Consider the following 67,553-nt stretch of genomic DNA (forward strand, 5'->3'; position numbering starts at 1 on the left):
GGAAGTTGAAATGGTGTTGTTAGGCAGATATCCCTGACAGGGTGACAGAGCCACAAGGAAAAAAACCTGGGAGCCAGGGAGAAGTCTTCCCAGGTGAAGAGAAAGCTATGCATGTGTTAGGGTACACAGAGAGAGCTGGCTGCCCACCTCACCCAGTTCATCTTCTCCGAGGGCAGGGTTCAGGGAATCTCCATGGAGAAGTCTATGTTGAGGCAATTGGTGCAGTGGTTAAAAAATACAGGCTTTAGAGACCAAAGGAATTGCTCTAAAGACAGAACTCTGCACTTGGCAGCTGTATGGACTCAGGCAGAGGTTCTCAAAGTGTAGTTCTTGGTCCAGCATCATCAGCCTTGCCTGGAAACTTACAGAAATGCAACTTCTTGGGCCCCCTCCCAGATTTCTAAGTTGCATTCTGAAGGTGAGGTCCTACACACTGTGTTGGACCAAGCTCTCCAGGTGATTCTGCAGCATGCTAAATTGTGAGAACCACTAATCTAGGACATAGTCACCAACCATTCTGGTGCACAGTGTTCTCATCTCTAAAATGCAGATAATGGTGCCTACCTCGTAGGGTTATTGGGAGAAGTAAAAGAGACACTGCAAATATAGAACTTAGCACAGGGCTCGGTACACAGTAAGCCTTCAGTGAGTGTCAGTGTTAGCTCCCACCTAATCTGTAAAACAAAAAGAATCCAGTGTCTAATGTTGCCCTCTTCCTGGGTCACCTAGTCAGTGTCATTTGTGAAGTGCTCCAGTGCTGACAGGGAGATAACGGGTGCGCCTCCCCCTGAGGCGGAGGTGGTGTTCTCCGTGTAGCCTGGGAGGGAGAGGTGCCAAGAGGTGGTTCAGGCCCCAGCTGGGAACTACCAGCTGTGTGAAGGCATCAGGTATGAAGCTTCCCTCTGCATCTCCCACACCACAAACAGAAACATGCTGGATGCTCAGTCTTCACTGAAAGAGGGAATCAGCCTCAGTTTTTCTGTGTCTCACCATAACTACCTATTCCAGGGTTGCTGCAAAGCTATGAATTGAATAACAGATTGGACAGGTAAATGTGCTTGTGCAGACAGAGAGCCCAGGAGGGGCTAACATGCTGTGAATGCCCATCTTCCTCTACCTAACATTGTGCGGAACAGATTCTGGTCTCTATGGTTACTGGGAGCAGCATTGCCCAGGAGGACGTGGAGGGTAAGTGAGTCTGTGGTTGCCATGTCCAGAAGGAGGCTTTGCACAAGCCCTAGAGAAGAGAGGGTGGAGCATCTGCTGGCTCCCTGGGGCACACGGAGAAGCCTCTACCTGAAAAATGAATTTCGCAGATACAGAAATCCCCCTGCACTTATTCTTGGCACACAGAATTTTCAATAGTCATTCCCATTTTTCTTCAAAGATGTCACTTTAAAAATATTTTTTTAATTTTTCTATTTTCATCAGAGTCAACTTGTTAATCTGTCTTTAAGATGTGCTAATTTCCCCTTTAATAAGGAAGTTCTGTGATAATTAGCAATTGCAGCTGCAAGAGGTGAAATTCCTCCCTGGAAAATAAGGTGGGTGAACTACTACATCCAAAGTGAACATCAGAAGTGAAGAAGCTTAAAGCCAAATGTCCTGTATTCACATACATCTAATAATTGTAGCTTTACCACTAGGTCTCAAGCAGCTGCCTCCTTCCCTTCATGCAGCTTCCAAACAAGGATGTGGGTGATGGTCACAATTTGCTGTATCCTCAGATTGTCATTTTTACAAATATAAACCATTATTATGGGGTAAAACAGAGTACTAGTGTGGCATTTAGAAATGATCAGGTTTCTTTCTTTATATCTGAGGTTCCGGATGACTCTGGCCTTGACTCTTAGCCTCTCCGAGCCCCACCTCCATTCCTGCTGTTGGGCCAGCCTGCACTGCTGGAAGAATCTCAGGGCCTTAACCCCGCCTCCCACCCACACGTGCACAGAGGCTACGACACAGAGAAAATTGTGATATAAACTTAGAGCAATGCCCTAGTCAAAAGTAACCTGGTTGGGGTCTGTACCTTTGGGGCATCTTACCCCTGCCTCCACCATGGCTCAGAGGTACGTGCTCCTAGACCACTGGCCTGGGGTCAGCCTCTCTTCCCCTCATCCCTCGATCTTCTGCTCCCTGTACCAGACATGTTCACCTCAGTGTGAGGCAGAGTACCTCAGTGTGTACCCACATCTAGTACAACTGCATGACTGCCCAGGTGGTTAGAGTACTTCCTCAGCCCATCCCACGCTAAGGAACATCCAGGCTCTTTCTCTCAGCGGCAGTGGATGATGCAGAAGGCCCAATGCCTTAGTCTAACCTAAGACCACCCCTGCTTTGATCACCAAGCAGCTCTCTTCACAGCCACCATAGGATGCAAATGGGCTTAGGAGGGAGGAGGGGTATCAGAAGATGCTGGGAGAGGGGAGAAGATGCTGGACTTTGAGGATCATGGATATCCCTTTCAGAATCTCACCAAAGCTGCTATCCTTTCCTGGGGAGGAGTGGGGGGAATGGACATCCATGCCCCATTTTCAAAGGATTCGCAGTCCCTAAGGCCCGTCTTTGAGTCCCTGCAGAGAAGGGCAGTGGTCATCAGGTAGGGGAGGATAGCCATACAGAACATTCTGGAACCATGATCTGAGGAGCAGAGGGAAGCTGTGTGTCCAGTTAGCAATGGCCAGACAGAGGAAATGCAGTGTCTGGCTGCTGGCCATTCTCACCCTCTCTCCCACCTTCTGGATCTCTGGCCCCATCCTGACACCTGGTGGCTGCCCATGGGATGAGGCCCGAGATCTTCCCCTCTCCTCACTGCCCTGGGGGCAAAAAGAAGGTAGCTAGCCAATCCCAGCATTACAGGAAGGTGAATTCCCAACCCCACAGGACCCAGCTGGGTTCCCCAGAAGTACCAGCATGTTTCTCAGGGGTCCTTCAGGAGGGCTCACTCCACCGCAATCACCAGACGCCTTTTCAATGTGAGCGTGGCAAGCAATCAAACACATGCGCATGGAGAAAGCACTTTTTCTCTGTTGGGTTGGCAAAGGTGTGTGTGTGTGTTTATAACTAAAGACCAATGCAGGCCAGGGTGACAAAAGTCATGGGGATGTGAAGTACAGCACAGGGAGTGTAGTAAATAACATTGTAATAACTATGTGTGGTGTCAGATGGGTACTAGACTTATGGGGGTGTTACTTCATAAATTATATAAATATCTAACCACTATGCTATACACCTGAACTAATACTGTATGTCAACTGTAATTAAATTTTTAAAAAAGTTTTAAATAAAAATTAAAAAGACAGGTCAGAGCACAATAAGGCCAGCACTCTCATGCACATTGGTGAGAACACAAATTTGTACAGCCATTCCAGAAGTGATTCCAGCAAAGTATATCCAAAGTCTTACAAAGTGTTTCTTTTTTTTTAAGTATTTTACTTATTTATTTATTTTTAGAGAGAGGGGGGAAGGAAAGAGGTAGAGAGGGAGAGAAACATCAATCAGTTGCCTGTTGCACATGCCCATACCGGGACCCAGCCTGCAACCCAGGCACGTGCCCTGACTGAGCATCAGACCAGCGACCCTTTGGTTCACAGGCTGGTGCTCAATCCGCTGAGCCGCACCACCCAGGGCACAAAGTGTTTCTATCCTCTGACCCAGTGATTCCACTGTTAAGAATCCAGCTTCACAAAATCAAAAGACTGAAAGAACATGATACTTGGAATTGACATAAATGGCAGAAGAGAAAACAAGATTAGCCAAAAGCGATCATTGCTGAAGCTAGGGGATGGCTACATAGGAGTTCTCTGTTCTAGCGTTTTGTCTACTTTGGTATATGTTTGAAATTTCCATGATAAAACATTCTTAAAGAAAATCATCCGAGAGGCAAAGATTTGTGTAAAAGATACCAATTTTTAATAGCAAAAATGGTGTGAATGGCATAAAAGTGCTATGCTAGAATGGTAAACAAATCATGCTGTGTCCAAGCAGTGGAATATTATGAAGTCATTAAAAATTCACACATGTTTTAATGACATGGAAAAATGCTTACAGTGTAACGCAACATGAACCCTTGGATACAAAATCGTACATGCAACATTTAACTAATTATGTTAAAGAAAAACCCATAAAAGGGAAGACTATATGAAAACACACTAGAGTGTTTGTTATACACTGAGACTTTGGGTGATTTTTATTCTTGATATTGTGCTTTATTTCTCCAATTCTACAGTGAGCTTTTTACTTTTATAAATAGGCCCAATAAGTTGCATTTGTTAAAGTAATACTAACATGAGAATCTGATACATATTCAAAACCAAACGCTGCCATATATTAGCTGTGCAACATTGAGCAAATTAATTACCTTCTTGGTCTCAGACTCCTCAACTCTAAAACTGGCATAATGTCATCGTATTTTTCAAGCCACCGTTTACTGGACATTTATTATGCACTAGGCAGGCACTATGCCAAGTGCCCCCCCACGCACACATATTACCACACATACTACTCATACACGATCATTTCAATATTCACAATAAGCTCTGGAGTAGGTTCTGGTATTCCCATCTTCGAGGTACACAAACTGCAGCTCAGAAAAGTTAGGGAATACGCTCAGGCTTACCTGGGTAGTCAGCAGTATAATCAGGGTTCAGACATAGATCAGGCCGTCTTTGAAAGCCCAGTTCTTGGGCTGCAGCCTGGGCTGCTCACAGTCACAGTTCTGTGGCGAGGACTGAATGAAGGAATGCAGTGCCACACACAGAGCCTGGCTCCAAGCACAGAGCAGCTCCATTTAATGTTTCCTCTCTTTTCTATGACCCCTGGACATTGGTAAATCGTGGCAAAACAAAGCTGTATACCCTCAGGGAAAAAAGCATTCTGCCCAAAAAGAATAGATTATTATATAGGACATGTAGGAACAGACCAGAGAGATGCTGAAAGACTGCCTCACTCAGGGAGCTATGGTGGGGCTGGGACTGTACACCCCGCATGTTCTAACATAGTTCTGTCTGTGACTTCTTCAGGGCTTCATCAGGCCCCACACACCTTCATGTGCAGCTGAGGATTCAGGATAGAGTCACTCTACCAACAAGGTGTCACTCTCACTTTCCACTCACCCTGCCACCCTTCCTCCCTAAAGAACAGGGCACAGGGCTCACCAGGCCCATAGACTGGTGTTTCTTTTCTTGTTTTCCCTTTTCTTGGAGAAAAGGAGAATATTAAGGCCTGAGCAGGACAAGGCACTGTATGGAGAAGGAAGGCTTGAAGGAGTGAGCCATGCCATGCAGCTGGGCCTGCCCCCAGAATGCCCTTCTGGATTCATCTTAAATGCCTCTTGCCCCTGGGAGCCAGTCTAAGTTAGGTTCCATCCCTATTCCCTGTTTCCACCCCGTGGACCTATCATAGCACTGAAGTGCTTTTAATTGTCTGTCTTCTCTGCTAGACAGTAAGCTCCCTGAGGGCAGGCACTGCAGTGCGCACCACTGTATCTCTGGCCCCTGGCAATGTGCCTGGTCCGCAGTAAACTATGTAAATGTTTGATGAATGGAGGGAGGAAGGAAGGTAGGAAGGAAGAAAGGAAGGAAGGAAGGAACCTCTTCACCACAGATCTTGTCCCTAATGGACCCATAGCTGTCCTGTTCAATACTAAGCACTGAAATGTGGTCCCTGCCCTAGAGGCTTAACATGTTTCTCCAACCTCATATCCACCTTCAGGAAATCAAAGTGCAAGGGAAAGTCCTATTGATTCCAAACCTCATGCTCTTTACTTTACCAGAGCATTCAAAATGGAGCTCCTGAATCTAAGCAAGGTTCTCAAGTACATGGAATCCTGGGAGGAATTACAGGGCTCAAAAGGCCTGAGGTCTAGTGTTCTCATCCCAGCTCTGCTTCTTTTGTTGTGTGACCTCCAGGAGACTTCCCTTTTGGGGCCTCAGTTCTCTTCTCTGTAAAATGATGGGGTGAACCAAACCTTGTATGAAAATAAGAGGAACTGAGTGCACTTGACTATTTATGCCGTTGAGGGTAATTGGACAGTGTCTTCTTCCTAAATGCTTAGGGGCAGCATAGATGCAGCATGTAAGTCAGCTGAGGGGGCAGGGAAGGTAGTATGTGCCTATTTCCAGCTGTAAACAGTAAGGCCCAGAATGTGCCACCTCTCTGGTAAGCAGCCAGCCAAGGAGGGGTGGTAGGCTACAGGGGACCTTGCCTCAGTAGGGGCCCATCCAAACATGCCTCTGTGTCTTTGCCTCTTGGTTTGCAAAAGAGAAGACTCTGAAGCCCCAGGACCTTCAAGGCACCACTAAGCATGACCTCCTGCTTTGCATCCCAAAACAATACACCCTCATGCCAGCCCTCCCCCTTCAGAAGAACTACCCAGGAAAAAATAGTTGGTGAGGGGTGGAGGATGGCCAGGCCTGGAAAAGCATGGTTGGTGTCAGGCTTCCTGGCAGGGCCCCATTTCAAGCTTCCTCAGAAAGTGCAGGTCTGGGAGCCTCCTGGATCCCCTTGCAGTGGCTTCTTAGGGAGGACGGTGGAGTTGGTGGACACAGGTATCAAAGGTTCATCCTTCTCCCCAAAGCCCCACAAACACCACTCCCAGCCCTCCAGCCTCTGTTTGGGCTCTTCCCTCCTGGATTTCTCCACCCATGTCTGCCCTTCCCCATGCAGAGCTTTCTTTCTCCCTTCACAAGCTTTCCATCTCTCTCTCTCTCTCTCTCTCTCCACATATCTGTATATATTTCTCCCTCCTTCTCCTCCTCTGCTTCTCTCCTCCTTGCCATCCTTCACCAGTCTCAGAATGGGTCTCCCTCCCTTCCTCCCTCTCCGCCAGTATCTGCCTCCTCAGCCAGCTCTCACCCCTGCACCTCTTTCTTTGTATTCCTCTCGCCCTCTCCCGGCCTCCACAGCATCTTTCCTCCTCCGCCTGGCTTTGGCCTCCCTCAGCCTCCCCATCTTCAGCTCAGACTCCTCCCCCTTACCCTTCTCCCCTCCCCTCAGCCTCACCCCACGCCCTGCCAGAATCCTGGGGTTGTTTCCCCCCACCCCACCGTGGGGGTCTCTGTGCCTCTCATTCTCCCATCTACCTGCCTCCTCCCTCACGGCAGGTTTATCAGGCATCCATCCTTTTCTGCCTGGGCATTGCTCCCACCACCGCTATCAACGCCACTGTCTCTTCTTCTGTCTCCTCTCCCCACCCTTTCTTCTTCTCTCTTCTCCCTGCCCCTTTAAATCTGCCTGGCCCAGCCTACCCCGTGATGCTGGGATAGAGCAAACATTGATTTGCGCTGGGATGGAATCGGAATCTTGATATTTTTTTTTCTCTTCCAACCATAAGAAGAAAAAATATAATAAAAACACCCCCTCTTGGTAGTCCCCTCTCCCTTTCCACCCAGCTCCCAGCTCGTCTTCCCTATCTCTAGCCAAGGCAGAATTTTTTTTCCTACACTATTCTCATCTTCCCCCACCCCTGCCACTACCTTGCCCCCCCACCACCACCTGGTCCTCCAGCTGGGGAGAGGGGGGACTCTCTCCTGCACAGCTCCCCCATCTTCCCTCTCTGGGTTGGAGCAGTCTCTCCGGAAGGGGAGGGGGCCTGGCTTGTCGGGGCGAGGTGGGAGTGGAGGTACCCTGCCATGGACGCCGTGCCTGGGAGGCAGCCTGAGCCCCAGCCCACATGGTGAGTAACCTACCCACTCCCTCCTGCCTGTCTACCCATCCCTACCCTCGCGTTTGCCCTGCAGAGCCTCCCCGCATCCCCATCCTTTCCCCCACCAAACCCTCTGCCCACCTTGCTCAGATCTCCCCGCTACATTTTCAAACCCGTCCCCCACCCTTAGCCTGGGAAGCCAAAAAATCGGAACAGAGGGGTCCTGACAGCAGACAGCAGCCAGGGAAGCGGATGGCCTAAGACTCTGCCCAGCCCCCTCTCGTGATTCTCCCCCCTAAAACTGCCATCTACACTCCACACTTTGGGGTTCCAGATTGGACTCCCGCTTGGGGGTTGGGAACCTCAAGTCATGGGAGGAACCCTCAACAAGAATGGAGGAGTGGAGGAGCCCCCGTGCCTCCAAAGCTTAGGAGCTGCTGTAAGATGTTGCCGAAGGTGGGGGGTTGGGGGCGGTGCTGATGCCCCGGAGCCACTGGGCCAAGGAGCCGCGGGCAAAGAGGAGGGACCTCGCTCACTACTTCCCCCCTCTTTCTCCGCAGCCACTCAGGATGAGGGTCCGGCCCTGCCAGCCCGCGCTGGGGCCCCCCCGCCCTGCCCCGGTCTAACTGCCCCCGCCCCCAGGCTTCGCCCGGCTCCCAGGCCCCCAGCAGGCTCTCCAGCCCCAGGATGCGCTGAGCCGCCGGGGGGCTGAGGCCGCGCCAACTACGTGCATGTCCCCCGGGGGCAAGTTCGACTTTGACGACGGGGGCTGCTACGTGGGGGGCTGGGAGGCGGGGCGGGCACATGGCTACGGCGTGTGCACGGGGCCCGGCGCCCAGGGCGAGTACAGCGGCTGCTGGGCACACGGCTTCGAGTCACTGGGCGTCTTCACGGGGCCCGGCGGACACAGCTACCAGGGCCACTGGCAGCAGGGCAAGCGTGAAGGGCTGGGCGTGGAGCGCAAGAGCCGCTGGACGTATCGCGGCGAGTGGCTGGGCGGGCTGAAGGGGCGCAGCGGCGTGTGGGAGAGCGTGTCCGGCCTGCGCTACGCCGGGCTCTGGAAGGACGGCTTCCAGGACGGCTACGGCACCGAGACCTACTCCGACGGAGGTGCGGGGCCCGGCCCACTACTGTCTGTCTGCTCGTCCGCGTACGCCTCCCAGTCGGTCTGGCCCTCGTATGCCTTTCCCCGCCATACCCCACCCCCACCCCACGCCCCACTCTTTTCCCATATGCCATCCCCATCGACATGCACCCCCGAGCCGATCTTTCTGCCCTCCCTTCCTACCATCGCACACGCCTTACTCATTTGTCTGCGCCCTGCCTACTTTTACCTCTCTCCAATCTACCTGCCCCTCATTGCCACATCCCCCCCCACCCCCGCCTGACCCTCACACCCACCCCGTCTGCCAGTCCTTTGCACTCCTCCTCTCTGCCGGTCCCACACACCTGCCGTACCTGTCCCTAACACCTCTGCTCTGCCTGTCCCCTTACATTTCCTCAGTCGGCTAGCCCCATCCTAGTCCTGTTTGTCACATGGCTATCTTATACACCCCGTCAGCCTGTCCCTCACACCCTCCGGACTGTCCTACACACACCCCAGCCTGCCTGCCCCTCCCCTTTCTCTTGTCCACCTGCACTGCCCAAATCCACCGATCTGCCACTTGTCTTTCTTCGCTCTGCTTTTCCACACCTTCCGACCCTCCCTGGCCTGTCGCCAGCACTACTGCCCTTCCCCGACCTCCACGCTAAGGCTTCCAGGGGTGCTTGGAGCCTGGGGTGCGAGGAGCAGCAGGTCCTGACACTTTCTCCCCTTCTTACCCTGCCCGCAGGCACCTACCAGGGCCAGTGGCAAGCCGGGAAGCGCCACGGCTACGGGGTGCGCCAGAGCGTACCCTACCATCAGGCGGCGCTGCTCCGCTCTCCCCGCCGCACCTCTCTGGACTCCGGCCACAGCGACCCCCCAACGCCGCCCCCGCCCCTGCCCTTGCCAGGCGACGAGGGGGGCAGCCCGGCCTCTGGCTCAAGGGGAGGCTTCGTGCTGGCCGCGCCCGGAGACGCCGACGGTGCGTCCTCCCGCAAGCGCACCCCTGCAGCCGGCAGCTTCTTTCGCCGTTCGCTGCTGCTTAGCGGGCTCCGCGCTGGCGGGCGCCGCAGCTCCTTGGGCAGCAAGCGGGGCTCCCTGCGTAGCGAGGTGAGCAGCGAGGTGGGCAGTACAGGGCCCCCGGGCTCCGAAGCCAGCGGGACCCCGGTCCCAGCGCCGCCCGCCCTCATCGAGGGCTCAGCCACTGAGGTGTATGCGGGCGAATGGCGCGCCGACCGGCGCAGCGGCTACGGCGTGAGCCAACGCTCCAACGGGCTTCGCTACGAGGGCGAGTGGCTAGGCAACCGACGGCACGGCTACGGGCGTACCACCCGCCCCGACGGCTCCCGTGAAGAGGGCAAGTACAAGCGCAACAGGCTGGTGCACGGGGGGCGTGTGCGCAGCCTCCTGCCGCTGGCCCTTCGGCGGGGCAAAGTCAAGGAGAAGGTGGACAGGGCTGTCGAGGGCGCCCGTAGAGCAGTGAGCGCTGCACGCCAACGCCAGGAGATCGCCGCTGCCAGGTGGGCATCGGGTGCAGGGGCCAAAGCTGGGCTAAGGGGAGAAGGTACCCTCGAGACAGGGAAGGGGGTTGATGCCTAAAAGAGGACCAGAACACATGGCCTAGGGCCTAGTGGGGAAGAGCTAGCCTAAGGCCAGGCAGTTGTAGCCCTGGGTGTTTATCTGAGGCTACAGGTGGATATGGGTGTAACTGTGGGTGGCTGGGTATTTGAGGGAAGCCATGTTAGACTTTAAGTGTGTCTCAGTGTCCTTTATAGGGGCGTGAGTCATTGTAAGTGGGATTCAATGAGCACTGCCTTTTGCAGGCCCAGACACCTCCTAGAACTCAGACATGTTCCTAGTCTTCCTCTTCTTGCAGCTGATCTAGCCTCCAGGCCTCAGACAGAGAACAGCAGCCCTGGGGAGGGAGATGGAGTGTGTATTCCTAACACAGCCCAGCCTGCCCACAGCCGGGTATCACTAAAACCTGGAGTCTTGGCGAGGTCTAATTTGTACAGCTGACCTCTCCACCTAAAAAGAGAGCCCCCTCTTAGTTTTATCTCCTCTGCCTCCCAGTCTACCCAATGATAATGATTTGTAGGGAGGAGGTTTTGCCGGTAAATGAATTTTTTTTCTGTAAGATTACATTTCCATGCATCAGGAACCTTGTAGTGCTGTCCAGTACTATGGCACTACAGAGTGCTGTCCAGTAGGAACATAATGTAAGCCAAATATATAATTTTAAATCTTCTAGTAACCATAAGAAAAAATAAAAAGAAAGAGATGAAATTAATTTAAATAATATATTTTTTATTTAAGCCAATATATCCAAAATATTATTTCAACCTATAATCAATATAAAATTATAAATGAGATAATTTACATCCCCCATTTTTTACTAAGTCTTTGAAATCTAGTATATATTTGATTCTTACAGCATATCATTTCAATTCAGTCTAGCCATGTCTTAAGTGCTTAATAGCCACATATGGCTTGTGACTACTGGAGTAGATAGCCCAAATCTAAAGAAAGCCAAAAATCCATTTGTAATGGGATTCACAGGTCCCTGATTTATGCAATTCAATCATATGAATTTTTATGTATTAGATTTTATTTAAAGGGGAGGGCACAGTTCATAGATTTTAATTTTGAGACTGTTTCAGAGGATAAGAATTCAAGATATATCTAAATACGTTTCAATGGGTTTGTATGATGAGTGACAAGGGGTGTGTGTGTGTGTGTGTGTGTGTGTGTGTGTCCATGTCACATCTGGAGTAGGTGCCTGAGCCAGAGGATGTCTTTGTGTACACATATCTGAGTGTCTGGAGGGTGAGGGTTCAGGGCCTTAAGCCAGGGATGGGGGAGGCAGAGCACCAGGGAGCACTTTGCACTAGATGGAGAGCGGTCACGTGCAGGAAAAACTGTTTTCAGTAGCTAGAGGATCATGCAGTGGGAGGAGTCTGGTTAGTCTCCCCAGCAACAGGCCTGACAAACCTGATTGGCTACAAGCTGCCATGGAAACAGCAGAGCCTCAGCAGCAGGTGCCTCTGCCAGGTAGCCTGAGCCTGGCCTGATGACTAAGTACAGACTGGATCTACTGCCTAAGACTTCATCATCCATACCCTCCCAATTCAAAAACACAGCCTCTTGTCAGTGTTGCAGTTTCTTTACCACCAACAGAACTCAATGTAACAGGAGACTGTGATCTTCATCCCCTGCCCTAAAAACCAAGACCAGCTCAGTTTCAGGACGGAGTAGTTGTGTTCATATCGAATCTGAAAGCCTTAAGATGGGAGAACAACATTATCTGAGGTTCCTCCAAGCAGGCTCTAGAGGTCCTTGACCCACCAAGTTTGATGGGAGGAGACTGACTGTATCTTCTAAGGTACATACAGAGCAGGTGGACCTAAGTCTGCAGTGGACACCACCACCCTCCTCCCTACTCCCATACCCAGACCACCTCCTAGGCCATATTAAACAGGCCTGGGGCCAGAGGAAGTCATGGATCTTGATCCATTCGATTCCACTGCAAGTATATCAATCAGTATTACAGAAGTCATTTAATGATTACAGGGCACCTACCATTAACAGCAGGAGGTGAAAGGGAAGGGAAAAGTGAGAAAGTGTCTGACATCAGAAGGAGAACTTGGGAACAACAGCAGGGAAAGGATTGGAGAATGCTTCAAGGTACCCTGTACCTAAGGAGCAGGGTTGGGGGGGCGCTGTAGAAGGGAGACTAGGAGCTTACTCAGAAGGTATAATCACAGTGGTAAGAAAGCATGCAGGTTGGCAGGGAGAAGGAATAGATAATAGCAGAAAGGGGGAACCACCCTTATTCCAGTTCCAGAGTTCAGAAAGATGAGGTGGGGCAGGGGGGCAGTCACAGTGAGGAAGGGAGGAGAATGGTGTAATAACAGAAGAGATTAAGGAAAAGCATCATGCGAGATTCTTTTCAGGAAGTCTGCAGAGAGAGGCAGGATTCAATAAGGGCTAGCAGTGGCAAGGGAAAGGGAAGCAAAGGCCCCTCACATGGGGAGAGAGTGGCTAAGAGCAAGGACGGGGGATGAAGCTGTTACTAGGGCAGGGCTGAGGGACAGGACTACACTCAGGACCCCACAGAGAGCTGTGTGACCCCAAGGAGTGTGAGAGGAGTTGTTAACAACAGGAGGTGCCAACGGCAAAGAGGGCAGGCAGGCATAGCTCATAAGCACCAAGCAGGTGCATCTACAGAGGGCTGTGCTAAGAGAGAGGGGGCTAACTTGTCAGTGGGACAGGAGAAGGCAGGAACTGCATAACAGAGTTGAGAGCAGCTGGGGAGAGCCTGGCCCTGTGGCTTAAAGAAGGGAAGTGTTACTACAGGACGAGATGGTGGAAGTGTGTGAGATGACAGCAGGCACAGGCCAGGTCTAGGAGAGGAAATTAGAGGCCAGCTGCCCTGCTGGGCTGGGGATGTGTTGTGGGGTGGATATGGGCCAAGGGGCTGGAGCATCTGTGCAGGTCTGCTAAGTCCCTGTCCCTGGAACCTGACAGGGCAGCAGACGCCCTTCTAAAGGCAGTAGCAGCCAGCAGCGTTGCTGAGAAGGCTGTGGAGGCTGCTCGAATGGCCAAACTGATAGCCCAGGACCTGCAACCCATGTTAGAGGCCCCAGGTGAGGCATGGACAGCCTGGAATGGGGGTTGGGCCCACTGGGGAGCTGGAGGGGAAAAGGGAAGGGAATCTCCACAGGAGGCTAGGGATGGGAAAGCCAAGGTATGATGGTCTGAGGGGACAGAGGGTGGCAGGGTAGGGAGTAGAACTGGGAATTGATAATAGGGTAATGAGGACAAGGGGTTGGGGTCTTGCAGTGAGAGGCTATAAGCCTGGAAATACCAAAGTCCTGGGAGGTGCCCAGTCAGGGGGATAAAGCTGGAGCTTTTGCATTCCCAGGCCAGTTAGGCTCCTCTGATTCTTAGCTATCCCTGCCCCAGGCCGCAGACCCAGGCAGGACTCAGAAGGTTCTGACACAGAGCCCTTGGATGAAGACAGCCCTGGGGTGTATGAGAATGGACTTACCCCCTCAGAGGGCTCTCCCGAACTGCCCAGCAGTCCTGCCTCCTCCCGCCAACCCTGGCAACCCCCTGCCTGCCGGAACCCACTGCCTCCTGGAGGGGACCGGGGTCCCTTCTCCAGTCCCAAAGCTTGGCCTGGGGAGTGGGGGTGCCCAGGTGAGCAGGCAGAGGAACTAGCTGGCTATGAGGCCGAGGATGAGGCTGGGATCCAGGGCCCGGGACCCAGAGATGGTTCCCCACTCCTTGGAGGCTGCAGTGACAGTTCCGGAAGTCTTCGAGAGGAGGAAGGGGAAGATGAAGAGCCCTCGTCCCCCATGAGGATCCCAGGGGCCTTGGCACCTGAGCCCGTGGCCACGCCAGTCCTAAGGGGCCCATCCTCAAGAGGTCCTGAAGCTGGGTGCCTGATGGAAGAGCTTGAGGAGCCAGCTGCGACTGAGAGGCCCGCCCAGCCGGTGAGACAGACACCTTCCATGCCGCTTTGTTTCCTCTGAGTCTCAGCTCCTTTCTGGCCCCTCTTCTTCTCAGAGCCTTGCCTCTCATCCTTTCCAGGCCTCACTCTTATCCCCTGAGGGACTCTGATTTGGATTCCGCTTTCTCTCTGCCTGCCCAGTCTTAAACCATATCCTACCTTAATTTTTTTTTTTTATTTGAGAGCTGGAAGAAACCTCAAAGATCTTCATGTCCAACTCCCTCTTATGACAGAAAGGGGAGCTGAGGCCCAGAAAACTTAAAGTAACTTGCCCAAGGTTACAGACTAATAATGAACAACAATACAGCCAGAACATCTTTCCCTGTTCTTCCATAACATTTCTGGCTCCCAGTTTCCTACTCCACTCCCACCCCCACCTCCACACTTTCTCTCTTTGGTGCCCAGAAATAAAAAAGGAAAAGGTTTTACCCTCCCTACTCTGACTCTCCCTCCCTCTCCTGGGAAGAGAAATAGGGGGAAAAAAGTCAGAAAACCGGGAGGGATGGAGTTTCCCCAGAACCCTCTATTTTGATTGGACTCTAGGCCTCTGTTTCCTAGCAACCAAATCCTCACCCTTTCATCCCTTTCTGCTTTACTGCAGTACCTGCTGCTGCCAATCAATGTATGCTACTAAGGCTAGGCACCTTCTGCCTGGGCCACGTGACATGCTGGTGGGAGGGGAGTGGAGGGAGGAAGGGCTGTTTCTGATTTGAGGGAACCAGAGGGAACATGCGGCCCTGGCTGGGAGAAGAGGGGTATTTTGCAATCCAAAACAAAGGCTGATGCTCTGCTCTGGCCTCTGAGGAGAGGTGCCTGGGACCCTCCAGCTTTGCCACTTTTGCCAGGGCAGGAAGATGGGACCTGTTGCTGGACCTGGTTCTCAGGGACTGAGACTGAATTTCTCCTTCCTCTCTAGGGAGCTGCCAACCCCCTGGTGGTGGGAGCCGTGGCCCTCCTGGACCTCAGCCTGGCATTCCTGTTCTCTCAGCTCCTTACCTAAGGCTCCTGCCTGGCCTAATTCTGGCTTTGGTTGCTGCCTCTTCACTCCTTTGACCTGCCTTTTTCTCTTTCCTCCTTCTGCTTGTTTTTTCTCCTTTCTTTCTCTTCTCCCTTTCCTTTCTGTCTCCCTTTGTTTTTTTGTCTCTTGCTTTTTCTTTCCTGCTCTCCTTTCAGATTCTCTCATTTATTCTGGATCTGTCTATGTCTTCCTCACTCCATTCCCTAACCCAACCCCTCCTTTCTCTAGATTGTTTACATATGAAGGGCTTTTCTTGCTCAGAGTTGCTGTCTTCTCTGAGACACAAATCTAAGTCAGACCATTGCCCCACACCCTCCCCACCTTTTCTTTAGACCTGAACTTGGATGAGGGTAGGGGTTTGATATCCTGAGGAGTCTCCTGGAAGCTGTGTAGGAAGGAGGAAGAAAATGGAGGAGTGACCATACTGGGCAAGGCACTGTCGAGCTGCTGTGGCTCCCTAACCCAGGACCTGGTGTCCTTCTGAGGCCTAGTAAAAAAGCTGGAGGAGGTACAGCCACCATCTCCGACTTTGGAGGATCTTATCTCCCCTCCAAGCACTGACATAGGTTCTTGCCTAATTCCGTCCTTCCCTGAAAAAGATATGAAAGGAAATGAAAGCTAGAATGACTCCCCAGCATCTCCCACTTTTTCCCCTCAATAGCCAGCCCCTCATCCAACCCCCTAGGGTGGCATGCCATGTCAAGAGCGATGTATAAAGGAAAAAAATAGCCCAGGGCAGCCAAGTCCACTCAGTGATCTCTCCCACCCTTCCCTCTCCCCTCAAAGTTTATTTGGTTGGTCTGGACTCACTTGTGGCCTTGATTACATTCCATGGGGCCTGAAGAAGACATTACTACTGCAGAGGGTTCAAAGCACTTGAGCAAGGACCCCACTCCCCAACTCTGGCAGTTGTGGTAGCGGAAGCAGTTTTGGGGAACGGAACCAGACCAGTTAACAGGAACTCACAGGGCAGCAAAAGTTGTGACAAGCTTAATCTCTATGAGGGTTATATTTTTTCCCACATCATATCAGAATATTGTGCAATGGGTAAACAGAAGGAGGGGATCACAGGAAGCCAATCTATCACACACTTTCCAGGCAGGGCAGAGGTGGGAGTCAAAATGGGCTGTGACGTGGAGAGGAGAGCCCTGTTTGAGGTTGTGGCTTATCCCTGGCACTAACTTTTCCCCTGGGGAAAGGAAGCCCTAGGAAGAGGGGACTGTAAGGTCCCCAGGGGATCTTTCCTCCCTCCCCCTGCATGAGGCAGAGGCAAGCTGCCTGTCAAACCCCTCCCTCAAGGAATAGCCTTGCCTGGGAATGCCCACCACACACACCCTCTTCTTTTTTCTAGTCACTCTGTTTACTCCTTGGACTGCCTCCCTCCCTCTTCCCTTCTCAACCTTTACTTCTGATTTCTATTTCATGGAATTTGGGACTGAAGTTAAACTACAACAGTGCCGCCAACACCAAGTCTTGCAGGAAAAAAATACAAAGAAATTTAACAAAAAAATATATTAATAAAAAAGTTCTAAAAAGGGGGGGATTATCATTTCCTGTGGGGTACGATGCAAACCCAAGCTCTCTGAGGATGCAGGGGTGGTGAGAATGTACGGGGAACCGCAAGCCAGTTAGGCAGTCTCAAGGCTCCTCTGTAGTTAAGAGTCTTTCAAAAGTCCAAAGCCTGAGGCCAAACAACTTAAGACGGCTCCGCTGAGCGACCCAGGAGGGGCGGGGTCCCGTGATGGGGGCGGGGAGAGGGAAGGACGGGACCAACACCAACCCACGCCCCCGGCAAGTACCAGGAAACAACGCGGGGGAGAGGAACGGAGTTGAGCCAGAAGCCAGGTGAGGCTGGCGTCTTGTTTTGGGGAAGCTGGGGCGCCTAAAATGTGAGCCTGCGGAGGAACTAGCGAAGGGCTTGAGAAAAGAACTGGCTGAGCCAGAGATGAAAAACCAGGTGGGGTGGAGAGGGCCAAATAGGCGGTGTCCTGGCGCAGGCTCAGTAGGAAAGGGTGCGGGGGGGGGGGGGGGGGGGGGGGGTTGGGCGGAGACGCATGCGTAGTGGGTATCTCCTCCGGCTGGGAGGAGGGGGCGGAGTTTGGAGACTCACGCGGGGAAACGTGAATGTGGGTTTAGTTTTAGAGTAGCCGTGAGACCCCGGCCTTCAGAATCTTGGTACAGGGCAAGCCTGGGCAGAAAGGCCAGACGCACCCGGCCAGAGACGGTTTAAGACCTCTCCTCCCCGCCCAGGATGGTGGTGCCTTCGCTGAAGCTTCAAGATCTAATCGAGGAGATTCGTGGGGCCAAGACCCAGGCCCAGGAGCGGGAAGTGATCCAAAGGGAATGTGCCCACATCCGGGCCTCCTTCCGCGACGGGGATCCTTTGCAGAGGCACCGCCAGCTGGCCAAACTGCTCTATGTCCACATGTTGGGCTATCCTGCCCACTTTGGACAGGTACTGGTCAAGGGATGCCTGCCTTCAGGGATGAGAAAGGCTAGTGGGGCAGGGTCTTGGACCTGCTCACCCATGTGTGCCCCTGTTTTTTAATACTGCTATGTTCTGAGCCCTCACAGCAGGCACTGCAGACCTCCTTCCCCATTACATTACCTATTGGTCCGCAGCTGTACTGAACCCTTCTTCTCTGGCCAGCCCCCTTTCAGGCACCTCCTTCTCTCCTCTCCCATTCTCTTCAACTCCTATTACCTTGAAACTACCCACTAGTTCTGACTGAGCCTCTCCTTTTGTTGTACGGAGGGTGATGGGATACGGTGCTCCCACAAGTTAACCTGGTGTTAAGGAGGAAGATAGAAAATGGATGTTAGTGTCTCTGGCTTCACTCCTTTCCCTTCCTGGTCTGCCCCTTCCCCTATAGATGGAGTGCCTGAAACTGATTGCCTCCCCCAGGTTCATAGACAAGAGGGTGGGCTACCTGGGTGCCATGCTTCTACTGGATGAGAGACAGGATGCCCACCTGCTTATTACCAACAGCATCAAGAAGTAAGAGGGTTCTGGGAAGCACTTGGAATCAGGGTGATGGGAAAGTGAGGTACTGGGAAATCCCAGGGGCTGCCTGCTGTAGGCACTGAAAGGACTGCATTTCCCAGAGCTTTGACAGACTGTCCTCCCAAAACTGCAGTGACCTGAGCCAGGGTATCCAGGCAGTACAAGGCCTGGCCCTGTGCACTCTGAGTGCCATGGGCTCTGCTGAGATATGCCGGGACTTGGCCACTGAGGTGGAGAGACTGCTCCTGGGTCCCAGCCCCTACGTGCGCAAGAAGGTGAGATGGTGGGACTGCAGGCACTTGCCCCTCCAGAAGCTGTCCCTTTTGCCACATGGCTGAGGTGGGGGGTGGTCCATCCTGAGCCCCTGACTTCTGCAGGCCATTCTGACTGCAGTGCACATGATCCGAAAGGTCCCTGAGCTCTCTGACATCTTCCTCCCAGTTTGTGCCAAACTGCTTCATGAACACCACCACGGTAAGGCCCCAGGGCTCCCCATTCCCTGCCTCAGCTCTGGCTGTGGGCAAAGGTGGAAAATGGGATAGGAAACTTAGCTCTTTGGAGAAGGGTAGTATGTGCACACACACAGTGGAATCCCCTGTGCCCCTAGCCCACCATTCACTTCCCCTGCCCTGACCCCAGGCGTCCTGCTGGGCACCATCACGCTGATCACAGAGCTCTGCGAACGAAGCCCTGCAGCCCTCAAGCATTTTCGAAAGGTGGGCTGGTGAAGGGACAGACCCTGGGCCAGGAAAAGAGGGGCAGTGGGGTTGGGATGGGGCTGAAAGTTGAGGTGATGAGGAAGAGTGCCCAGATAAGGCTGTGGCCCCCCTCCAGGTGGTGCCCCAGCTGGTACGGATCTTCCGGACTCTGGTGACAACAGGACACACCACAGAACACAGCATATCTGGAGTCAGTGACCCCTTCCTACAGGTGGGCTGATCCTTCTCTGCTGTATCCCTGGAACAAGAGCTTAGCTGTAAGCCCATGGCCAGTGGTCACCTCCCAGAGAAGACTTTGACTCAGTGTCTTGGGCAGGGTAGCAACAGCCTGACCCAACCCCTCTAGCCTCATATACCTCTGATCCCCTCCCAGGGCTCGAGGGACCTGTAGAGGAGAGGCAGAGGGGCAGGGAGGCTCTAGGAAACCAGCCAGACCTTTCCCAATGCTCTCCTCAATGTCAGATATTTCTCTTCATCCCCATGACTCCTTACCCTAAGAACCCCTCTTCTTCTTACCTTTAACCCAACCTCAGGTCCAGATACTTCATCTGCTTCGGATTCTGGGCCGGAACCACGAGGAGAGCAGCGAGAGCATGAATGACTTGCTGGCCCAGGTGTGGGGCTGGGGAGGGGCACTCGTTGTGTGCTGCTCTGAGATCCCACCAGCCTGGGCATCCCTAATGTGATAACCCACCATAAGGTGGCCATATAATCTCTGTTTCCCTCCAGACTATGATCTCCATGAGGACAGGGACACAGTCAGTATGGTAGATAGTGGGTGTGGGCTCAGGGAACATTGTTAAGTGGTTGAGTATTGAATGACATTGTGGAGAACTTCCAGAGATCTGAGGAGAAGACAGCCCCATTTACATATATCTTCTCTCCTATCCAATTAGGTGGCCACTAATACAGATACCAGCCGAAATTCAGGCAATGCGGTCCTGTTTGAGACTGTGCTCACCATCATGGACATCCGCTCTGCAGCTGGCCTGCGGGTATCATACGCCTCTCCCACTGTGGCCCCACCCACCCACCCCAGCCAGGGAGACAGGTCCTGTGCCAGGCTGTCCCTTCTCCTGAATGAGCAGATTGCTCCTTCCCTAACTATCCCCAACCTCTGCCACCCATAGGTTCTAGCTGTCAACATTCTTGGCCGCTTCCTGCTCAACAATGACAAGAATATTAGGTATTATATTCCAGGTGTCTGTCTGGGTTATGCCACTGAGCTCCTGACCCTCTGCCCTCCTTCTTCCCCAGTCTCCCAATTCATTCCTATCCCTGTACCCAGGGCAGAATGGTGTAGGGAGGGGGGCTGATGGCCATGGCATGATGGGGCCTCTCCCATCCTGTCCAGGTATGTAGCCCTGACATCACTGCTGCGACTGGTGCAGTCTGATCACAGTGCTGTGCAGCGACACCGGCCCACTGTGGTGGAATGTCTTTGGGAATCTGATGCCTCCCTGAGCCGGTGAGCAAGACAGAGGGCCCAGTTCCCAGTGGCCAAGACCTGAACCAGCTCAGAGCAGCTAGAGTAAGGGGACTAGGAGACAAGTGCCTGGGGAAGGGCAGGACCGAGGCTACCCCACATAGACACACAGCTCCTTGTCCTGCCAGGCGGGCCCTGGAACTGAGCCTGGCTCTGGTGAACAGCTCCAACGTGCGAGCCATGACACAAGAGCTTCAAGGCTTTCTGGAGTTCTGCCCCCTTGATCTACGGGCAGACTGTGCCTCAGGCATCCTGCTGGCAGCAGAGAGGTGAGGTAACAGGTGCCCGAGAGGCAAAGGGTAGAATCTGGGGAGGGTCAGTGCCAGGGCTGAAGTACTGTATGTCCCCTAGGTTTGCCCCGACCAAGCGATGGCACATAGACACTATCCTGCGAGTGTTGACAACGGTGAGTCCGGGGCTGGTCTGAGGCCTGGGTGTGAGTGGACAGGGCTCACCACACTGACTTGGCCATATTCACTGCTCCAGGCAGGTGCCCACGTTAGAGATGACGCAGTGGCCAACCTAACCCAGCTGATTGGTGGGGCGCGGGAGCTACACGCTTACTCTGTGCGCCGCCTCTACAGTGCCCTGGCACAAGACATCTCCCAGGTAATGTTCCCACCACCCAGGCTCAGGGTCACTCAACCCTCCCAGTCCTTCTTGGGCCCACTACTCCTTACACCTGGTTCCCAACAGTTTTCCCTCAAAGTCACAACCATCTACTTAGTGGAGGAGACACTCAAGGACAGAGCCCTGTTTTTAGTGAGAACTCGTGGACTTCTGATTTTGGTGCCCACTGGCTGCATAACCAGATAACTAACTTAACTTTCTTTATGCTCAGCGCCCCCAGCTTTGTACCCTTCCCACTCCCTGGAGCTGTTTTGTGGATCAAATGAGATCAGTAAAAGCTTTTTCTGCATGTATTAGACTTTATCATTACCTAAATGCTGGGTGAATTAACAGATGCAGCCAGTATCTATAGCCCCCCTGTCCATGTTACTTAAGTAGGATGGGCAGGAACCATCCATCCCTTCTCAAGGGAGGGACCCTCATTTCATCCACCCTGCACCCACTGTGGTTAGGCCATGTAGTTCTGATGCTTGACCACCAGAGGGTAGAGGAAGCCCAGGAGTCAGGACAGTGGGGGAACAAATTGTAACTGCTCCTTATGCCAAGACCCTTCCCTTTCCCCACCTCTGCAAACCCCACCATCTCTGCACTGCCTAAAGGGATGTCACAGTGTCTGGAAGTGAGGAGGGGGCCCAGCGTGTTTCTTATCCCACACAGCAACCACTGGTGCAAGTGGCAGCCTGGTGTGTTGGGGAGTACGGGGACCTTCTGCTGGAGGGGAGCTGTGAGGAAACTGAGCCACTTCAGGTGAGATCTGCATTGAGGGTAAACTGCGGAGGGACTTGTCAGGGGAGGCAGGACTGGCCCCAGGGTCACTACCTGTGCCCCCTGCCCCCGGCAAAGGTGGAGGAAGAAGAGGTGTTGGCATTACTGGAAAGGGTGCTGCAGTCCCATATGTCCCTGCCAGCCACCCGAGGATATGCCCTCACAGCCCTCATGAAGCTTAGCACCCGACTTCGTGGGGACAACAAGTAAGAAGGGGACCCAGCCCCTCCCACAGACCCTCTTCTTTGTGCCTTCAGTGAGAAATGTCTCTTCACTGTGTCCACCACTTCTGAGTTTCTGTCCAAGCACACAGCCCAATATCCCCAATCCTTAGGTTCTTCCTTTTGAGCCAAGTTATCGTGGGTACCTCTGTGCTCTGTGGGTGGGGCCTCTCCCTTCTCTGCCACATCATGGAGGTGAAGGGCAAGGCAGACTGCCATTCCCACTCACATACCATCCTGTGGCCCAGCCGTATCCGCCAAGTGGTGTCCATCTATGGGAGCTGCCTGGACGTGGAGCTGCAACAGCGGGCTGTGGAGTACAACACACTCTTCCAGAAGTACGACCACATGAGGTGCGGCTGGCATTCCGCCACAGCAGAGGCCCCAACCCCTTCCCTCTCCAAATGTGCTCTTCCCAAAGTCCGCTTCTGGGTACAAGGGTCTCAACTTCACTTGTGCCCTCCTCATCCAGTCAGATCCTCACCCACAGTTCATTGAAGCTAAGCTGGCTTCCAGACCTTACTCATCTGAAAACCAGCAACAGTGTACCATCTTAGCAATCAGAGGGCACTTCCAACCCACCATGTGCTCAGGGCTCTCATGCTCTTACCCCTCCTCCCACATGCCTCTTGTGAAAAGCACAGGCTCCACCCAGAGGGACACACCTACATTCCATCCTCTCAGGCCTGCCATCCTGGAAAAGATGCCTCTTGTGGAACGAGGTGGCCCTCAGGTTGATGAGGAAGCAAAGGAAAGCAAAGAAGCAGCCCCTGTCTCCACAGATCCCCAGGTAAGACCTGAAGCCCCTGAGGGAAGAGGACTTGGCGGGCTTCCATTCCTAGCCCTAGTCTCTGCCGTTTCCCCCAGGCCTCAAAGCTCTTAGATCTGTTAGATCTCCTGAATGGCACTTCTGGGGATGCCCGGCAGCCTCCCCCTCTGGATCCCTCCCCAGAAGGCACTGTAATACACCTGCTGGACCTTCCCTGTGCTCCCCCTGCCCTGGGTAAGGCTCAGTAAACGGGAGATGTCTTGGGGGGTGGGGGGTGCTTAGAAATGTGCTCCTTCTCCTTAGCCAAGGACTGAGATTCAGGTAACCTCTTCTCTGCTGTATGCCTCTATCACATTCCCATCTTAGTGGGTAAAAGGCTTCATTAATTAGATCATGTAGTCCCTTCCTGGATCCCCTTCAATGTCTTTGCTTTATTCTAGATGCCTTACCCTGGCCTGCAAGCCCTGCTTCCTCCCCAGCCCACCTCATATACTTTCCTACTACTTACTCCATTGGCCCCCTCTCAGCTCCTCAAACCCTCTGACCTCGAGCCCTTGGCAATTCATGTTCTTTTTCCATAGAACATTCTTTCCCAAGCACATCAAATGACTGGCTTACTCTGTCTTCAAGCCTCAGCTAAAATGTCTGATACTTCCTCTACCACTCCTATTTTAGTTAGTTCCTCCCAGTTATTCTGACCTAGTTTATTTCCTTCTAGCACCAATTATGGTTTGTGATTATCTTGCTTTCTTGTTTATTCTCTCCCCCAACTAGACTGTCAGCTCCAACTTCTTGTCCATTTTGTCACCAACATCTCAAATAGTGCTCATTTAATTTTTGTTGGATAAATGAGTGAACTCATCTTTGGCCCATACAGTGAGCTGCTTTTCTCTTCCTACTCTAGCTCCCATCCCAAATCTCAAAGTGTTTGAGCGTGAAGGACTGCAGCTGAATCTGTCTTTTGTTAGACCCCCTGGAACACCTGCTTTGCTCTTAATCACAGTCACCGCTACCAACGCCTCAGAGGGTGATGTCACCCACTTCGTTTGCCAGGCCGCTGTGCCCAAGGTTTGTAGAAGACCAGGATTCAGAGGTGGCCCTGGATACTCCAGGAGGAAAGGCCACTAAGTAGAGGAGGTGGGTGGGAATGAGAAGAGAAGGGAGTGACGTGGAGAAGAACACTTGGAGAGTTATGGGAAGAGGGTTTGAAACTATTGGGTGTGCAAGGCTTGCCTGAACCTGGCTAGCTCTGCCCAACCTATGTTCAGAGCTTCCAGCTGCAGCTACAGGCCCCCAGTGGGAATACAGTTCCAGCTAAGGGTGGCCTTCCAATGACCCAGCTCCTCCGAATCCTCAATCCTAACAAGGTGAGCTCCAGGAGCCCCCTGTGGATAAAACCCAGAGAAGGGAGAAGTCATTGTTGCTAACCCCGGTCTCCACTCTTCTATTTCTAGGCACCCTTGCGATTAAAGCTGCGCCTCACCTACAACCACTTTGGCCAGTCGGTTCAGGAGGTTTTTGAGGTGAACAACTTGCCTGTGGAGACATGGCAGTAACTCAGCCTCTACTCAGTCTGAAATTCTCTCGTATTCCAAACCCCTGGGCTCCCAGCTACTTAGACCCTACACCTGAGGACTACCAGCAGATGGTGCTGTGGTCCTATGCTTGCCACTGTGAAAACTAGGGGCCTGTCTCCCACAAATAATGAAAGCCAAATAAAGCTTAAGAGGGGTGAGTCATATTTATGTATATTTGAGGTATAAAACTATATGAATAACAGCAGGGAAAAAGTCAACATGAAGTACGTATCTTTCCTTGGCCTTAGGAACCTTTTTCAACAAAGGAGGGATTTCTTTCTAACCCCTCTCCACACCGGGAAACAAATTTGACCCCACAAGAGGCACTCCACCATCTGGGCTGGAGCAGGGTACAGTGGCAAGATCAAACCAGAATTCCTAGATTTCCACCAGGGAATCCCATCCATTTCCCAACCCGCAACTATTCCCTACACCCCAAGGCAGGGAAATCCCTGCTGCCTCCCCTCGTCTCTAACTCAGCTGTAAGGTGGTTTAGGAGCCTCTGGCAGAATCAATGGCATCGACCAAGGGAGGGGGGTGGCAAGGGATTTTCCTGTGCTTAACTACTGATCACGGCTAAGTGGAAATCCTATAAACAAGAGCGGAAATCAATGGAGGCTGCTTAGCGGCCAGGGGAGAGGGGCAGCCCACAGATTGCATTTGACGGATGAGGGAGAGGATACAGCCTGGGAGGTCTCGACAAAGGATAGCTGAGGGTAGGGTGAAGGAACAGACAAGCCTGGTGAGAGAGGAGTCACTGTGGAAAGGGAAGCAGGTGAACAGGCACAGTGAGCAAAGGAGTAAGTCCATTGGGCCGAGTTCTTTTCCTTGTTGTTGAGGAAGTGACACCCTAGCCCAGGCTCTTGTCCGCATCTTTAGTCCCCTGTGGCTTCTCTCTGGAGCTGTGTACTTCTAGCAGGTGCTGATAGTCCTGAGGCCGGAAGCGCTGTAGGTACATGATCAACTTGGCAGGTGCCCTCTCCTGTGCCAGCACACCTACAGGCAAAAGGAGAATAAGAGAAACAGCTGTAAATGCTTTGCCCTGCCCATGCTGCCAGACCCCCAAGTTGTTTCCAAGGCAACACTGGGATACTGAACACCATCCAACCAGCTTGTGTAACCCACCAGCCTACTCCCTGATTGGCCTGTGGAAGTGGGGCCTAAAAGGGCCACTTCAGGCAGGAATGGGGTCGAGAAGCCTATAGCATGAGAACTTCTCCAACAAGGAGAAATGGTGAAGAGGTCCTCAGGCGCCATGAAAACGGGTGCCTGAGTATTGACTCATTTCTTTTAACTTTAAAAAAATGTTTGTTTACTGATTTTATAGAGAGAGAAACATTGATTTTTTGTTGTCCTACTTATTTATGCATTCATTGGTTGATTCTTGTTATGTGCACTGACTGGGGATCAAATCCACAACTTTGGCATATCAGAACAAACCTCTAACCAGCTGAGCTACCTGGCCAGGGCTTAACTCATTTCAGTTATTGCTCCTGTCCCCCAATCAAGATTAAAATCCATCTAGGCAGGCCAAAGCTCACTGGCTTGTTAATGAAGCACATGCAGAGAAGCACACAGAGAAACCAAGGGATGCAAAAAGAAAAGGAGAGAAAGAGAAACCAAAGGATGCAGAAAGAAAGGGAGAGAAGCAGCTAGAGCCATGGTGTGGGATTCACTCAGCCTCTGTGGTAGAGCCATGATAAGCCAGTGTCCTATTGGTAGTACCCACGAGCATGCTGGGCACATAACAGGGAATTCAGTGTATGTTTGCTGAGGAGGTGAAAACAGCTGTAAGGCCCCATGGGATGCACAACCCCATACTTGTGTGGGTGAACTGTCTACAAGGGCACTAAGCCTGGGAAAAGAAAACAATCTGCCAATGCTTGCCCTGCTGTCTGTTCCACAAATACAACATCATTGCCTTTTACTCAAAGCTAACAGGACAAACTAAATGAAGATCTAGGTAGTTGTAAAAATGGAGGGATAGAGTTGGAGGAAGGAAGGGTGGATTGAAGGACTGAAGCAGAGAACTGAAAAATGGAACTGAAGGACACCTGGAATAGCTAGAGGTATGAGAACTAAATAAGATTGAATGACTGGGGTAGATTAGAGATGGTTGGAAGAATTAAATCCAGATTAGACAGCTATTGCAAAAGAGGAAACAGGATTTGATAGAGCCCTAAGCAAACTGGGTCTTGGAAAAGATTGCTAAAACAATTCCCATTAGAGAAATAACACCGAGACCCTCCCCACTAACTGGCCCAGTGGGTACAGCCAGAGGAGGAACAGGAGAAGCACACAAGGGCCTGTCTCCCTCACCAAGCATGCTGCTGAGCTTGTCGATCTTCTCTATGGCAGCTGGGACTTCAGCCTTCTCATGTACCAGGGCCTCTATTTCACCCACAGCATAGCCAAAGTCAGCTGTATCCAGGTCCACCACAAGCGGAGGCTCCTCTTTATCAGCTCTGGATAGCACCAGTTTCCAGGTACTGCGATTAGTCACAAAACTGGCTACTTCCTGCAGCTTCAGTGGGCCCAGCACAGTAGTCACACCCCCAGCTCCCAGGACCTCAACCCCCAGCACCTCACAGAGCTGGGCCACAATTGCAGGCTCAGCTGTGAGTTCCCTGTACTCGGTATGGGGTCCTGAGACACCTGCTGGTCCAGGACATTTGAGCTCCCATCCACTATTTTCTCGCTGTCGCAGCCAGTGGTCGGCCTGCATGAGGCTCAGCTCAGGGGTGTCATAGTAGTTGTCTCTGAAGGTGACTCGGTGTTCCAGGGTGCCACCCAACTCCTTCAGGCGCTTCTCTGTTTCTGGCCCAGGAACAAACTTTCGCTCCACCTCAATCAAGCCCTGGGCCATACTACCTGCAATCAATCAACAAACATTTGCTGAGCTCCCAAAGGTGCTCGGCCTTGCAGGGTGACAGCTCAGTAAAGAACCCCCCACCTTACCCCTGGAAAAACCTGAGACACAACACTGTCACAGAGTTTTCTGTTGGTGCTGCGGCCCTTTCTCCCTGTCTGTGATGGAAGGCCCCGTCTGATGTTTTAAGACTGCAGCAGAGACAGATCTTCAGAAGATCCCTTGCACCGCTGATGATGTACTCCATCCAAAGGGCTCCCTGGAGAGCAGGCTGTGTGGCCGCTGTGCTTTCAACGCTTCTCTCTACACCTTGATACTCTGGCAGGCCGTGGCTCACTGCCGGGGATGACCCCGCCCGCCCCAGCCCTTCCCAGCCCTTCCCAGCCATAGCGTAGACAAGCGGAACCTTGGGTCTCACCTCAAAACCCGAGAGTCTCCCTCTCGCGGGACCTGGAGATGGGGGACGAGAGCCCACACCACTCCCGCGAGGAATGCCGGGAACAGTCCCTGGCCCGGGACATTGGCCGGGCTGTGCTCACCCGGCCAGTCCCACCAAGAGCGCCATGTTAGGCCCGATGTAATGGTGCAGGTGCAGGCAGGCCCGAGAGGCCTGCTAGGTTTTAAGGCGCCGGGACCTCCGCAGTGGGACCGGAATAAGGCCGTCCCTCTGAGCTCAGCTCCTCAATCCCAACCTTTCTCTGCTCCTGGGGGTCGGCCCATGTCTCGGGCTTCAGGCTGTACCTGACACCCTGGGGCCTGGGCGCATGATGGGAGATGTAGTTCCAAAAGGAGGCTTTGCTCCCCTCCCCCACCATCGCTATGGTGACAGGAAAGCTGCGATTAGTGCCAGAGAGACTCTACCTGAAGTTGAACTGGGGCTGTGAGGAGAGTAGGGTGGGAGGAGCTGAAGCCCCGTAAGCAAATGGGCCCAGAATGCAAGTCCCTCATTCAGACACTGTTCAGCATATATTTTATTGACTATTAGGGCGGCCCACTAAAGACAGGTCACTGGCAGTGGGCTGGAAAAAAAAAAAAAAAGCATAGCTAAGACCAGTTTAGTATTCTGAAGTCTTAGAGCGGGGGTTAATACATCCTGGCATGACTGTTGAGGGTAAGGGTGGGTGGGAAACTTTCCGAGGAAGAGGTGATACTTTGGATGGGAACTAAAGATGTGATGGAATTTCAACAGCTGGAGACTCAGATGTAGACAGGAACAGCCTGAGCAAAGACCCAGAATCTGGAAAGCACCTGGCCAGTGTGGAAGATGAAGCGAGAAATACCGTTGGAAAAGGACTTGAGTGCCCAGCTGATGAGTTTGTCACTGAATTTCCAATGGTCCCTGAGCAGGCTTTGTCAGAAATAGGAGAAATACTCATGGTCATTTAAAATACAGGAAAACATGGGGGTGGTCCTTTGACTGCTTTGGAGGTCAAATTAAGGAACCCTCCTTATACCTGGAGGCTATGTATGTCTGTCCCTCTGGATGTGGTAGCTTGCTGAGGAGCAGTGGCTCTTACCAATTGCCAGACTCCTTTCTAGATGATTGGTGAGAAGTGCCAGCTTCTCAACACCTGTCCTGTCCCCAGGACATTTCTGAAAACACATGACCCACGTAAGTATTGTGGGGGGGACACTGGTTTACAGATGTGGTATTTTACATTTGGGATGTCTTGGATGCACCCCTCACTTCCCCCCATGCAATGATAAGCACGAATGTGCGGCAAGGGGAGGGACCCCACACACTGGCCTGCTTTTCCATTTGTCCTTTGCTTTTCAGTTTTGTTGTCCAGGGGAAGAAGATGTATAATCTTTTCCCTGAATTATAAAACCCAATCCCAGTGGGCAGAGGCAGCAGTTTAATGGAAAGGAAAGACCAGACTTCCGAGCCAGTCAGACCTGGGGTTAACTTCCAGCTTCACTTTTTGGTGTTTGGCTTTGGGCAAGCTACTCCACCTCCCTAAATCTCTATTTTCTCTTTGGCAAAATGTGGACTGCCTCACAGTTTATGTGTGAAGATTCAAAGACAAACTGTCACATAGAAGAGATTTCAAATGTTATTTTCTCCTTTGTTTTTTCCTATGAACTACAGGGTTTTTCTTTTCTTTTTAAAAGAAAAGTAGGCTATAGCAGCAAATGTGAGCTCTGGAGCCAGACAATTGAAGCTTGAATCCTAGATCTGTCACATATTGACCCACCGTGTGACCTTGGGCCAGTTAATTAACTTGTTTATGCCACAGTTTCCTCAACTGTAAAATGGGGACTAGTTGTAAGGATTAAATAAGTTAATATATGTAATAGTGCTTGGAACTGCCCCTGTGCACTCCATAAATCTTAGCAATTATTGTTATTATAATACAGTAGAACTTATGAGTTGATAAGCTGAAGATGAGCCCAAGAAGCCAGAATGTCCCCTCCCCCCAACTCTGGGCATTCTGTGTGTGACCGTGTGGAGGAGGGGAGAGTGCTCAGAGACTTCAGAGTAATTGCTGTGAAAGAGAAGGTTCTAGTACCCAGTTGGAAGGAAGAACGACTAATAATGCAGGAAGAAGGGAGCGGAAAAACAGAGGTCTCAGGCGGCTCTGGGAACCTGATAGAAACCAGGGCTTGCTCTACGTATGATTTAAAACACACGTATGATTTAAAACACACGTATGGTTTCTGTAGGCATAAAGAAGTGAAGGAGACTATCTTCTTTGCAGTCACGTGCTTGGACCTGGTGAGAGAGTCTTGGTGGACAGGGGTGCGCTGGCGTGCAGCCTACGATTCAGCGAGGCTGTAGGATCCCGCGCGGGCGGGCAGTGGCAAACAGACTACAACTCCCGGCATTCACCGCGGCGGGTGGGCCGCTGCACCTGCTCAGTGGGCCGCCCTGGGCGCCTGGGTATTGATTATTCCATTGTGTGGGATGCCTCGGTTCCAGCCAGTGAAAGAGGCGGAGGAGTGAGGGTGAGGAGGAGTAGCAGAAGGAGGAGGAGGTGGGCGAGGAGGAGGAGGAGGAGGAGGAGGAGGAGGCAGGGAGCGAGCGAGTGCCCTGGGTGAATCAATGGAAAGCCCCTCACGAAGCCGGGAAAACACTTCAGCCGCAGCCAAATAGCATTGATTATTTTCCTTCACTTCCCTCACCGCCGTGAATTTATTTATTTATTTTTTCCATCTCCGTCCCCGACGCCCCGGAGTGAGCGCTGGAGGGAGGGAGGAGGAGGGGGGAAAAAAAGGAATCAACACATCGGAGAAGTCCCTTCCAAGAGTCGCCCCCTCCCCTCCCCGCCTCGCGCTGCTTGGCGGCCGCGGTTCGACTCCCGTCCCTGCTTCCAGCTGAGGTGTAAGTGCATCGATTTCTGATGCTGCTGGGTTGGGTTTTTTTTTTTTTTTTTCCTCCTCCTCTCCCTCTCTTCTTCCTTTCCTTGCTCTTTGGAAGCTTGAGACCGAGGGGAGAGGAGGCGCGCCGAGACTGCCGCTGGAGGGCACGCAGAGGGACGGGAAGGGGCTGGGGGAGGGGACACGGACGGATGGACCGACCGACAGACCTGGAGCTTGCGGAGAAGGAGGAGCAGGGGTGGGGGAAGGAGAAGGCTTGCCAGGGGGATGGGGAAGAGAGGTGCAGGGGTAGAGGAGAGACGGGGAAAGGAAAGGCATCGAGGCTGGACTGGAAGCCAGCCGGACAGACGGAGGGTAACCAGAGCCTAGACGGACCGCGTGGAGCTGTGTGGGGAACAGGGATCCCAGAGGGAAGGGGAGGCTGGGTGAGTGCGGGGGCTCGGAGCTGTCAGCCCAGAGGGGCCTGGGTCTCGGCGGCCCCCCGCCGGCCACGGGATGGGGAGAAACCGCGGCTGGCGGGAGGGCTGATGGATGGGCTAGCGCGCTGTGGGTGGGGGTGGGTAGGAGGAGACATGGATACCCTTAATCTTCGATCTTCGTGTGTGTGTTTTGGAAAGATGCAAGGTGAGGGGAGGCCACTGCTCCATTCAAGGTGGAGTGTGTCTCTCCTGGCCCCCTAAGTCTCCATTCGCTCTCTCTGCCCCTCTCTCTGAGTAGCCCTGTCATTTTTGAGCACTTGACCTCGCGTGCCTGTAGCCCAGCTGATCCCTACCCATGTGTCCCTGCCTCTTGATTTTGCCATTCTTCACCTCATTCATTCTCTCCGCCCTTTTCTCTCTGGGTCTGTATGTCAGTATCCGCATGTGATTTTTCTCATCCAAATGATCCTCTCCTGTGTGTCCCTGTCACTATGTGTCATGCCCTGGCTGCCTGACTCTTCTTCCCGTCTAAGATTACATGCCCTCTCCTTCAGGGACCCCATGGATTTCGCTGGCCTTTTCAGGCTCCTTTGGAGTTTGCTTATCAGTTATGATTGTGGTGGTCTCTGGTCAGGGGCCTGGGAGAGTCAAGGGATGGAGCAGACATGTCTCCCCCAAGGACTCCAGTGTCTTTTCAGCACGGCCAGGACAGCCTCCACTTCCACCTTCACCAGGAAGCTTTGGAACTTGCTCGCTAGCATTGTTGACTGTCCTCTTTGCCATGTGCTTCTCTCCCCCACCAGGACCTCACCTCTCCTGTCATCTGCCTCTCCCAGAGCTCCCCACCACAGACCTCTTACTGATTTGATCTTCCTTCTTCCCCTCACTTTACCATTGTTTTATTTTTTCGTTTCCCCATTTTGTTTCACCCCTTTTTTCCGTCCCTGGCTCTCATGATCTCCCTTGCCTGTTCTCCACCTTTGTTCCCATAATTTGTGGTCTCTCTACCTTTTCTCTTTGGTTACCCTAAGTTCCTTTTATTTCTTATCCTCTCATCCAGCATTTTAATTCCAGCCACAGAAGGTACCAGAGAGCAAGGGTCTGGGAGAGGTTGGGAGTATGGTTTCTGAAGGCACATAAACAGGCCAAGAAATCAATTTAATGGGTTTCCAGGGGCGTATAACCCCTTCGTCAGTCAGGGCCATTATGTCTGTTAACTGTCAACTGTGATTTTGGAAGGGGGCATTCTCTAGCACTCGGAGCTCCACCCTGTTTGGTTGCCCCTTATCCTTCAGTTTATTCCAGTGGCTTCTTCACCTTCCAGTTGTTCATCCTGCAGTCCTGGTATTATCATATTTGGGTTCAGCATGATTTCTTTGGGAGTCAGTTTTCATTACCATGACAAAAGCTATCTTATGCAGGGGGCTAGATTCATTCAACCTAAAGAATGGGAAAGGTGGATAAAGAGTCTGGAAAGTTTACCTCGTTTTAAGCCCATCACTGTTCTTCCAGATATCCTGAGCTTGGAAGGGTAAAAGGAGGAGGTAGATATGGACAGAAGATGGAATACTTCAGAGATGAATAAATAGATTTACAGAAGGGAAGGAGAAGCTGGCTGCAATAGATGTGTGGGGTAGAGAAATGCATGCCATGAGGACCAGGCAAAGGAAAGGAAGAAATCCTTGCGGAATGAGAGGCAGGGGAGGAACCAAGGGGTGATTAATGAAAAACTAGAAGAATGAAATTTTAAAATGATTTAATAGTGATACAGAAGGAAAGAGGGAGAGAAATAATAGAATATTCCTAAAGAGGAGGTCAACAGAAAAAGCAATATGAAATGAACACAGTGGTAAAGTGGGGGAAGGGAGGAATTGCAGAATGAGTGTGGTACAAAGAAGGTAAAGGGAAGGCAAACAAGGAGTGCTGGAGCAGATCAGAGCTGTACACAGGGGGAAAGAGGACAGGGTGAGGTATCAAAGGAAACAAATGCCTCCGGTGTGAGGAGGACACAGCGTGGGCAATAGCGCTGCAGGAGGAATGATTTGGAAAGAAGGCAGAGCTGAAATACCACTGGGCGAAGCCCCAAAAGAGAGAGAGATGCCAACGGAGAGGGAGAGCGAGCATGCAGAGCTATCTGGTAAATCGAAAGGGAGAGAGAGCCTCATGAGCATTCATTCCTTTGGCCAAATCACTCAATATCCCACCAAAGGCCTTTGCATTTCATTCCCGAAGCCAGGGGAACACAAGCAAAGAGATGAAGAAGTAGAATTCCTATTTACTTTAGCTGACAGGAACTTGAATCTTTCTAGCCCCTTGAGAACCAAAGACCTCAAACCTCTGATGTCATAAATTGTTAGCGTTGCCTTGGCAACCTGACAGGGTTCCTCCCTCCATGATGTCAGAGCAGCTGGCGTTACCTTGAAACCCACAGAGGAACAACTTGCTGCCTTGCTGGGGAGCTGTACATTAACTGGGCTGCGGCCTGAGTCAAATCTGTAGGATTTCTGGGTCTGGTAGCTTGACCTTGCCTTCTTGGAGCTGTTCCAAGCTCAGAATGAGGTCTTGTTTGTGAGTGCCTGAGGTTTGCTAGGGTCTGCGGGAGCAAGGGGAAGGAACCTGGGGAGACAGGGACATGGAGAATGGGATGGTCTGACTGAAAGGCAGGCAAAGAAGAGAACTGAAAATGGCAGTTACCGAATGTGAAAGAGAGGCTTTGTGAGCAGAGAGGAGACATATCAAAAATGTAAAATGCATTTGGGTTTAGGAATGGAGACTGAAGCTGGATATAGAGAATATCAGGGATCAGAGCTGTGTGAGGTGTAAACTGAATAGAGAAAAGGGAAGGGTTCTGAATCGCCAGGGGGCATGGTGGAATTTGTACGGAAAGAGAAAAAATGGGACTCTTGAGTCAGATGGACAAAGCTGTCGGTGAGAGACCCCAGGTTAGTCCTGATGGCTATATGAACCGGAGCTGCGTCTGGCTAGTTTCTGTTTTCTAGCACCTAGGGTGGTGTCTGTCACACAGAAGATGCCTAGTAAATGTCTGTTGATCAAATGTTGACTTGATAGGAAGATGCTAAGGGAAAGAGTCGCTCACCGTCCTCTCACCCCACCCTTCAGGCCCATGTCTGTGCAAGCTGGGAAGTCAGAGACTGGAAGAAGGGGCTGGAGGAGAGTGACCTGAGCAAGAGCGAGACCTGAGAGGACAGGCTGGGTTAGGAGCACCTTGCAGGCAGCCAGGGTGGACTTCAGGGGCTGATCTGGGGAGTCATTGTAGAGATAAAAGGAGGAAAACATGAATGGACAGTCAGTCTTAGGAGCCCAAGAGGAAGATGCGGAGGAGGGTAGAGAAAGAAGGTGGTTTCCAGAAAAGGTTGAGAGTTATTTCCAAAGACAGAGTTGTCAGATTTGAATTTGGAGTAGCATCCCCACCCCCACCCCGCCCCCAATCATGAAAGTGCAGTTGAATCAGTCATGCCCGTGTTTATACATTGGTCACAAATAGAGTCCATAAATCAACACCAGGCCCATCCGAAACACCCTGTTCTAATTCAGGCAATTACAGGGAAGTCATTGTTGGCCTGGGCCGAAAGGCAGAAAGAAGCACAGACCTGGATGTAAGGAACCCTGTGAGGGATGGGTTTGACCCTGGCTGCTCGCTGTCGGGTAAGTTCCGAGGTATCTAGGAGAAGAGGGGAGGCAAGAAATGGAGAGCTCACCACAGCTGTGAGTGAAATCTGTACACCAAGGGGCAGTATAAATACACAGAAGCCCCAAAGAGAGGAGAGATGTAACCAGTCAGGGATTATAACCTGTCCTGTTCCTCGGGTGACCAGTGAAAAAGACCCTGAATGAGTTGAGAAGAGCAGGAAGAGAGTGAGTGAGCTGGGAGCCCTAGGGGCTATGATAAGAAAGGCCAGCTTAGCTGGAGAAGGGGCCGGCGGGCATGGGCCTGAAGGGAGGACAGTGGCAGCTGGATGCACTGTCAGCAGCCACCACGGACTTAGGCAACTCATATTTTGCAGCAGGCGACAGGCTGTCGACACCGCGGTCCTTTACCTCACCGTTAGAAACTCATTTCATTGATTTTTCCATCTTTCTTCTCTGGCTTCTCAGTCATCCCACCACTCACTTTCCCAGAGCCCCTTGCCTCTGTGGGGAAAGTCCCAGGGGACACCTGCCCACCCCTCCTTCACCCCAGGCTGGTGAGACAGGGGTAAAAGATTTAGAGGTGCCTTCCAGCACTCTGAGATAATCCCATTGGCTCTCAGTGTCCCCCTCATGTAGGAACAAGTCCAGAAACTCTGTATAGTTGTTTAGGGTACCCAGTTAAGGGTGACAGGCCAGAGGTTCACCTACTTTCCTGTCACCAAGCCATACCACTGGCATGTTAACTGCATATACCTGGAAGAAGACATCTTTTTCTAATTCCTCCTGAGACAGCTCAGCACCCATCAAAAAAAATTTTTTTTTCAGTCAAATGAGAGCACAGGAGCTCACCTCTGTATTTGGGCAGGAATGTGGGATTACATTAAAGCTATGGTTCCAGCCTTGAAATCATAGCAGGGCCACCCACTGGAACAGTGCTCACCAGCAGGACATAAGTAGCGAGAGCTCTCTTTGGAGAGAAGAGGGTATAGGTATGTAGCATCTGGTCCTGTGTTAGCATGTTGACATGCAGAGTCAGGGGGGCAAGGTGGGTGTGGGTCAGAAACTTTACTTCATGTGTGGGCATTTCCCTAGTGCCTCCAGTCACAGCCAAGTACCCTCAGCTTCTCCCTTTGGGGCTGGGATTGGGCCGAAGGTCAAGAGTCAATTGCCATTCACTTGGCTTCTCAGTGAAGGAGGGCAGAGGGTGGGACCGGAGTGTTAGATTATTTCCCTGAAGAAACAATGGTGTAAATGCTATTTCCAGCCTCAGATTTTTCATTCCTTGTTTTGTTGGTGACCACCCCCCCCCCACCTCAGTCTCAAGCCCAAGGGCCTCTGGCTCTGTCCTTTTCCTCTGGTCTTGGGAAGCTGTTTCTCTGGAGCCCAGTGTGTCTTGGGTCTCGGATAAGAGACTGGATCCTGCTGCTTCCCCTGACATTGCAGTTGTCGTCCTTTCTATCCAGCCACTTCCACGTTCTGTATCACTCACCTACTGTGGTCATGCCTCCTTTCTCCCATCTCCAGCTTTTTCAGAAAGCTGGTTTCTAGATTTCTGAAACCTAGAGTTAAATCCTGGTGCTTTAGGGGAAGGAGTGCACTTGGGGTTGGGAAGAGGGAAGAAAGGGATGGCCTAGAAAGAGGTTCAGGGTGGATGGGGCATAGAGGAGTGGGAGAAGCCAGACAGGCAGAGGGTGACGAGCCGGATTCTAAAGTAAAAACCATGTGACTTCCAGCCGGAAGAGAGCGAGAGAGCGAGAGAGAAGGCCACAATTTAAATGAAAAAAGGGGAGAGTGGTAGGCTGTGAGGATTGTGAACAAACTGGAAGAGAGGAACCCCAGGGGCTGTGGGGAAATGAAGGCCAGGAAGAAGAGTGTTTGTGGGAGAGGCCTAACATAGCAAAGGCAGGCAACGGTCTCAGCCGCCTTGTCAGTCCCGAGTTCAAGCTGTGCTGGCTTTGACCCTTGTGGGAGGAACTGAAGGGCAAATTAACAACGATAATGAAGTCACTGCTCCTTGTTTGTCTTTCCTGGTTTCCCTCTTGAGATTTGTCCTTTGGCCAGACGGGGCAACTTGGGGGAGGCGGGGAGGCGGGGAGGCGGGGAGGCAGGGGGAGCTGCAGAGAGGGGCGGGGGAGGGGCACAGAGTAGGAGAGGGGAATGGAGATGGGGAGGGCAGACAGACCTGCAGAAGGAAGAGGGACGGGGGATGGAGGAGAGACACGGAAGATGCAGAAAGAGGAGGGAAGGGGAAAGAACAATGGGGAGCAGAAGAGGGAAGCATGGAAGGAGGAGCAGAAGAACCAGGGGAAGAAGAAGTGGACTGGGGAAATTGCCAGCGGGAGGGACAGAACGTGGCCAGGGCTGAAAGAGCTGCAGCTGGTGGGGCCAGGGGGCGGGGCCTCATCTCCATCTCTAATGGCTGTGAAATGAGGTTAGCTCCATTACAGGCTGTGAGAGTGTAACGAGATCACACTCATTAGGGCTGGGCCATCCCAGTAATTACCATCACCCCAAACTCGCCTGCGCCAGCGGAGCGTTTGAGCACAGACAGGCAAGCGGCAGCAAACCAGCACTGGACATCCCAAGACAACCCCACCGCTGACCAGAAGCCCAGGCTCTGAACCTGAGGCCTGAGAGCCAGCACCTTCCTAACATATAAGTACTGAGGAGAGGCTACCCCCAGGCCCTCAGCCACATGCACAATCAAAAAGCAATAAACATACACGTATACCCCAATTTGGGAAATAAGGCATGCAGTTGAATAATTATTGTTTTTATTTATTAATAACATACAAAGTGCCAGTCTCAATAGTGATCACCTCAGTGGACACAGCTCTGTGAGGAACTGTGTCCCATTCTATATTTGGGCTTTTTTTTTTTAAAGATTATTTTTTATTTTTAGAGAGAGGGGAAGGGAGGGAGAAAGAGAGGGAGAGAAACATTAATGTGCCAGAGACTTGATTGCCTCTCGCACATCCCCAGCTGGGGACCTGGCCTGCAACCCAGGCATGTGAATTCGTTCGGAATGGAACCAGCGACCTTTTGGTTTGTAGGCTGGTGCTCAATCTACTGAGCCACACCAGCCAGGACAAGAAATGGGCTTTAAGTAACCCATCTAAGGTCATTTTCATAATAAGGAATAGAACTAAATTTGATTCCAGGTCTGTCTGTCCCTAAAGGCTGTATTTTAATACCAAACCACTGGTCTGATGAAGTTCATACTCTGTTGTGTATACTCATGTGTAGACTTTCAGCTTTAAGAAGCATCACAAATGAACACACACATCATCATCAGGCAAATAACTCAACCTTTGATAATCTTCTAACCCCAACCCCAAACACACATAATGGCCATGGCCCCTGCATAGACTATATGTGGGTGGTGCCCACTGGAGTTGTACAGAGCAGTGGGCCTGTTGGGCCCATCTTAAGAAACAGGGTGACAGCCATCTAACACTTTCAAGCTCAAAGAGTAGCTTGACAGTACACATATGCATAAGGGCAGTGTGACAAACTCAAAGTCTATTCAAAATGCGTGCCAGCCAGAATTTAAAAGCTAACAAATTAACCCAAGAGCAGAGTGCAGGGGTCAGGCTACCTGAGTCTAATCTTGACTCTACTTCTGTCCAAGTGTGAGACCTTAAAACATTTTCAACCCCTCTGAGTCTGTGTCCATGTTTGTAAAATGGGAATGAATAGCTATATCATTTCATCAGACTGTAGCGGAGGATTAGGTGATGAGATGCTTGCAGAGGGCTCAGCACAGTGCCTCACATGTCGCAGAGTTACCTTGAACCTACCTTAAGTATCTTGCAAGGTGTAAGACACAACCTCCTTGCTCCATTCCTCTCACTGGAACAGACAATTTGTCCAATCTGATGCCAAAGCAGGGAGGTTTCAATATTTACATAAGCAGATCAGGATCCAGCACCCTACCCCCCAACCTCCCTACCTCATCCTCTCCCTTCTTCCTCCCTCTGCTCTGCCTTAGCTCATTACCCTTTATGTCACTCCTTTTCCTGCCATTCTCATTTCCTCTCTTTTGGACAAATTTTATCTTACACAATGTAAGCACTCCCCAAATATTTTAGGGGAAGAGGGAGAGGTCTAGAAGAGATAGGTAGAATTAAAATGGAGGGATAGGAGTACCTTCTTTTTTAAGAATAAAGAAGGTAAGATTTAGAGACAGAAATTTATAGTTTTAAATGCAGGGAGAAGTCATACTAGTTTGGATCCAAGTTTTAGCTGCTTCTGCACCCAGGCAAAGTGTGAACCTGGGCAAAGCTTTCAATCCCTGCTCTGGAATAATGGGGCATCTCTAGCCCAGCAGTCAGGAGGGCCAAATGAGAAATGAAGTCTGCTGCTGGGCAGACTAGATTCATATCCTGCCCACCTAAGGGTCTGCCCTCCAGTGATCTGGGCAGAGATTAGAGCATGAATGCTGGTCAAGAAGGGGCAGGGTGGAAGGACAATTGTTAGTTTACCTGCAAATACTATACTCCATTCTGGGAGGAGATAGCCAGGATGGAAGGAAAAGCCTTGATGCGATTCAACACGCAGTGTATGCACTTTCACAGGTTACTTCGTCTAGTCTTCACCACAGCCAGCAAGGAAAGTATCATTCCCATTTTCCCAGATAAGGAAACTAAGATTCTTCTCCGTAAGTAACTTACTCAGGTTGCACAGCTGGCGAGTGGGGGAGTCAGGATTGACTGAGTGGGCGTGAATCCAAAGCCCAGGTTCTTCCACTGCCTTGAAATATATAGCTCATCTAGTTAGAGTTTGTTTGCTGTTTATACCAAACACTCCTCCTATGCCAGGGGGGGCACACACTCCACCTCTCCTGTTTCTCTTCCCCTCCTCTCCATGGCTGCTTCCTCTTGAAAGCAACAGGTTGAGTCAGAAAGGAGAGAGAGGCAAGGGCAAAGTGAGCATGGGAGAGAGCAGTGCCTTAGGAAAGAGAAAAGGTCCTAAAAATTGGTTCTGATTTAGGGAAAGAGGATAGACTGAACAACTGGAAAAGTGAAAGGCAAAAATGTTTGGAAGGCTCTGATGTGGGAATCGTATGCAAACTTTAAGCTAATATGTTGGTGCCCTCTGTCAGGCTCTGCTTGGAAATCCTTTGGCTTGTTGGGTTTGGAAAAATGGAAGGAGAGGAGTTTTTGATTTTTGTTTTAAGGAGGGGAGCCCTGAGGAGAGAGCCAATCTGTTCCTGTCAGGCCTGTCTTCTCCTGAGTGATGTTCTCTCTGTAACCACTAGGGAGTAGTAGTGTTTCTTTTCCTCTCCCAGAGGTGAGAGGGGGCTGTACCCAAGGGGAGTCCTGGCCTTGGGGGCCTCCAGAGGGCAGGCTCCTCCCTAGCTTTGCCTCTAGTTCTACCCGCCAACCTGAACCCACACCCTGGCCCCCTCTTCGGTGAGGAGCAGAGTCTGTCCTTCCCCCCACATCATGTTTTCCCTTGTTGCTTTGCGTTTGCGCCTGTGGCTTCTGTAATTCTCTGGTTCTGAAGTCTCCCCGTAATCTCCCTGGCTTGTGTGGTCTCAGAGCCCACCTTTTCAGCTGCCCACAAGTTCACATGGAGTGTTTCTGTCCATCTCATAACATCTCCATCACAGTAGCTTTCTGGGTCCCTACTGTCCATCTTGGAGCCTCCTGGTTCCCTGGCTTCTTCCTGTTCTAAGTACTGTATCTACCCCTGAACAGGGAGCGCATATCAAGAAACAGGAATTCTTGACCATCTACTTACAGGTGCCTTTGTGTCCCCACTTCGGTGATTAGGCAACAGTTCCCTAGCTGAACTTTGAAAGTAGCCCCTTCCATCTGGAAGGTGGAAGAGGGCAATACCAAAAGCAAACAAAAACTCTTTTATTTCTCCATAGTTTTCTCCTCACCCTGTGAGGGCAGGAAGCATTAGAGAGGGAGATGGAATGAAGGGCGCTCTGGGGACACGGGCCTTTTAGGGTAAGAGTTGGAGGGTTCATTCTGGGGAATGACTGCACCCTCAGAACTCCCCACTCTCCCTTGGCTCCAGGCCTGCCTCCTCCCATCCCCCTTGGTGGCAGCAGCCTTGTAATTTAAAGCTCTCTCTGTCGCCTCTAATGTGATCCTCTCGTTTTATTGACTCTCTCTGCCGTCTGTGGCACCTCTTCACATCAATCTCCGTTCTAATCACACCGACTCCACTGCCTGCTCTGTCTCCCCTCACCCACTCCTCATGGGCCCCCCAGGCCTTGCCTCTACCCAGCTTTCCTTCAGACTGCCCGCCAACCTCCACCCTACACCTGATCCACCCTCTTCCTTCTTCCCTCCTCCAGAGGGAAGAATTCCAGAGGCAGGAATGCCAGGGCCTTTGAGGGGTTGCCTTCTCCCTTTCCACTGCTACAATGTGCCCCAAGGGAAAAGAGAGGCTCTTAAGGAAAGCCCAGAACTAAAAGAGGAATGGCACTGGACTGAGGGAGAATAGGACTCTAGGTGGGGGGTGACTTTTAAACTAGTCATCTAGTTCTGCATAATCCCCAGAAAGATAAGTGAACTCAGTTCAAGGTAGAAAGAGCAAAGAAAGGGGCATGGAGATGCAGAGAAGAAAGGAAGAAAAGATTGAGGAGGAGGGGAATAGAAGGAGAAAAACAAGTGAAAAAAATAATTGCTGCAGTTAAAGGTTTGTAATAAATAGCGGGTGATGGGAGAAGCACTGAGAAGGAAGGGGGAGGGGGAGTTGAGGGGTGCACTGTGGCAGAAATAAATTTGCAATTGAAATTATTTCCTGAAGAGGAGGAGGGACAGGTTGGGAGGTGGGGAAGAGATTTGCAAGTTTAAACAGCTTCTGACCTACCCTCCACGCATTCTGGGTCTCCTACACAGGCTAGCCTAAAGCTAAGCTCCTTTGGTTTCTAGCTACAAATCAACTGGGTTCCCCCCCTCCCCACCCCACCCAATCTTGGGAAATAGCAGCTTTGGAGAGAGGATTTGGGGCTTAGGTTTTCCTAGCCCTCCTCTGAAGTTTGATCTACAGTTGTGAGTTGGGGGCCAGGGAGAAGGAGCAGATCGATGTGATATAGGTGGGGTGGGCCAGGGGAAGATAGCACCCACCCTGCACAGCCCTCAGCAATGGGGCCCAGGAGAGGCCCTTCTTGCCTGGCCTCAGTTCTTCCTGTCAGGTAGGGCAGTGAATGGGCACTGGGCCCTGCTTCGAGGGTGGGGGACAGTGGAATGTTAGATCCACATTCACTTATCATCCCCACTCTCCCCCCTGTACCTCTCCCCTGCCAAATTCTAGAGGAGGAATACCTTTCTCCTACGACTTCAGGGCTTTTTTCTGGTCATTTAGGACAGACTCCCCTCCATCTAATTCCTTTACTTTCTTTTTGGTTCTCCCACCCATTTCATCCATCCCTTGCCCAGGTGCTGATTTGCATTTTCATTAGCATGCTGATCCAGCCCCAGGTGGAGCTCCTAAAGGGCTTTGACTTCACGCCTGGCTAGCCTGGGGGGGGGGGGGGGTTGTGGAGTGGGGAGCCCTGGGCGGGGGAGAGAATCAGGAACTGGGCCTGCAGACTGGGTGGGGCCAGAGCAAGACCCATTCCAAATCCGGGAATCTGACAGTGAGGGTTAGAGATGGCTCAGGGAAGGAGGGGCCATACACCTCATCCCTTCCTTAAAGCACTCTGGCCCAGGTGCTAACGGTTAAGTCATTAGAGATCTGCTGATTCTAAGAAATGGAAAGGTTGTGGGCCACTTGACACAATAGAAGTATGGGGTGGTGAGGCATGGGATATTGGTGAGGCTGAGGGGACAGGTGTCAAGATAAAAAGGTTGGTAGCAGCATGCTGAGGCTTGGTACTTTCTAGTCAGTCAGCCAGAGGGAGCCCAGGAACTCTCATTTCTTGCCCTTTGGGGGCCTGTTTTGCCTGCACTGTGTCTGAGGGACAGTCCGACTGGACAGAGGAGCCCAGTCCACACCTTTGGATACAGCTCTGCCCCGCCAGTCCTTTTCTAGTTTCGCCACCCGGAGCTGAGTGACCATCAGCAGCCTACTGCACCTGTTTCTTGGCTGCCTCACCTGTCAAATAAGGTTGTTGTGAAATTAATGAGATGATGTAAAGCATTTAGCAGTGCCAGGACCAAGCTTAATAGCTATTAGTAATATTATTACTATTATTATCTTTTGTATCTTTGGGGAAGCTAATCACATAAGAACTGTTGTCTTTCAACTGGCCAGGGGAACTCCCACCAATTCCACACACTTGTGACCAGAGATAGGTCTGCGAGCAGCATGGTACCTACAGGCCAATGGAAATTTCACTGTAGCCTCTCTGGAAAGAAGACCTTGACTGAGGCAAAAAATACCTCTTCAGTGCTTAGAAAATCTGAGGGTCTTTTCCAGAGCTCATTCATTTAGTAGACTTGTACTGACTATGAGGCAGGCATCTTTCTCAGTGCTAGTGATAAGGCAGTGAATAAAGCAGACAGTTCCTGCTCTCATGGAACTTCCCTTCTAGGAGGGAGAAATCAGTAAAGCAGGAAATATCAGGTGGTATAAAATCCATAACAAAGTAACCTCCCAGGGTTGTTTAGCTTCTGTAGAGAGGAAAGGCCTATTGGCTATATTTGAGCAGAGATTTGAATGACAAGGAACCACCAGGCAGAGGTCTGGGGGAAGAGCATTCCAGACAGAGGAAATAGCTTGAGCAAGGCTCCAAGGTAGACATGAACTTGGTATGTGTGAGCAACAAGAGGGCCAGTGGGCTAGGGCTGGCCAGCCAACGGCAGTGTGGAGAATAGGAAAGCAAGCGTCAGATCAGAGAGGCCCTTTTGCAAATCCGGGGAAGGAGTCTGGATTTTATTCACAGGGCAGTGAGAAATCATTGATAGGTTTTAAGGAGAATATAGTATGATTTACATTTTATTTTATTTAGATTTTATTTATTTTTGAAGAGAGGGCAAGGGAGGGGGAAAGGGAAAGAAACATTGATGTGCAAGAGATACATCAACTGGGGACCTGCTCCGCAACCCATGTGCCCTGACTAGGAATCGAACTGGCGACCTTTTAGTTTGCAGGCCAACACTCAGTCCACTGAGCCACACCAGCTAGGGCTGATTTACATTTTAAAAGATGATTCTTTATGAAATTTGCTTTAAAATCATACAGGAAAGGGGGGAGTGGGTGAGGATATATACAAGATTGGCCATGAGTTGGTGACTGTTGAGGCTGGGTGATGAGTACAAAAGTATTCTTTGTATTTTTGGTTTACTTTTATATATGTTTGACATTTTAAAAAAAGATTTTATTTATTTATTTTTAGAGAAAGGAAAGGAGGGAGAAAATGAGGGAGAGAAAAATCACTGGGTGGTTGCCTCTCACGGGCCCCCTACTGGGGACCTGGCCCGCAGTCCAGGCACATGCCCTGACTGAGAATTGACCCTTTGGTTTGCAGGTCGGCACTCAATCCACTGAGCCACACCAGCTAGGGCTATGTTTGACATTTTTCATAACTGAGAATTAAATGAAAGCTCATTCTGGTTGCTGGGTGGGAAGAAACTGGATTGGAGGGGCAGTGGTAGAACTGGAGGCCAAGGGGGTATCCGTTGCATTAGTTCAGGAGAGAGATGAGAATGACTGGGGCCAGGATGGTGCTGGTGTAGACAAAGATAAATGGGGGGAGGGGAGTTCACATATTTAAGAGGTTGCCGTCAAATTGCATATGGTGGGGCAAGGGAAAACTTTTAGGTTTTTAGCCTAAGCTAAATGGTGGCACCAAATTCTGAGGTAGGAAAGATGGTGAAGAATAAATTCAGGGAAGCAATAAAGAGTTCTGATTTTAGGCATGTTAAGTTGGAAGCCTGTTAGACACTAAGTGAAGCTTCAAGCTGGCAAATGGGTACCTGAGCCCAGTGTTCAGAGAAGAGAGTGGGACTGGAGTAGCAGAAGAGTTAACTGCCTATGTCTCCCCTGCTACCTGACAGCACCTCCCTCTCTGTGTTTCCTCTACAGGGTACTGGCTGTCACGCTGAAATGAACCCCCAGAACTCCTCCGTCTGCCATGGCCACCCTTAGCACATCCTCTACTGCTGGCACCACCCCACCCCCTGGGCACAATGCACCGTCTCTGCCTCCAGACACCTCCTCCCCTGGCACCCCCCCTAATCCTGTCACCAAAGATCCCCCTGCTGCCTCTTCCATCTCTGAGGGCATGAGGCCCTCAGAGCCAGGGGGACAGCCCCTGGAGTCGGGCTGTGGCCTCGTCCCACCAAAGGAGATTGGGGAGCCCCAAGAAGAGCCTGGCTGTGATGGCTTCCCACCAAAGGACCTGGGGATGGAAGAGGACCAGAAGGAGGGAGAAGGAGGGCTCCCTCCTGTGGACCTAAGTAACCATTTATTCTTCACAGCTGACGGTGAGGCCTGCCTAATGGCCAAGTTGTCCCTGCCAGGTGGCAGTGAACTGCTGTTACCAAAGGGCTTCCCCTGGGGCGAGGCGGGCATCAAGGAAGAGCCCAGCCTACCCCACCAGCCCCCTGCACACCTCACTGCTCTTCACATCCAACATGGTTTTGACCCAATCCAAGGCTTTAGCTCTTCTGACCAAATTCTGTCCCATGATACCTCAGCGCCATCTCTGGCTGCTTGTGAGGGAAGGGATGGAGCCTTCTGGAGCTACCAGCTAGCTCCAGACCCACCTGGAGATCCCAAAGATGGCCCCATCGGGAGCAGGCAGGGAGACCACAGGGCACTGTTCTGGCTCTGCCTCCTGTGCCGCCTGGGTTTCAGCCGGCTCCAGGCCTTTATGGGTCATACACAGTCTCATGGGGTGAAGCTAACCCCTGCTCAACATCAGGGACTGCCGGGCAACCCAGCTGTGCTCCAGGAAGGGGACAAGGGCTGCATGGCCCTCCTAAGCTTTCTGGAACCAAAACCACCTGCTTGCCCACCTTCAGAAATACCCCTGGACAACAGCAGCACAGTGAACCAGGAGGCGAATGCAGTCCAGACAGAGGAAGGCCCCCCTGAGGCAGAAACCCAGGCCCTTGTACTGCCCACAGAAGAAGTCATGGCCCTCAGTCCACCCTCCCCATCCACAACCCCAGCCATCTGGGACCCCAGCCCAACCCAAGCCAAAGAATTGCCAATGGCAGCAGGTGAGGCAGGGCCAGATTGGTTCCCTGAGGGCCAAGAAGAGGATGGAGGGCTCTGCCCCCCACTCAACCAAAGCTCACCCACCTCCAAGGAGGGCAGCACTCTCCCTGCCCCAGTGGGCTCTCCTGAAGACCCCAGTGACCCACCCCAGCCATACTGCCTAGCCGACGACTACGCCCCAGCCCCTGCAGCCTTCCAGAGCCTCAGCCTGTCCAGCCACATGTCGCTGCTACACTCACGCAACTCCTGCAAGACACTCAAGTGTCCCAAGTGCAACTGGCACTACAAGTACCAGCAGACCCTGGATGTGCACATGAGGGAAAAACACCCTGAGAGCAACAGTCACTGCAGCTACTGCAGTGCTGGGGGGGCTCACCCCCGCCTCGCACGGGGGGAGAGCTATAACTGTGGCTACAAGCCTTACCGCTGTGACATCTGCAACTATTCCACTACCACCAAGGGCAACCTCAGCATCCACATGCAGTCTGACAAGCACCTGGCCAACCTGCAGGGCTTCCAGGTGGGACCTGGTGGGCAGGGAAGTCCCCCAGAGGCATCACTCCCACCCTCTGCAGCAGACAAGGAGCCCAAGACCAAATCATCCTGGCAGTGCAAGGTGTGCAGCTACGAGACTAACATCTCTCGAAATCTGCGCATCCACATGACCTCTGAGAAGCACATGCAGAATGTCCTCATGCTCCACCAGGGGCTGCCACTGGGCCTGCCACCTGGGCTGGTGGGGCCAGGCCCTCCGCCCCCAGGAGGGGCTGCCCCTGCCACTCCCCCTGAACTCTTCCAGTACTTTGGGCCACAGGCCCTAGGGCAGCCCCAGGCTCCCTTACCTGGCCCTGGCCTGAGACCAGACAAGCCCCTAGAAGCCCAGCTGCTTCTCAATGGCTTCCACCACCTTGGAGCGCCTGCCCGCAAGTTCTCCACACCTGGTAAGCTCCGTAGACTCTGCTTCTCTCCCCATTCCATGGCCAAACTCCATTCCCTGTGCTCTTCCCAAGGGCCAGTTAGGTAACAACGGTGCCCTCAGCACTGTCCTCATTTACCCACCACCCACATTCCCACAGACCAAATAGACCCTGCTCCACTCCTTCTTGGGCCACTAACCCGTCTCTGTCCCCTAGCCCCTGGCAGCCTCTCCCCGGACACTCACCTGCCTCAAAGTCAGCTCCTGGGCTCCTTTTCCGATGGCCTGCCCACCTCGCCACCCCCAGATGACAGCCCATCACTGAAGGTGTTCCGCTGCCTTGTGTGCCAGGCCTTCAGTACGGATAGCCTGGAGCTGCTGCTCTACCACTGCAGTGTGGGCCGCAGTCTGCCGGAGGCCGAATGGAAGGAGGTGGCCGGGGACACCCACCGCTGCAAGCTCTGCTGCTATAGCACCCAGCTCAAGGCCAACTTCCAGCTCCACCTCAAGACTGACAAACATGCTCAGAAGTACCAGCTGGCAGCCCACCTGAGGGAGGGGGGTGGGGCCGTGGGCGCCCCCTCCCCCATTCCCCTGGGAGACGGAACTCCTTATGGGTCTGTGCTCCCCCTGCACCTGCGCTGCAACATCTGTGACTTTGAGTCCAACAGCAAGGAGAAGATGCAGCTGCACGTCCGGGGTGCAGCTCATGAGGAAAACAGCCAGGTCTATAAGGTGAGGGGCAGGAGGGCCTGGGGTTTGAAGGGCAGAGCAGACAGCCCCCAGGGCGAGGGAAGAGGAGATGGGGATGAATAGGCAGAATGGGAAAAGTGATGGAAAAACCCAGGTGGCAGAATTGGAGAAAAAGGCATGTATGCACCAAGGTAATATACTATTCAGAAGAAAAGGTGCTGAGAAAAAGACCACAGATGATGGACTCGGATGAAGTGATTCCAGTACTTTAATTCAGCTTTTTTGGTATTTGGGGCTCAAGGGCAGAATCTGCCTCTGCTCAGTCCATCTTATCACCAGAAGATTGAGAACAGAACCAGATTCCATTCATAAACTAGGAGGAAAAGAAGATTGGGGAGAAAAAGCCGTAATACTCAGATGGCCTTAGGAAAGAATAGAGGGGCTCTAGAGGGTGGAGTGGAGTGGGGGGGGGGTGCTGCTGGTCAGGCTCCCTTGGGAAAGGCAAAGGAGTCCCCCAAGATTTGGAGGCATCTGTTCCTGCTGGACAGTCTTTTTCCTCCTGAGCAGTCTCTTTCCATTTTTCCAGTTTCTGCTGGAGATGGAGGGGGCTGCGACAGGGGCAGAGCTGGGGCTGTTCCACTGCCTGCTCTGTGCCTGGGAGACGCCCTCCCGCCTGGCGGTGCTGCAGCACCTGCGAGCACCGGCCCACCGCGACGCCCAGGCCCAGCGGCACCTACAGCTGCTACAGAGTGGCCTGGCAGCCGAGGAAGGGCTCTCAGCTCTTCAGAGCATCCTGAGCTTCAGCCATGGGCAGCATCGGACTCCAGGTGAGAACCAGGAGACCAGAGGGGAAGGGCTGGACAGGGAGAGCAGTTGGCATGGGAGCCAGGGGTCTGATGAGCAGGTGATACCAGGAAGGAGACACCAGTCTGTGGGCCCTCAGTAGCAGGTAGAAAGTTGATGTAAAGGGGTGACAAATCCGGATTTCAGGAACAGTGGGGTGGCCGAAGTGAAGGGGGAACAAGAGGTTGTTGGAGGGAGGAGGCAGAGAAGGGCAGGAACTTTGCTGGGTGGATAAAAGAGAACAGGAAGAGAGATGAGGAAGAGTCACCTGGTGATTCCAAGTAGTGGCCAGTGTCCTAGCAATGCTGGGTGTGGGAGGTGGGCGGGAGCTGGTCAGGAATGACAGAGAGGCAGAAAGAAAAGAATGGTCCAGGACATACTGGAAACTGATGGGAGCTGTGGGCCTGGACTGAAAGCAGCACAGATGGGAAGCCCTTGACAAGCTTGCCGGTCTTTCCTGTCTCCTCAGAGGTCTTCAGCCTGAAGTCTGAGCTCAGGGTCCCCCTTAGGCAGCTCAGGTTGTACCTGCAGAAACTGGGAAGGGCCCACCAGGTGCCATTGATCCAGAGGGTCCAGGACAAGGGCCTGGAAGGAGCTGTCAGAGGTGGGCACAGGTGTCTGGGCTTCATAGAGGCCAGTGGTAGGTGAGGGTGAGGGCACAGGCAGCAGGAACCAGGAACAGAAAGCATTGACTGGTGCTAATTGAGTTGCCAATATGCTAGCTGGAGTTAAGTGCCGGAGGGGCCCAAATCAATAACTAACGATCCTGGCGCAAGGCTGAATGGAGTTAAGGAACTTTAACACTTTAATTAGGCCGCCACCGAAAATAAATTCCTACACATCTGTCAATTCTTAGTTGAGCGGTAATCTCCTCTCCCAGTTAGACCTGCTGCCTCCTGCTCACCCCTCCTGCTCACCGCAGCTGCTTCCATTCAACCTCACCTTCCTTTTTCAGTGCCCCTCCCTCTACATTTCTGGGCTCCTGGCTTCCAGAATCAGTCAACACAAGGGGCCGAGTTTGGTCCTGTTTCTGTCACCTACCACTGGACTTGTTTGCTCGTCTTTTTTTTTTTTTTTTAAATACTTTGTTACTTTTTTTAAAAGATTTTATTTATTTATTTTTAGAGTGGGGGGAAGGGAGGGAGAAAGAGAGGGAGAGAAACATCAATGTGTGGTTGCCTCTCATATGCCCCCCCCACCAGGGACCTAGCCTGCAACCCAGACATGTGCCCTGACTGGGAATCAAACCGGCGACCCTTTTATTCACAGGCCAGCACTCAGTTCACTGAACCACACCAGCTAGGGCTGTTTGCTCATCTCTAAGTGACAGGGGCTGGACTCCCAGAGATAATTTCTTAGGCCCTACCAGTTATAACACTAATTTTCCCCCTGGTTCTCTGTATTTTGTTTTGTCTTCCCCTGCCTGTTGATTCATCCATCCATGTTCTTTCTCATTGACTGGCTGCTTGTACTACTTTCTCTGCCCTATCTCCTCCCCTTCCTGATGCTTCATCCTTATTAAGCTGACTCTCTCCTCATTCTACACAGGGAAGGCTCCTGTTACCCTCTCAGCTGAGCCACCCACCCCTGAGAAAGATGCCCAGAACAAGACAGAACAATCGGGTGAGTTGCTCATCTGGTTCATTTCCCTCCATCCCTTGCCCTCCATATCCCCAATCCTAATACATTCTGAGGTGCTCATGGGACCTTGCAATAATCCAGACACCCAGCAAGGCCTGTGATAAAGAAGCCAACGTGATCAAAAAGAGGACAGAGGGAACAGAGGGAAGGGAGAGCCATAGAAGCTGGGTGCTCCTGTTCTCTTTGAGGACCCTAACCTGGCCATCCCACTAACCTGGGAACAGCCCTGCTGAGCCAGCCTCCTTCACTGCACTTGGTACAGCCCTGTACTCTCTTGCCCTTCATCCCTTTTCCCAGAGCCCAACCCCTTACCCTGGAAGCTCTGTGCTACAAATCAGGTCATCTTAAGAGCCGGGGTCTGTGAAAGGAAGAGGGAGGTCTGTAGAGTCTCTCAATCTCTCCTTTCATCTTTAGCTTCTGAAGAGGCAGAGAACAAGACTGGCCCCCCTGGAGACAGTGCCAGCCAGACCACGGTTAGAACTGGGGTAACTGGGAAGAGCTGGGGGCGGGAGGGGGGTCTAGTTTTCCTGAGACCTGCTCATGTTCTAAAGGCTGAAATTCTAATCAGCAGAGCTTTACAGAGATTTCATACCAAAGATAGACCTAATTTTGTCATGCTTGTGACTTAACTGCACTCAGAATACAACATTTAAGAAATTCCATCTAGGCCCAGTTATGGATGTCCAGCACCCACAGTGGGCATGGCTGGCCCCCAGGGGTGGAGTGCAGAGGGAGATGACAGGAAGGGACTTTGAAGGTAAAGGTAAAGAGAGAAACTGTATTGAAGACAGGAAAGACTAGAGGGAGGAGAGGAGGAAAGAAGTGAAGAAATGAAGAGAGAAAGGCAAAAACAAAAAACTAGCTACCGCCCAGCTCTTTATTTCTGCTCTGAGCAGAAAGACAACTAGATGTGGAAGTTCCTGTCCTCCAGAAAGCCCTATGCCTGGGCGGAAGCGTCCTGGCACCTCCTCCCTGAGGGTAGACAGCAACCAGACAGCAACCTCTGCAAATCTATTAAGTCTCCAGGACCCAGGCCTCTGCCTGACCTAGCCACACCCCAGGAGTTTAACTCTGTGGCCTGAAAAATGTTGATTTTGAGGGGACTCCCAGACTTTGATCTTGAGGTGCCATCCTGTGCCTCACAGTTCTCCAAACTGGACTGCAATGTGCAGTATTTATTATGTTTGTCTTCCTGCAAACTGCTGCAGTAATGGCTTACAAGCTCAGTTTCCCGCTTGCTAACTCCTGTTCCCTCAGCAGACCCACTCCAGATGTCTGCTCCTAGGCCTAGGTGCATTGAGATGAGCATCCCCTTCCTGGCACACAGGCCTGGATTGATGGCACAGGGGGCAGGAAAAGGAGTGAGCCAGGGAGACAAAGCAGGCTGGTGGTCAGGCAGTCAAGTGAGTAAGGCGGAAACAGAGGGTCCTCCAAGGCCCCACCCCAGGCTCCCCAGTCCCACCCTCCAGAGGTGTGGGTGGGAATGTACTAACAGAGCCAGGTCAGAATTTTCTAAGCCACTGGGGGAGCTATGGTGGCTGTTTACATTAAGAAGGGAAGAAAAATAAAAGAAGGAAGGAAAAGAAAGTGGGAACTGCTGAGCCTCTGAGGGAGAATGAGCTGGCTTCTGAACAGACAGGTAGGGAGGGACCCCACCTGAGACACTTAGTTCAGGAGCCTTGGGGAGGCATGGTGGGTCAGGATGAGGGAGACTCAGCCCAGGAAGTACCAGAGGGAAGGGGAGCCATGTCAGGGAAAAGATACAGGCAGTGTGAGGGTAGATAAGGAAAGAAAACTAAATCCTGGAGAGGTAGACTCAGGGTCATACTGTCATCTGGAGAACTGAGTAGGGCAGCAGGGCTGAGGAAAGACAGACAGGCCAGGATGGAGGGGAGAGAGCCAGACAAAGAAGGAAGGCAAGGTAGTGGCCTTGGTTAGGACTTTGTCGCAGTCCATGGGAAAGGAGGGAGGAGCCAGCTTTCAGGACTGTGGCTGGGCCCACAGTGATGCCTTCCTCTTGGGCTCTCCTTTATTGGTAACGGGGGATTGTGCTGTGTCCAGAACCCTAAAGGTTGAGTGATGGTCGGTCCCATGCATCCCTGACACCCCCTCCACTGCCCATGTGCCGTCAGGTATACTGCTGTCCATACTGCAGCTTCCTGAGCCCGGAGTTGGACCAGGTGAGGGCTCATGCACTCTCCCAGCATGCAGTGCAGCCCACGTACAGGTGCCCACTGTGCCAGGAGCAGTTGGTGGGCCGGCCTGCCCTGCACTTCCACCTTTGCCACCTTCACAATGTGGTGCCTGAGTGTGTTGAGAAGCTACTCCATGTGGTGAGTACAGGCTGGGCGAGGACCCATCCAGGGCACCCTGTCAGGGCCAGGTAGGAGGGGCAAGAGGGAAGGCAGAGGCAGGGGTGTCAGGCGAGGGTGCTGGTGAAGGAAACAGCATTTCACAGATTTGAAGGTAGATTTTAGAGTTGGCAGGAACCTCAGAGTGGAGCTTATCTAGCTGCTTCTACTCGCCTGTGAGGAAGCTAAGCATTTCCTTCACTTCAACTAGGTCCTGAGAAGAGCTATTCAACAGCAGGCCCAGGTTGCCAGACAGGAGAGGTGCAGCCCAGGCCCTCTCCTCTGTGGAAAAAGCAGAAGTTAGACGGGAGGTTTGTCCAGAGAGGAGGCTGGAGCTGTGGAAAGGGGCTGGGCACAGGCACAGGAGTAGCTGGGGGCAGGAGGGAAGTCATTGGGATTTCTTCCATTACAGGCCACAACTGTAGAGATGACCTTTATGACCAAAGTGCTGCCTGGGCCCTCTCTCAGCCCTCTGGGGGATGTCCCAGAGCCCCTGGCTCCTGGGCCAGAGCATGCACCCAACAGAGACCAGGCAGCAGGTAAGGAAGGGGATAGCAAACCTCCCAAGGTGGCAGGAAAGGGGACCTGGGCTCCACAGACCAAGAAGGTCTGAAGGCAACTGAGGCCGGGATAGTTGCCATAGATACTGAGTGGGTGGAGTTTGACTCAAAGTTCACTTCTCACTGCAACTCCTTCTCTCCCCTGGAAGGCCCTCACCTGACCCCAGAAGCCAGTCCCGATCCTGTTCCTGAGCCTCCCCTGCCCTCAGCTGAGGCCCCAGACAAGCCCACAGGAAGCCCTGACCAAGGCCCCTCTCCAGCCCCATCTCCAGCCTCTCGACCTGATGCCCAGGCTGAGGAAATGGCTCCTCCACCCGCTACAGCTGAGGAGGAAGATGGGACTGCTGGAGAGCCCCGTCCTACAGAAGCAGCTCCAGCTGACTCTCGTCACCCTTTGACCTATCGGAAGACCACTAACTTTGCCCTGGACAAGTTTCTCGACCCTGCTCGGCCCTATAAGTGCACTGTGTGTAAGGAATCCTTCACGCAGAAGAACATCCTCCTGGTCCATTATAACTCTGTCTCCCACCTGCACAAGATGAAGAAGGCTGCCATTGACCCCTCTGGCCCTGCCCGGGGAGAGGCTGGGACGTCGCCTGCCACCCCTGCTGCCACAGACAAGCCCTTTAAGTGCACAGTCTGCCGAGTCTCCTACAACCAGAGCTCCACCCTGGAGATCCACATGCGCTCAGTTCTGCACCAGACTCGCTCACGGGGAGCCAAGACTGATGCCAAGGCTGAGGGGTCAGAGCGTGGCCAAGAAGAGCCCAAAGAAGAGACTGAGGGGGAGGCGGGTACTGAGAAGGGCCCCAACCCCAGTGGCTTCATATCTGGATTGCCCTTCCTGTCCCCTCCTCCCCCTCCCTTGGACCTGCACCAATTCCCAGCCCCACTCTTCACCCCACCGGTCCTGCCCACCTTCCCTTTGGTGCCCGAATCACTGCTTAAGCTCCAGCAGCAGCAGCTGCTCCTGCCCTTCTACCTCCATGACCTCAAGGTGGGGCCCAAGCTGGCGCTGGCTGGGCCTGCACCCCTGCTGTCCCTGCCAGCTGCCACGCCTCCTCCCCCGCCCCCACCCCCAAAGGTTGAGCTGGCTGAGCGGGAATGGGAGCACCCCCCTATGGCTGAAGAGGGAACCGAAGCAGGGCCAGCCTCACCCCCACAACCAACACCCAGTGAGGCAGCCCGCACTGCAGCCAAAGCCCTTCTAGAAAACTTTGGCTTTGAGCTGGTGATCCAGTACAATGAAGGGAAGCAGGCAGTACCCCCTCCTCCAGCCCCACCCCCACCCGAGGCCCTGGGGGGTGGGGATAAGATGGCTTGCGGGGCCTGTGGGAAACTCTTCTCTAACATGCTCATCCTCAAGACACATGAGGAGCATGTCCATCGCCGCTTTCTACCCTTTGAGGCCCTGAGCCGTTATGCTGCTCAGTTTCGAAAGAGCTATGATAGCCTATACCCACCCCCTGCAGAGCCCCCCAAACCTCCTGATGGGTCTCTGGACTCACCTGGTCCCCAACTGAGTCCACCCTTCCTGGTGCCAGAGCCTGAGACAGGGGGAGCCCATCCACCCGAGGAGCGAAGCCGGGCAGGAGGACGCTGGCCCCCAGAGGAGGAACACTCCAGAGGGAATCTTCCTCCCCTGATGCCTGCAGGTCGCCGATTCTCCAGAACCAAGTTCACTGAGTTCCAGACCCAGGCCCTGCAGTCCTTCTTTGAGACCAGTGCCTACCCCAAGGACGGAGAGGTGGAGCGGCTCGCAAGTCTCTTGGGCCTGGCTAGCCGTGTGGTAGTAGTGTGGTTCCAAAACGCCCGCCAGAAAGCACGCAAAAATGCCAGTGAGGGGGGGCCTGCACCAACTGCAGGAGGTACTGGGGGAGTCTCTGGTGGCTGCAGACGCTGCCACACCACCTTCTCCTGTGTTTTTGAGTTGGTGCGACACCTTAAGAAATGCTATGATGACCAGTCCCCGGAAGAGGAAGAGGCAGAGAGAGGGGAAGAGGAGGAAGAGGTAGAAGAGGAAGATGCAGAGGAGGAACAGGGCCTGGAACCCCCAGCAGAGCCTGAGGGCCCATCACCAGAATTTCCAGGCAGGGAAGAGCTGAGCCAAGCAGAAGCAACAAAGCCAGAAAGCAGAGATCCCGAGGGGAGGGCTCCTCCCTCACCTTCCCCAGTCCATGCCTGTGACCAGTGCACCTTGTCTTTCCCCAACCAGGACCTCCTAACCAGTCACCGCCGACTACATTTCCTGCCATCTGTGCAGCCCAGTGCTGCCCCCCACCTCCTTGATCTTCCCTTGCTGGTGTTTGGGGAGCGAACCCCCCTGGTGGCAGGAACTCCGCCCGTGCCAGGGCCACCCCTCAAACGCAAGCACGAGGATGGCAGTCTGTCCCCTACTGGCAGTGAAGCAGGGGGTGGAGGGGAGGGTGAGCCCCCCAGGGACAAGCGCCTGCGTACCACTATCCTGCCAGAGCAGCTGGAGATCCTGTACCGCTGGTATATGCAGGACTCTAACCCAACTCGAAAGATGCTCGACTGCATCTCTGAGGAGGTGGGGCTCAAAAAGCGAGTGGTGCAGGTCTGGTTTCAGAATACTAGGGCCCGAGAAAGGAAAGGCCAATTTCGAAGCACACCTGGGGGAGTGCCCAATTCTGCAGTCAAGCCCCCTGTCCCACCCACTCCTGCACCCTTCCCCAAGTTCAACCTCTTGTTGGGCAAGGTGGATGATGGGACAGGGAGGGAGGCCCCAAAGAGAGAAGTACCTACTTTTCCCTTCCCTACAGTCACCCCTACTGTGGGGCCCCTGCCTTTCCTCCCTCCTGGGAAAGAAGCTACCACCCCAACACTGGAGTCACCTCTACCTCTCCCACCTCCTCCTCCTCCTCCTCCCCACAGTGAGGATGAGGGCCCAGAGGAACCTGCAAAAACTTCTCCAGAGAGTGAGGCTTGCAGTCCATGTGCAGGGGATCTAAGTGATTCCTCTGTTTCCAGCCTGGCCGAACCAGAGTCCCCTGGGGCTGGAGGGACCAGTGGGGCACCAGGAGGTGGGGCCGGGCTTCAAGATGGAATGGGGCAGCGGCGCTATAGGACCCAGATGAGCAGCCTGCAGCTGAAGATCATGAAAGCCTGCTATGAAGCCTACCGCACCCCCACCATGCAGGAGTGTGAGGTGCTGGGGGAGGAGATTGGGTTGCCGAAAAGAGTCATCCAGGTCTGGTTTCAGAATGCTCGTGCCAAGGAAAAGAAGGCCAAACTGCAGGGGGCAGCAGTTGGTGGGGCTGGGGGAAGCGGTGAGGGCCCTTTGGGAGCCCAGCGCACCAACTGCCCCTACTGTGATGTCAAGTATGACTTCTATGTCTCCTGCCGAGGCCATCTCTTTTCCCGCCAGCACCTGGCCAAGCTCAAGGAGGCAGTCCGAGTCCAGCTGAAGAGTGAGAAGTGCTACGACTTGGCCCCAGCACCTGAGGCATCCCAGGTTGCCAAGCCCCCACCTGCCAATACACCTGCCTCTATGCCCCTTGGGGCTGCCCCAGCCCTGCCTCGCCTGGCCCCGGTTCTCTTATCCAGCCCAGCTCTGGCCCAGCCTCCAGTGGGCAGCTTAGCTCCTTTTAATTCAGGTGAGTAGAAGGTTGGGAGGAGCTGGAATTCAGAGAACATTTCCCTCTAATGTCCTTCCTTTTCCTTTTTTGACTCTTCCCATCTCCAATCTCCCGTGGCCTGCTTTTGTTTCAGGCTCTTGGGGGAAAGAAGGGAAGGAAGGGAGCACAGAGGCTAGATGGTGGGAATGGGTGAGTGAGGCTGGAGGTGGCCTAGAGCAGGAAGGATGAGGGGCCAGGATGTGACTAATCCATCATTCTTTTATCTTCCTAGGCCCTGCAGCCTCCTCAGGCCTCCTTGGCCTCACCACTTCGGTCCTGCCTGCTACTGCAGTGGTCCAAACTGCTGGCCCAGGCTGCCCCTTACCTCAGAAACCTGTGCCCAACCAAACCAACACCTCCACAGCAGGCTCCACTGACCCCACCCTGGGCCCACCTACTGAGCCCTTTGGGGACAAGGTCTCTGGTGAGCGAAAGCCAATTGCAGCCCCCATCAACTCTTCCACTGATGCCCTCAAGAACCTCAAAGCATTGAAAGCCACTGTCCCAGCCTTGCTGGGGGGGCAATTCCTGCCCTTTCCACTGCCCCCTGCAGGAGGGGCCACACCTCCGGCTGTCTTTGGCCCCCAGCTACAGGGGGCCTACTTCCAACAGCTTTATGGTATGAAGAAGGGGCTATTTCCCATGAACCCCGTGATACCTCAGACCCTCATCGGACTGCTCCCCAGTGCCCTCCTCCAGCCTCCGCCCCAGCCTCCTGAGCCCACAATCACAGCCCCTCCAAAGCCTCCCAAACTGCCCACTCCGGGGGAGGGGGAGGCCGGGGAGGCCGAAGAGCTGCTCACAGGCAGCTCTGGCATCTCCACCGTGGATGTGACACACCGCTACCTGTGCCGCCAGTGCAAGATGGCATTCGACGGGGAGGCCCCGGCCATGGCGCATCAGAGATCCTTCTGCTTCTTTGGGCGGGGTTCTGGGGGTTCCATGCCCCCGCCTCTGCGGGTGCCCATCTGCACCTACCACTGCCTGGCATGTGAGGTGCTGCTGAGTGGGCGTGAAGCCCTGGCCTCCCACCTGCGCTCCTCCGCCCACAGGCGCAAGGCGGCCCCACGCCCAGGGGGCCCACCCATCACCGTCACCAACGCAGCCACTGCTGCCACGGCTTTTGCCAAAGAGGAAGCAAGATTACCTCACACGGACTCCAACCCAAAAACTACTACTACCTCTACACTTCTAGCTTTATAAACAGATAAACCAAGATCCTGGGAGAGGGGAATGCCTCAGGGCTCCCTCTCTTACCCCAAGGGGTGTTTGGTGGGAGCTCAGATCCCTCACCCCAACCTTCAGCTCTGCCCACCTCATGGGAATCTCAATCCTACCCTCAGTGGGCCTCCCACACCCCACCTCCCGCAGAGTCCTGCCTCCCCCCCACCAGACACCTCTCCTCCACAACTCCTTGCCCTATGTCTTCATAGACACATACCCTAATTTGTCATCCTGATAATTCATGTCTGCCTTGCCCACTATATCCAGAATCTATCCTTGATCTTCCTACAACCTTTTCCCTGCTGAATTCCCACTTACCCCCCGACTCCTATAAACACACACAAATACACGTGTCCCATGCTGTTCCACTGAGAAAGCACCAAAAGAAAAGGAAAAAAAGAAGATAAAAGGAAAAGAAAACCCAAGACCAAGAAGGGGGAAAGAAAGTAAACCACCACTCCCCCTTCTCCTTCCTGCCCTCTTGTCTGAGGGCCGTACCGCTCAAAAACTTTCCAAATACCCAGTTGGCTCCCAAGGTTGGAGCCTGGGATGGGCGGGGAGCCCACAAAACTAACCAAACTTTAGGCTGGTGGTGGGGAGGAGTACTCCTGGGTCACTCTTCTCATACCCCTCCTTTGTAACTTCTTTGCCTGACCGGGGAGCCCCTGTGGCCTGGACTCTAGGGGAAGCTGCCACCAGGAACCCCTCTGCCAACCCCACCCTGCACCCTGGGAACTGCAGTAACTTACTCTCAAAGGCTTTAAACAGATCCTCTCAGCAGCCGTGGGCCTGCCCTTGTCCCAGCCCTGCCATGTAGGGGTCCAGCCTCTGGGACCAGTGCTGCCCACCAACAGCAAATCCAAAGTTCTTTAAAAAAAAAACAAAACTGAAACACACATACAACCAAAAAAGAGCACACACATGTGCATGGAAGCAAGAGATGGAGAGACCTGAGGAATGAACTAAAGAGAAACAAACTTGGAAAATACTGGCAGGGGGGAACCCCTGAAAACTCCCATCAAACAAATGTTTTTTTCCTGTTTGTGTCACTTCCCATTTTAAGGGTTTCTTTAAAGCACCTCATCTTTGGAAGATCAAATGGCTTTAAGTCCTTGCATGGGTGTGGTGACCCTGGAGACAGCAATGCAGCCTTGTCCAGGTCATGCCCAGTCTCAGGTGGGAGCTGGTAATGAGGAGAACCAGGAGACTGGGGAGACACATCCTTGCCCCTGAATTGAATATCAGGGGAGGTAATGTCGGTCCCCTCATTCCCAGTTGTGAGTTAGGAAAGCCAGTGCTGCCAAAAATGTCTTGGCAGTGCCAGGAGGAAAGGGCCTGACAGGGCAGTTTGGTTTCTGGATCTTGGGTGTGCTTCTTTTTCACGTAGCTAACCACCATTTCTTCTCATTCACCCCCTTCACGAGCCCCTAGTTCCGTTCCCCTCCCTAGTGGCCCCTTCACATTTTTGGTCACTTCTTAAACCTCCTTGCCTTTGGGAACCCTTGTTCCCTATCTGTGTACTTCCTCCTTGTCCTCTGCCCAGGCCCCTGTTCCCTTCAACTCAGCTCTGCTCTTCCAATAAGCAGCAGCTACTGGGCACACCCCCAAAGGAGTCGGGGCCCATTGTGAGGCCCATGGGGACCAGAATTGACGATTGCAGGGGTGGGCAAGGAGATGACTGAAGCACAAAGTGGGTCTCTGAATCAACAGAAAAGGAATGAGCTGGGACAGGGCTCCCCACCTCTATCCTAATATTCTCTGTAAGCGTCAGGTGGTACATGCAGCAACCCCAAAGCCCAGCTAAAGTGGCATAGGGTGGAGAAGCAGGTGTTTTATTTTGGCAAAGAAAAGCCCACAAAGCTTTCTCAGTCCTCCAGATTGTTTCTCCGCCTACCCTTGCCCCTAAGAACTCCCCTTCTGAGGGAGTCTGCTTTCAGACTGTCTGCCTTCAGGCGTCTTCCACTCCCGTTCTCCATTTCACATGCACACACATATTCAGGCAGCCCTGGATTTAGATTTCCCAGTCTCTGTCGCTCCACTCTGTGAACATGTTAACACCAAAGCAGTGGCTTATGTGCAGAAAAGATGGATGGGGAGAGGGGAAGGGAAAATGGTTTTCCCTAGTCCCATGTGTACGAATCTCACTTCTGGTACTCTTCATTTCTAAAATTAAAAGCTCCAACTATAGCAAACCAGGCGTGGGGGCGGGGGAGAATTAGTTATTCTGATGGTGACAAAAATGCCAGTTACAACTGCAGGCAGCCAGGAGAGAAACTGCCGTCCTGTGATCTGGCTCTTGCTGCCACCACTCCCCACCTCGCAACATCTCTCTTTCCCTCCCGTCATCCCTACCCTTTTTATCCTGTTGAATTCTGTGTATAAAACTATTTTCTTAGCAGCATGTGTATGAGGAAAGAAGCTTTTTCACTCTGCTTTCTGGGAATGCGACTCATGTATCAAAGTTGAAAACCAAAAAAATTAGGAAAAAAGGAAAGAAACCTTTTAAAGAAGACCTTCGCAAATACCTAGTATGGGATGATTAAAGGTACGGTGTCATGCATTTTAGGGGTTTGCAGCCAGCATAGCTTGGCTTTAGTTAGAGCCACTCTCTTACACCAGATGCCCTGGCATGGAGACACCAGGTACATTCATAATAGTAGACAGGAGCAACTGTCCTTATCAGGAACCCTGTGGCTTAGGACACAAGAGCCCGGCTGACTGCTGACTCAGATCAATCAACATGCTTCTGGAGGGTACACCATTCCAGATTCCTAGCAGCTGGAAGCATCTCCCCAACCCCTTCCTAAGACTAGAAGTCCTCAGCAGCAGCACTCCCGCTCCAGAGATGCACAGTTAGCTGTTCTGATGGACAGAAGGCTAAGTCAGCAGAGCCCTTCACAGACTGCTAGAGGTGAACTCCAAGTCACCTGGGTTAAATCGTGTTGCTTCTCCTGTGGAGCAGTAAACCCAACTCAAGCGCCTGACACAGCAACACCTATTTTGTAGAACACTGCAGACAGCCCTAAAGTGAGCCTGAATCAATGGTTCCCAAGGTTGGTCTTCCACAGCTTGGGAAAAAGGGCTAGAGTGACATACGTAGGTCCTAAAACACCAAATTCTGGTCTGCCCTACTTAACTGCCAGGGTCAGTATCAGAAGGCAGAAGGTGTAAATGATCTTGGCTGTCTTTGCTCTAAACCATGGTCTGGGTGGGGATGGCTTGAGGTACCCAATTCTCAAGTAGGAACAAAAATCAAAGTCTAGAAGAATATGAGAAAATCTGAAGCCTTAGTGGCCAAATGGGGCAGAGTATGCAAAGGACCACAGAAAGAAACCTGTTCCCCTCACCCTCTAGCTCCTTGAGTGTACTTACAGAAGTATGCCCAAGAACAACAACAAAAAAGTCAGTTATTCCAGGCACAATAGTATCCACCGCCTTTAATTCCTTATATTTTTCCATAACCACTTTCAGGGCTTAGAGATCACTGATTCCCCAAATCTTCACCACCCTGATCTGTATTAAAAGATATTCACTGAGGCAATCAATCATTCACCCCTGAGTAGATATGTACACCTGAAGTACAGAGCTCTGTGTATATAACTGCACCAACAAAACAAGCAAGCACACCATCAGCCAGAAACAAAACTGCATAGAGAGAGCTGCAGGGATACACACAAATGCCAGCAAGCATAGGCCCCATGGGCATACAGGCACAGGGATATGTCCCAGGCTCAGCACCAACACTCCCCCCCAAGTAGAAACACCCTCCATACATGGAAAAGCTTAAACACAAGGAATTGTAAGCAGTGTCACGAAAGGTGACCAAATGCTGAACATTAATCCATGGGGAAAGGGCCTTATATTCCTTTGGAGCGTGACGCTAGGGAGAGGAAGAAATGTGGAAGAGAAATCAGGAGAAAACTTGGGAAAAACATGCAACACGGGTAAACCGGGCTGGGACCCTGTGTTACAGGAAGGGCCAGGTACTAGGGAGCATTTCTCTCTGGGTTGCGGTGGAGAGCTCAAACCGCCATTGGGGAACAATAGCGAGAAACTTTTCTAGAGGACTGAGTAGGGAAGAACCACCCCCAATACCAAGGAAGCTCTGGCTACAACAAGGAGGGTATAGACCCAGCCTATGGGTCTGCAGAATTATACACTGTGAAAGGGTCAGATGAAAGAAAAGCCAGGGAGAAGACATGGGTAGAAGACCTAGACTATGATTCATCAAGTTTTTGGAAAGATGGGAAGTGATCCCCAGGGAACACCTCCCAGGGAGAGACTAACTTTATGGGGAGAACACAAGATTGGGTGAGTACCCACCCCTTCATTTTCCATATAGACGACCCAGACAGTCTTCCACACAAGGATCCATGGAAAGTTTATCTGGCTAGAAGCTAGTGGGGAAGCAGGTTGGTTATCAGTGGACCAGAAAGAAAGTGAGGGGGAAGGTGACCAGAGATCGACTCATATTCCTACCAACCATACAATGGCTAGAACACTGAAAAAAGTAATCAGCAGGAGCTTGGCATGGCTCACATCTACAGCCCCTCCCTGAGACCCAAACCTGCATCACGTCTTCTCAACTGGAAGGACCTGCACTGTGCTCACTCCTGAACAGTCCACTAAGGGCTCAAATGACAGTATCTTCTGGAACTTGCTGAGTATCAGCAGTAGGCTAGGCACTGCACTCTGCTCACCTGCTCCCATGACCAGGACCCTGATCTGCCTCGAGAGGTGTAACTAGGACACATCCTATACAGAGCCACAGAATCCACACCAATCTGACAGGACCACAGACAGCAACTTCCTGACAAGGGTTCTCAGCGGTGAGGCTTCAGAAACACAAGGTAGATAACCATCATGTTACTGTCAACGGCAAGCATAGATTTAACTCACAAGTTAAATTTGCCCGATTTCACTTCACAACCACCCCTTCCTGCTGTCCCACCTAAAACACATATCCACACATCCCACAACACATATCACATGTGTGACGACATAAAGGCATGCCTATAGCTGGGGAGGAGGAAGAAAGATTCAACAGGCATGATCACTCCAGACTAGATCTACAAGGTGACTACCATCTCTTAGAACAGTTTCTCAAAGGTTAATCCACCTGTGTCATCGTCACCTGAGCACTTCATAAAATGCACATTCCTGAGCTGCACCCCAACTCACTGAATCAGAAACTCCTGAAGTGACCCTGTGCTCTCCAGAACACTAATTCAGTGTTTACTCAGCTCCATTTACATTTGCGATGTGCCCCCAACTCTCTGGCCCAGGGTCCAGACCTGCCACACCAGGGGCTGTCACACAGGGGCCTAACATCACCTCAGATTGTCTTCTTCATTACCCCGACATCCCCCGCCACCTCCAGTATTTTGGCAATCTGACTGTGCCTTCTGCTCACGTTGGCTGTCCTTGCATAGGAGAAAAGTTATAACCATTGTCCACTTACCTCCTTGGCTGGCTGAGCACACTGCTTTCTCCTCTGCTGTGGAAACCATCTTGGTCCTTCTTTTCTTTTTTTTTTTTTTTTTCCCCCACCTTGCTTCTTCTGAAGCTTCATTCCAAGTCCTGAGATGTTGAAATCGGAACTCCCCCAGCTCCAAGTAGCTCAGCCCAGCACAGGCAATGGCTTTACTTCCCTCTGGGCAGGTCCTGTGCCCCAGTAGAGCTACCCAGCCTCCCCCATCACCCAGAGCCAATTCTACTAGAATAGCTTCCTAGTCACTGCCCCACAGTCGTTGGCTACCCAGGAAGCAAGGAAAGCCCAACCTGCTAGAAGTTCTTCCAGACGGAGGCTCAAGGTCCAGTTTTGTGGGACTGCGGATGGCACTGCCTCTGGAGGCACAGGCCTGATCTGTGTCACCACAGATGCTGGGATTCTGCTCCTGGGGGCCTGCCTCTCTACCAGGGCTCACTGCTGATTCATGGTCTGCCTTCTGGGGTGGATTTCAAGACATGGACATTTATCCAACTCTAACTGGAGTTCCATTGAGAAATTCCTAAACAAAAAATCTCCTTGAATAGAGTTTCTGGAAGGACAAGTTCAAGGTGCCTTTGTCTTTCTAACATCTGCCTATCTCTAGACCTAGAGCACCTTTTCATCTTTCTAGGACAGTTACCAAATATGGGCCTTTTAAAAGAGGGTAAAGAGCTGGTCATCTCAACCACAGGTCAGCCAATTATAAGGCACAGGGCAGAAAGAAATACATACAAGAACAAACCACCTCATCACCTAATAGCAGAGCCTGAGCGTCTCTCCTTCCTACTTTTTCCCTTCCAATCTCTTCTGGCACCATCTTTGGGATAACATAGCTGGCTTGACTCTCTCCAGGATCTCATTTCGCCCTCCTAGAACTTTTTCCATCCTTGATGACCAAAGAGTACAGTGCACTGGCCTGGAGCCTTGGGTGTGGCTCTCACCTATGCCCTTTCCCCACTGTGTTCCAGCTTCTGTTGAAATAGCTGCTTAAATTGAGTGTGGCACCATCTAAATCCCTTTCTTGGAGCTCTGAGCATTGGCAAGAGGTGGCTGTCTAGTTGGGAGGAAGGCAAAATGGGGATGGGCTGGAGAGCACTGATTCAGCCCCGCTGATGGGGCACCCTCTGGTGCCGGTCTCCAGCACAGAGCTCCACCCAGCGCCTGGCAGTGCTGCCCCATCTCTCCCTGCCGCCAAGTGGCAGTCATGAGCACGTTTGGCACCTCTGGGTTTATTGCAGTGCCCGGATCTGAGACCCTGTTCACATGCCAGTGCAGCTCTGCCAAGTGTGGCAGCATCTAGTTGGTTGGGTGCCAAGCAATAGGACCCAGGTGGTAGCAGAGAGATGAAAGAGAGGTGGAGTAGAGGAAGGGGGAGGAGAGAAAGGCCCCAGGGAGAAAATCAGACATCTCACGTGTTAGAGTGGAGAGTCCAAATGGGATCTGCAGAAAGGTACCCTTCCCATTCTAGACCCCCAGTTCGGCAGGCAAGCCCTTCCCTCCCCACCACCCCCCACAGCAACATGTACAGACCAGGCACGAGGATTTGGCCATCTTCAGCAGGAAACTGGCTGGTGGCCAGGCAGGACTGCCAGCCTCTCCATCCTTCTTCCTTGGGGTCTTGGCAATGGCGCACTTCCTCCTTTGTGTTCTCATGCCTCTCTCTGTCTGTTGCTCCAGTTCCCATGCCTAAGAGGGAACGGGAAGGAGGTCCTGGCAGAAAAAAAGTCTGTTCTCCCAAATAGCACACGCGCACACATACACACACACACACATCTTGTCTCCTCCGTTCTCACTCCTGGCACAACTGTCTCAACCAGATTGGCAAGAGGCACTGCCACCCTCCCCCAATCCTCACAATGCCAGAGCCTGTGCCAGGCTCCTTGGGCAGTGCCAGTACCCACCTGCCTCACACCCGGGTCCCCTTGCCTCTCCCTCAGTGCTCTGATGAAGGGCCGGACTGCCAGCCTCAATGAGCTCTCCTTGGGGAGCAGTGGCACAGTCCCCCCTCCTGGCTCATAGAGGTTTCCTTGGCACTTCGCAGGCCACCCTCTCCACCTCTTTACTTTCCCAGACTGGAAGGGGACTAACTACCTCATAGTCCACCCATTTCTTAGAGCTGAGCTCTAGAGAAACAGCAACATCAGCAACATAACCCTGCCCCTCCTACCTACCTCCCAAGGCCTGTTTCCACTGCCCCGGCTTGAGGCACCAGTCTGACAGATGTGATGCCAATGGCTCCCAGGTACCAAGCCTTCCTCCCAGAGCACCAGGACTCCTGTTGCTGCTCCCCCACAACTTGCCTCCTTTCATCTCCGCGGGCACAAGGGTGGCAGCTGTAATGCCAATGCCTTTAAGCAGGCAGCATGAAGCAACTCATGTACCCTCTTCTGCCCTCCCAGGCCCCAAACCTCTCCCCTCCTTCTTCAACTCCAACCTTCTGTCCTTCTGGTTGGACACTAGGTTGGCAACCGCAGTGCCAACCCCCACCCAAGCTGAGGAGGCTCACATACAGCACACACTTATGCGTACATGTACATGTGCACACACACACACGGCTCCATGAGTGCCAGGCAGCAGTGGCAGACACACACAGCAATGCATAGTGACTGGTATACCCGAGCAGTCAACCAAATTCGGCACCTGATCCAGCACCCATTTGGGATTGGGTGGGTAGGCAGGCGGGCAGGCAGGCGGGCGGAGGGGTGATGGAGGCAGAGATGGCCCTAGGTTGGCAGCCGATGGAGCTGGGAGAATGGAGGGAACAGATGCTCTTTGCCCAGCCTCCCTCCCTCTCTCTCCGAGATCAGTGCCAAGCTGGGGGGATGGGGAGAGGGAGGATGGGGGAAGGGTGGCATTTGGAAAGCTGGCACGGGGGTGGGGGTGGGTTGGGTCCGCCCAGGCTGGGCAGTGCCGGCACTGGCTGCCGCCTCTCCACTCTGCCATCTGTCTCGCTTCTCCCCACCCCCCATTCTCTCTCTTTCTCTCTCTCTCCTTCATCCACAGCAAAACGAAAAGAGGAAAACAGGGTCCTCATTCTGCCCACCCCCAACCTCTACCAGACCCCCTCTCCTCCTTCCCACAACTCACCACACCATACCACCACCAAGCCATCTGTGCTCTCGCTTCCTGGCTCAGTCACCGGTCACCTTCTTTCATTCGCCTTCACCCTCACACCAAAACGGGTGCAATGTTTTTAAAATATATGTGTATATATTTTAAAGAGCAACTTAAAAGAAAAACTCTTTTCTTTGGGAATGTCCTGTCCTTCTGATTCTGGGTCCTCGGTGCCAATGTGTATGGCAGGCAGAGGGAGGGACCCTGTCCTCAGCTGGTGCCCATGAATCCCATGCCAGGGAGGAGGGGTGGCTGGGGTAGGGTGGGGGTGGGGTGGGGTATCGGGAGAGCGCTCCTCTCTCTGCGCCTGTGGTGGCTTTTTTTCCCTCCTCTTCCACTTCCGGAGCAGATTCAAATAGATCTAGAGCCTTCCCCACCCCCAGTTCCCAGGGCCCCTGTGCCCTTCTCTCCCTGCTTTTGATTTTATTCCTCGATCACCCTTTTCTTTTTGTGTGTGTGTATGTGTGCGTGCGTTTGCATCCATAGCGGTGGGCACCGTGCCAGCCACTGCACAGCCATCTGCGATGCCTTCTGTAGCCTCTGCTATTTCTCCCTGCCACCTCCAGCCCCCAACTCCCCTGCACCCCAGCTCCTCACCCCCTAGTCCCCAATCATTAATTAGCTACTGAATTAATTAAATCGAGAATGCTAATTAACATTCCTAAAGGGCAGGCTGCCAGGGTGGGGGGGTGGCACATAGAGGGGTGTAAAGAGGAGATTGGGATGGGGGAGGAGGAAGGAGAGCCTGTCTGCTTAGGAGAAGAGGGAGGAGATGGAAAGAACCCAAGAGAATGAAGGAGAAAGAGGGTAAAATGTCGGGACCCGAGCATGGAAAATGGGGTGTAAAAATCGTCTGAGTCCAAGTGAGAGCAACCCAGCCGTTCCTGCCTGAACGAGACACAGCCAATTCCTCATCCCCAGGCTCACCTTTCTTTCTGGTCCAGCCTGGAAAAGTATATATTCCTAAGGTGGGGGACTCTGGCAGCTTTTTTCCTGTCTCTTCTAGAAAACCAACCTCAAACCAGAAAGTCAACCGCTACTACCTGTCACCATCCAGCCACAATGACCCTGAGGCCCAGGTGTCCATTTGCCCTTTGCTACCTTCTGGTCAAGGTAAAGGGGGCATTCTGTGAGCATCTGCTGCAGAGAAACGGAGAGGATCAATATGGGAAACAATGATGGGTATCAATTCAATAAGAATTAGATTACGATTAGCAGAAAAATCACTGGCAACACCTGCAAGGCTGCCTTAGGAAGTCCAT

At 52.5% G+C, this 67,553-nt stretch overlaps 4 protein-coding genes across 13 annotated transcripts; 3 read left to right on the plus strand and 1 right to left on the minus strand.

Annotated features, from left to right (window-relative positions):
• Nucleotides 1-7,047: 7,047 nt before the first annotated feature.
• Nucleotides 7,048-15,846, plus strand: JPH4 (junctophilin 4). 4 transcript variants are annotated; one of them, XM_053928201.2, is made up of 7 exons: nt 7,048-7,675; nt 7,836-8,084; nt 8,206-8,755; nt 9,478-10,249; nt 13,257-13,375; nt 14,025-14,227; nt 15,161-15,846. In XM_053928201.2, exons 3-7 carry the CDS (start codon nt 8,377-8,379, stop codon nt 15,242-15,244), a joined length of 1,557 nt encoding a protein of 518 aa, XP_053784176.1. In that variant the 5' UTR covers nt 7,048-7,675; nt 7,836-8,084; nt 8,206-8,376; the 3' UTR covers nt 15,245-15,846. The 4 variants fall into 4 exon arrangements, with proteins under 4 accessions (XP_053784176.1, XP_053784174.1, XP_053784175.1 ...); XM_053928199.2 differs by having other exon boundaries at nt 7,051-7,675; nt 13,695-14,227; XM_053928200.2 differs by having other exon boundaries at nt 7,051-7,675; nt 7,980-8,084; nt 13,695-14,227.
• A 149-nt stretch (nt 15,847-15,995) lies between these two features.
• AP1G2 (adaptor related protein complex 1 subunit gamma 2) lies at nt 15,996-24,506 on the plus strand. 3 transcript variants are annotated; one of them, XM_024556707.4, is made up of 22 exons: nt 15,996-17,107; nt 17,513-17,717; nt 18,136-18,260; nt 18,400-18,541; nt 18,644-18,740; nt 18,906-18,982; nt 19,101-19,196; nt 19,519-19,599; nt 19,882-19,980; nt 20,116-20,171; nt 20,340-20,453; nt 20,600-20,740; nt 20,823-20,877; nt 20,958-21,080; nt 21,759-21,848; nt 21,945-22,072; nt 22,336-22,440; nt 22,772-22,877; nt 22,955-23,090; nt 23,761-23,924; nt 24,125-24,223; nt 24,311-24,506. In XM_024556707.4, the coding sequence occupies exons 1-22, from the start codon at nt 17,004-17,006 to the stop codon at nt 24,410-24,412; spliced, it is 2,445 nt and encodes an 814-aa protein (XP_024412475.3). In that variant the 5' UTR covers nt 15,996-17,003; the 3' UTR covers nt 24,413-24,506. The 3 variants fall into 3 exon arrangements, with proteins under 3 accessions (XP_024412475.3, XP_045048051.2, XP_045048055.1); XM_045192116.3 differs by lacking the exon at nt 24,125-24,223; XM_045192120.2 differs by lacking the exons at nt 15,996-17,107; nt 17,513-17,717; nt 18,136-18,260; nt 18,906-18,982 and having other exon boundaries at nt 18,404-18,541.
• Nucleotides 24,507-24,578: 72 nt separating this feature from the next.
• On the minus strand, nt 24,579-28,060 carry THTPA (thiamine triphosphatase). 2 transcript variants are annotated; one of them, XM_024556727.3, is made up of 3 exons: nt 27,721-28,060; nt 26,753-27,304; nt 24,579-25,429 (listed from the first exon to the last, which is right to left on the minus strand). In XM_024556727.3, the coding sequence occupies exons 2-3, from the start codon at nt 27,297-27,299 to the stop codon at nt 25,284-25,286; spliced, it is 693 nt and encodes a 230-aa protein (XP_024412495.1). In that variant the 5' UTR covers nt 27,300-27,304; nt 27,721-28,060; the 3' UTR covers nt 24,579-25,283. The 2 variants fall into 2 exon arrangements, with proteins under 2 accessions (XP_024412495.1, XP_024412503.1); XM_024556735.3 differs by lacking the exon at nt 27,721-28,060 and adding an exon at nt 27,392-27,685.
• Nucleotides 28,061-30,204: 2,144 nt separating this feature from the next.
• Nucleotides 30,205-60,115, plus strand: ZFHX2 (zinc finger homeobox 2). 4 transcript variants are annotated; one of them, XM_045192147.2, is made up of 10 exons: nt 30,205-30,248; nt 44,681-46,761; nt 46,954-47,471; nt 48,016-48,256; nt 49,821-49,895; nt 50,328-50,386; nt 52,046-52,246; nt 52,677-52,803; nt 52,974-56,441; nt 56,695-60,115. In XM_045192147.2, exons 2-10 carry the CDS (start codon nt 44,730-44,732, stop codon nt 57,663-57,665), a joined length of 7,692 nt encoding a protein of 2,563 aa, XP_045048082.2. In that variant the 5' UTR covers nt 30,205-30,248; nt 44,681-44,729; the 3' UTR covers nt 57,666-60,115. The 4 variants fall into 4 exon arrangements, with proteins under 4 accessions (XP_045048082.2, XP_045048079.2, XP_045048090.2 ...); XM_045192144.3 differs by lacking the exon at nt 30,205-30,248 and adding an exon at nt 30,299-30,624; XM_045192155.3 differs by lacking the exon at nt 30,205-30,248 and adding an exon at nt 30,299-30,624 and having other exon boundaries at nt 53,085-56,441.
• Nucleotides 60,116-67,553: the final 7,438 nt, after the last annotated feature.

This window comes from Desmodus rotundus, chromosome 7 (assembly GCF_022682495.2).
Source record: "Desmodus rotundus isolate HL8 chromosome 7, HLdesRot8A.1, whole genome shotgun sequence".
Lineage (NCBI taxonomy): Eukaryota > Metazoa > Chordata > Mammalia > Chiroptera > Phyllostomidae > Desmodus > Desmodus rotundus.

What these genes read in the sequence shown, in the direction of transcription:
- JPH4 (XM_053928199.2), top strand. Translation starts at nt 8,377, where the DNA reads ATGTCCCCCGGGGGCAAGTTCGACTTTGACGACGGGGGCTGCTACGTG. An exon ending in CGAGACCTACTCCGACGGAG is followed by an intron (nt 8,756 to 9,477) that starts GTGCGGGGCCCG and finishes CCCTGCCCGCAG; the next exon opens with GCACCTACCAGGGCCAGTGG. An exon ending in CTGAGAGGCCCGCCCAGCCG is followed by an intron (nt 14,228 to 15,160) that starts GTGAGACAGACA and finishes CTTCCTCTCTAG; the next exon opens with GGAGCTGCCAACCCCCTGGT.
- THTPA (XM_024556727.3), bottom strand. Translation starts at nt 27,299, where the DNA reads ATGGCCCAGGGCTTGATTGAGGTGGAGCGAAAGTTTGTTCCTGGGCCA. An exon ending in CAAGCTCAGCAGCATGCTTG is followed by an intron (nt 25,430 to 26,752) that starts GTGAGGGAGACA and finishes TTTTGCCTGTAG; the next exon opens with GTGTGCTGGCACAGGAGAGG.
- AP1G2 (XM_024556707.4), top strand. Translation starts at nt 17,004, where the DNA reads ATGGGGGCGGGGAGAGGGAAGGACGGGACCAACACCAACCCACGCCCC. An exon ending in GCTTCATGAACACCACCACG is followed by an intron (nt 18,741 to 18,905) that starts GTAAGGCCCCAG and finishes CCCTGACCCCAG; the next exon opens with GCGTCCTGCTGGGCACCATC. An exon ending in AGGAAACTGAGCCACTTCAG is followed by an intron (nt 21,849 to 21,944) that starts GTGAGATCTGCA and finishes CCCCCGGCAAAG; the next exon opens with GTGGAGGAAGAAGAGGTGTT.
- ZFHX2 (XM_045192147.2), top strand. Translation starts at nt 44,730, where the DNA reads ATGGCCACCCTTAGCACATCCTCTACTGCTGGCACCACCCCACCCCCT. An exon ending in TTGAGAAGCTACTCCATGTG is followed by an intron (nt 52,247 to 52,676) that starts GTGAGTACAGGC and finishes CTTCCATTACAG; the next exon opens with GCCACAACTGTAGAGATGAC. An exon ending in CAACAGAGACCAGGCAGCAG is followed by an intron (nt 52,804 to 52,973) that starts GTAAGGAAGGGG and finishes CTCCCCTGGAAG; the next exon opens with GCCCTCACCTGACCCCAGAA.